Raw genomic sequence first — 72,089 nt, 5'->3', positions numbered from 1 at the left:
ATTTTCATAAATCTCAATATCAATCTTTAGCTTTCTCTAGAATAATCTTCAACTCGACCCTGTTTCTAGCGCCATTATGTAGTTGCAGGAAATCCTACACTACACCCCTCATATGATTTCATTGTTGATCAACTCATTTTTAGGTTTACACTCTTAATTTTATTGATTAATTTTTGAATGTTCTTACAAGAAAGATAAAGAAGTCAAAAACGATCTATACTCTGAACTTTCTCTCTCCTATTTACTTGTTTCTTACTCAAAAAGATCTCTCTCTCCTTTACAACTCGAATGACTATTTATAAGGAAATACATAGTTGATGACAGCTAATCTGTCCTTTATTTTCGGATATGGTTTGCGACATTCTCACAACCTTACAAATGTTAACTTCGCAAGCTCTATAATTTTCGCAAGACTATCACATCTTTCTCATGATCCTTGCTGACGTTGTTTCTGAAATTGTGCTGCGACGCTATTGTGCAATACCATTGATAATTTCGCTGAGACATAATTGTTGCGAGATTCTGATCCTACAACACATGTGGATGGTTGAACAAAGTATTTCTTATTTACTAGGACCCTTTCTCCACGAGTGTCTCCACGACTTTCCTCTCTGGCAGGCCTCGTTCTCTCAAACAGGGTTGGAGCCGTAGTTGCCAACCGCTTAGCAGCTTCATGTAACTCAGAGAAGGTTTGGAATCGTAAATTTTCTAACAAGGCACGATAGACATGGATCATACCGTTGATACGGAGCTCCACTAATTATAGTTTAGTCACGTTTTGATCGTGGCAGTCGAGAGCTTGAGTCCCAAACCTTTTCAAAAAGTCGTTTGGGTGCTCGTTATTTATCTGGAACATTCTGCCCAAGTCTGAAAGTGCTCGTTACAAAATATATTAACCATCTGAACCAACTGGAATATTGTTGGGGGAGATATTGTTGTACCAGGTGTAAGATCTCCCAGTAAGATACTTGGAGAATTCTTTGAGTCGCAAGACCTGATTATATTTATGCTCTCCTAACGACTCTAGGAATCAGGAGACATGTTCTCTGGCGTTTTCAGTACCATCACATAATGAAAAGAGAGGATATGAATACCCTCTTGGCAGTGGGATCCTCTGGATCTCTATTGGGTAGGGAGGCTGGTGCTGATGGAATGAAGCATAATATTCATTTCCACGATTCTGTAGGAGCCTTTCGAGATCTTCTCGAGTGATGAAGTTTTGTTGTGGATGGCTCCTCTCTGTCATATGGTTGGTAAAAACACGTACCTCATCATCTTATTGAACGTTGACTCTAGAAGTACTGGTACGACCGACAGATGTGTTCCTAGCTTCCTACATTTGGCGATGACGTTGCTGGGGTGTTAACTTGTCCGTTAAAGTCTTCAGATATGTGAGAACTTCCTTCTGAGTGGTGGCCATGGCTACTTGAGCTTCATCCAAGCTCTCTATTATTTTCATCAAATCATCTATGGTTGGCGGTGCCTGCTCCTTGTTCCTGGTGTTTTCAGCGGTGCGGCTAAGCGTGTTGATGTTTCCAGTAGAGGCGTTCCGAGGAGTGATTTCTAGAGTTGCGCCACTAGTGTTGTTGGGATTAGGGGTGGTTGCTGAGCTTACATTGGTATTGGTTACTGATCCATATCTATGATCCACCATTTCACTTCTCTTTCAGGCGATTGAAGAATTAAATTTGTAGCTGGGAGATTGATCTCAGGCAGTGGTCGCCAATTGTTAATACCCAAAAATCGCTCTTAGGTAAAACAATATACTGTCGAAGTACTTTCTTTAGGTTCGAAAATCAAAATCGTATAAAATGAGCCTAAACCAAGAAGTTGACCGTTCACGTTTTATTTGGTTACAAAGAGAGAAGATGGGTTGATCTTAGGGGAGGGAAAGCAAATATAATTGAGGAAATCAATGGTGATTGAATTGTGTATGTGAGGTTATCGAATTATGAAAGATGAAGAGTTTGAGATATGTAAGATTGTTCTGTTCTTCTGAATAGGCAAAGGCGCATATTTATAGTCGTAGGGAACACTCACTATTTCCTCGTAAGTACTAGAGATTGTGGAGAGATGGAGATAGTGGGATAATGTCAAGGTTACGCCCATTATACTAGGGAAGTTTTTGGAAACCCGTAAAACATTATTCCATTACTTAGCCACTTCCTTTAACCGCTCTCAATTGTTACCACTACCTGTAACTTCCTTATCATGTGGTGTTGCCAGGCCGCATGTTGCTGTAAACCACCAGACCAATACCCATGAATAATTTCCCCATGTAACGTGTTTTGGTTTCTCGTAGGAATTAGTAAATTCATGGACTGTCTCTTGTCTTGTACAGGTTGTCACGATACACTTAACTGAATAATAGCTTAAGCTAGCCATACTTTGTCGAAGTGACATAGCTTGAAGAGACAACTCAGCTGTAAGGTTATGTGTGACTAATAAGAAGTTTTTCCGTAAGATGGCATTGTAAACATGCCCATAGCCACTTAATATGCTCATGGCGTATTAATCGCCTATTTATGGCATGTTAGTAGCATATGGGGTATTTTGTGGTATATAGCGTATTTGTGGCATATTTGATTATGCTAGCAATAATACGCAAAGATGTCGTAGCGCACCAAGTTAATATCTAGCTAAGTCGTGGCGCAGGACATGACCTAGTCGATAGCTAGCCGAGTCGGCATGGACATGGGTACGCTAAGCCGATAGACAAGGAGGTTGTGGCCAGCTTAGGATAATCCGGGACACAAGGAGGCCACGGCCATGGCTAGCCAGGACGGGAGACAAGGAGGTTGTGGCCATGATTAGCCATTACGGGAGATAAGGAGGTCGTGGCCATGGTTAGCCAGGCCGGGTGACAAGGAGGTTGTGGCCACAAACATAGCTAGGATATGAGGTATGTAGGTCGTGGCCACTATCATGGATAGTCCAAGAGAAAAGACGACCGTGGCTAGCTAGGATAAGCCGTAAGAAAATATGGTCGTGACCAACTAGGCTAGCCTTATAGAAAGGTAGTTGTGGCCAGTCAGGCTAGGCCAGGACGAGAGACGGGAAGGTCGTGGCCAAAGGCATGGCCAGGCCGAAATACAAGGAGGTTGTGGCCAAAGGCATGACCAGGATAAGAGACAAGGCGGTCGTGGCCTAGCTAGCTAGGAAGTTGGTGGTCGTGGCTTGGCTAGCTGGTTGGCTGGTGGTCGTGGCCTGGCTAGCTAGTTAGCTAGCTAGGATGTTGACAGTCGTGTACGGATTATGAAACACAACCATATTGACTTGGCTATTGAGCACGGCCAAGTTAGCATGGCTATGTAATGCGTCCATATTGGCGCTGGAAATTTGTTTTTAGCATACATAACATATTCAAGGAAATCAGTCGTGGAAGTTCTGCGACTCAAAGTAATATTCTAAATAGTATGCTTCTGGTAGTACTTTTATTCAAAAAATAGTGTAATAGCTTATTCTGAATATTTATATTTTGCACCGTCAGTGTAGACTGATTAATGCGTGACAACTAATATGGTCGTGCATAAAATAATGAGAGTTCAACCGAGTGAAGCTCTAAAATATTGCAGGCATTTTCAAGGACAATATAGCCATGGCCGGATATACATTCTCAATTATCTTGCGGAATGTAATGTAGAAGTACGAATCTATAATTTTGATGCTGGGTCAGGAATTTATATATATATTTATAAACATATACAGAATACCGAGAGTTCAGTTGGGTGAATCCCTGGTACATATATAATTATGGATATATCTCTGATATCGATTCAGAGACGCTTTTTACAAGTTTTTTCCCTTGTCAAAAAAACCCACCATCGACACCATGTTATTTCTAACACCTGATCCCTGTACTTTTATGAATAAAATCTGTTTTTGGGTTCCTCAACTCCTACAACCAAGATGTTGCAATTCACTTAGATTGGTTAGTGTCATCCTGAGTTGGCATAAATTTCTAGGTTCTGGAGTTTATTTTATATTTTTATATTTAAATTAAAAACCAATTTTTTTTCCATCACCCCCAAACTTAAATCTAACATTTTCCTCAATGTTTCAAATTAAAGTGCAACACCAAATTTATAAGTAACAAGAGAAAGCAGTAAAGAAAGAAGTCAGAAAGATAGTACCTGGATAAAGCATAGAAATCCTTCCATGGGGAACAAGAAAAAAAATAAAAACAAAACTCTACTAATGTACAACAAGAGTATGGGTTGCCTCCCATATAATGCTAAGTTTATTGTCTTCAGCCAGGCGTCGATACCTGTTATCGTTAATCCTGGTAGACAGGATCCTTCAGTTCTGATTCTTCTATTGCGTAATTGGGTAACTCCAAAAACGGTTTCAACCATTGACCATTAACCTTGAAAGTTTCTCCATTCTTCGGATTTCAACTTCAACTCTCCAATGAGGAAAAACAATGTTGACAAAGAATGGTCTAGACCATTGAGATCTTAATTTACCAGGGAAAAGATGTAGATGAGAATTGTAAAGGAAAACTTTTTGACCTGGTTCAAATGTCTTTCGAAGAATCGATTTATCATGAAATTTTTTAGTTTTCTCCTTGTAAATTTTCGCACTCTGGTAAGCATCATTACGAATTTCTTCTAACTCATCAAGTTGAGGTGTACGGTTATCACCAGCAGTAGATAGGTCAAAATTTAGTTGTTCACCAATAATCTCGGTGTTCTAATTCTACAGGAAAGTGATAGGCTTTACCGAAGACAAGTATATACATAGACATCCCCAAGTGGTATCTTAAAAGCGGTTTGGTAAGCCCACAACACTTCTACTAAGCGTGAAGACCAATTCTTTCGGGTAGGGTTTACAATATTTTCTAAAATCTGTTTGATTTTTCTATTAGACACTTCAACTTGGCCACAAGTTTGATGGTGGTAAAATGTAGAAACTGAAAAGATGAGGGCACCCAAATACACCACAATCCTTATATTTTAACCTATAAGTCTGATACCAAGTGTGATCATCTATGGACAAAGTCGAGACAATATGATAACTTGATATTCACTTGACAATAGTTACGGTATAAGACCGATTGATTATAGGATCAAAGTCAAGTGATTAATATTAATATACAAGTGTAGTTTACTTTATTATAATAAGACAATTATAATGCATAACTAAAGTGAATGACACAGCAAGATTTTGTTAACGAGGAAACCACAAATGCAGAAAAATCCTGGGACCTAGTCCAGTTTTGAATACTCTCATAATTAAGCCGCTATACAAATAACAAAAGCCAATTTCGTTTAGTTGAGACCAAGTAAACTACCCCTAGTTACTTAGTTCCTTCAGAATCCCTGCGTATTAGACCTTTTGGTCACGCACATGTATCTAAAGATAGAAATAACTATCTTGAGTTGCTTTACAAAGTAAAGTCTTATGTACTCAACTCCTTTTGATCGTATCCCATACAGTAAAGGAACAAATCTGTTTGGTAACCACTATATTCAATCTTTAAGAAAAGACATGTTGAGTTGTTGACAAAGGCTCTTATGTTTAATCTAATAAACTCCTTTGTCTTGTTAGATCAATCTGAATCTTAATTACCGAAATAATCAATTTTCGGATTTGCAATCAAACAATATAAATCTCAAAGAGAAACTATAAAGTGATGCCGATCTTATCAACTAGATAATTACAAGTCCATCAAAGATAAACAATATCTAATTGGATCCCAGTCGACCAAGATGTGTGCACAAATCACGAGATACGAAAACCAACAAGAAAAATCTTCTCATCTTCAAATCTTCAATTGCCTTCTTATATAACCTGCACAACACAAAGTTGAACCCTCTTGTGATCAAACACGCACATAACGGAGTCTGTCAACAATGGATCATCACAAGACGTCATTAGATCTAACAACGGTTCTAAAGATCCGTCGATACTTTGATCTAGTTTGAGTAACCCTTATGTTAGAAGAGAAGGCTCTTAAGAATAATCAAACTAGGTGCAACAAAGAATCAACAACCATTACTCAATCAAATTAATAATCGAAAACAAAAATAGCAATGCAATTATCTAGTTTCCCACCAACGGTACTCGTAGAGCTTCTTGATTCCACAGAAGTCTTTAAACGAGCGTTCGTAAGAGATGTCGCCTAATTAGGTTACTATCCTCTCCAGATAGATGGCTCCACCAGAAACAACACGAATGAAGTTTGCCTGGCTCTTAGGACAGTTTGCAAGAAATGCAAACTCAACTATTTATAGACCAATGTTGTTTGGACAACAAGGAAATTCCAAGGCCGAAAATATTCTCAAGATACGCAATAAAGTACCTAATTTCGGTTTTCCTATTTCTAATTAATGTCAAATAATATTTACGAAATCTCTCATAGAAAATCTCTATTATTAGTTTAGCACATTAGCTAATAATTCTTTTCTAGATTACATGCTTTAATTGCTGGTAATTAAAACATATAAATCGAAAGTTATAATTAAATGTTTTTCAATTATTTCAGTTTGGGATCACCTTGAGCACCAAGGAATATCTTTGAACAATTAATGATAAGAGTTATGCACATATATAATGTCGACTTCTATAAGTTGCATATCTTAGAAACCCTAATTCCTCACACACAACATAAAGAAATATGTGAATATTGGAAACTTGGTTTTGCTCTTGGGACCGGTTCTACCTTGACTCCCAAACTAAGTTAGGATCGGTTATACCATGACTCCCAATATAGGTTATGACCGGTTATAACTTGCTTCCCCATACTAGTTAGGATTGGTTAACCATGTCACTAAATATAGGTTATGATCGGTTCTACCTTGTTTCCCATTACTAGTTAGGATCGGTTATACCTTGTCACACAATATAGTCTATGACCAGTTCTACCTTGATTCTCAACACAAGTTAAGATTGGTTCTACCTTGTCATCTTGCATTAGTCATCCAAATAATCTTCAATGAAAAATCGGACCAACACATTTATTGATTTCCCTTTCGATTACGAAACAAGTTTGTACATCTACTTCCTTAAATCAATGTAATAATACATAGTTTCCTAGGATTAAGTCACACATATATACCCACATATAATCAAGTAACTACATACATAGACTATGTTGATGTCGTATTCACGAAGTTCAAAAGATAAGCATTATACTTCGTAATTCAACATAATTCCTTGATACTTTTGATTATAATTCTATTACCAAGTCTAATCACTAGTTTGTTATAAATATAGCTTCGTATGTTATGTTTTCAATATAAAGCGACTTGAAAGATACGTTAGGAATGGAAACAAGTCAAGTCAATATTACTAACCTCAAGTTGAAGGATGATGCCTTCGTTGTAGTCGTTAGTTCTTCACATTCTTCGGGTCTTCAGAGTAATACTTATAAGTCTAAACATTCCTAGAATTTATAGTCTAACCTAAACGAAGTTGACTCTAGTAATTAATCAAGCGACTCTAGATGAGTTTTGATACTAAAATATAACAACCAAACTTGACATACCAACGCTTGGTGGGTTCACCCGAGCAATGCTCTAACAGAAACCTTATGGGTAATGGAGTATTTCTTCATGAGAGTCTCGAAAGATCGGTTACAAAAATGGGAACCTCCATCACTAATGATTTCTCTAGGCATACCAAATTGAGAGAAAATATTGTCTCTTACAAACTTTATCACAATGTGGCGATTGTTTGTCTTGGTAGTTATTGCTTCTACCTACTTAGACACATATAGTCAATAGCTAATAAGATGTAAAAAGTTTCCAAAGGAATTGATAAAGGGATCCATAAAATTTATACCCCACACATCAAATATTTCTATTATTAGTATATGATTAAGTAGCATCGTATTTACGTCGGGTAACCCTCCCTAATTTCTGACATCTCTCACAACTTTGACAAGATAGGTGGGAGTCCGTAAACAATGTTGGACAATAAATACCAGATTGCAAAACCTTCGCAGCTATTTTCTTAGAACTAAAGTGACCCCTACAAGCTCCAAAATAACAAAAAGTCAAAACAGTAGAGATTTCGTTGTCAGGAATAAACGATGGATGATCTGATCAGGGCGGTATTTGAATAAGTAAGGATCATCCTAGAAAAAATACTTAACCTCAGACAAGAATTTAACGACCAATGGTCGAGCATTTGACCAGTTACCAAATAATTGACTATATCAGCAAACCAGGGTAACAAAGAGATGGAAAATAATTGTTCATCGAGAAATGTGCCAAGGATTGTTTTCTCGTCATCTCTAGTCTTATTATGGATACGGGATAAACGGTCAGCTGCTACATTTTAGACCCCTTCTTATCATGAATATCTATAGTAAATTCTTGGAACAACAATACTGATTTGATCAGCCGAGGTTTTGAGTCCTTCTTTGAAAGGAGATATTTGAGTGCGGCATGATCAAAATAGACTCTGACCTTAGACCCTAGGATATATCATCTAACTTTCTCCAAAGAAAAAACAATTGCTAACATTTCTTTCTCAGTGGTAGTTTAGCGTTTAGGGTCCTACTAGCATAATAAATCATACTAGGTGCTTTAATCATGTCGTTGGCCAAGGATAGCACCAACAGCATAATCGGACGCATCGCACATGAGTTCAAATGGAAGGTTCATATATGGTGGTTGGATGATAGGGGCTGAAGTCAATAATGATTTAAGCTTCTCAAAAGCTACAATACATGTTTCATTAAATACAAAGGCAATATCTTTAGCAAGTAGGTTTAACAGAGGTAGAGCAATCTTGCTAAATTATTTGATGAAACGATGATAAAATCCAGCATGGCCAAGGAAAGGTCTAACATCTGTTACATTCTTAGGTAATCTTAATTTTGAAATTAGTTCAACCTTGGGTTTATCAACTTCTATTCCCTTAGAGTACACCACATGTCCTAACATTATTTCAGATTTAACTATAAAATGACATTTTCCTCAATTAAGGACTAAGTTTTTTTCTTTACAACGTACTAGTGTAAGGTGGTGCAAGCATTCATCGAAAGAGGAACCAAAAACCAAAAATTCGTCCATAAATACCTTGAAAAATCGCTCAACCATGTCCGGAAAAATATTTAGCATGCAATGTTGGAATTTTTCAGGTGCATTACACAACCCAAAAGGCATACGCCTGTAAGCAAAAGTACCAAATGGACATGTGGAGGTTGTTTTTCTTGGTCTTCCGGGGGCTATAAAGATTTGGTTATAACCTGAATACTCGTGTATGAAATAATAATAGTTGTGGCCAGCTAATATTTCTAAAATCTGGTCGATGAATGGCAGAGGAAAGTGGTCTTTTCTAGAGGCTGAGTTCAGCTTACGGTAGTCTATACATACTCTCCATCCAATAGTAATACGGACATGGATCAATTCATTATTCTCATTCGTAACTACTATGATCCCAGGCTTTTTTGGGACAACCTGGACATGACTGACCCATTTACTATCAGAGATGAGGTAGATGATACCTGTATCTAATAACTTGAGCACCTCAGTTTGGAAATCTTCCTTCGTATTAGGATTCAAACGTCTATGCATTTATCTTGAAGTTTTGGTACCTTCTTCTAGGTAGATTCGGTGCATACTATCAGCAGGACTAATAACTTTCAAATATTTCATAGTCCAGCCAATTGCAGTCTTGTGCTCTCGGAGAACACTAACTAGTCTACTTTCCTGATCGGGCTCTAAGTTAGAGGCAATTATGGCAGGAAGAGTATTCTCAGTACCGAGAAATTCATATTTCAGTGTATCTAATAGCGACTTTCATTCAAGGGTGGGGGCCTTAACTGATGATGAGAGGGGTTTATTTATGGTCGGCGAAAGAGGTTCTGGTTTACGTTGCCATTTTTCATAATCATTACGCCGAATCTAACAACGCAATAACCTCTTCAAAATGTCTATCCTCATCATAGTAATCTCCAAAGTGGGCTAAGCACGCCTCTAAAGGATCGCTAACACTATTAGTGGTAAAGGTATTCTCAACTAGAGAATCAATCATGCATATAGACTCATAGTGTTCAGGGTCTGTTGGGGCTTAGAACGCTTTGAAAACGTTCACTGAGATTTTCTAATTCCCAAAAGAAAATTTTACTATGTCATTTTGACAATGTATGACTGCATTCGCAATATATAAAAGGGACGACCTAGAATGATTGAGATATTGATATCTTGATTAGAGATAGGTTGAGTGTTCAAAATCACAAAGTCAACTGGATAAATAAAATTTTCAACCTGAACCAAAATGTCTTCAACAATTCCACATGGGATTTTGACTGACCTATTGGCTAACTGTAGTGTTATCCTAGTCAGTTTCATATCACCTAGTCCAAGTTATTCATATATCGAGAACAGTAAAAGATTCACACTATCCCCAAGATCTAAAAGAGCATTCTCTATCTTTTTTTTACCTATGACACATGCGACAGTAGGATAACCAGGATCTTTAAATTTGACCGAGTACTTTTGTGAGATTATGGAACTAACTTGTTGGGTCAAAAATGCATTTTTATGGACACTTATGTCTCTTTTGACGGTGAACATCTCTTTTATGAACTTGGCCATAACTAGTACATGTTTAATTGAATCTAACAAGGGCAGGTTAATCTTAACTTGTTTAAAGATGTTTAAGATTTCATCATATGTAATAAACTTTTTCTTTGCGAGTCTCCGAGGAAATGGTGCAGGTGGTATGTACACTCTCTCAGGGATATTATCTTCACTTGGACTCTTAGCACTCCCAGGCCCATTAGGATCTTTAGACGAAGTTTGGTCAACTTCAATCTCTTTTTCAGCTGGACTACTATCTTTAGGTGGTTTCATCGAGTTTCCTAGAGTTTTACCACTCACAAGGGTGATAACTTCTTTGACCTGTTCATTGTGGTTAGAACTACATGACTCATTAACCTGGTTAACTCCTTTCGGATTTGGAGATGGTTGACTAGGAAATCTTCCATTCTCCCTATAATTTAAATTGTTCAACAATTGACTTATATGAGTCTCTAAGTTGCTAATAGCTCAGTCACTAGTTTGTTAGCTCACTAGTTTTCTAATAGACTCGTCAAGACAAAGTCATCGAACTTCTGACATAAAAGGTTGATATTTTGCATAGTCTGGACATTGTTTGAGGCACTACCTTCAATAAAGAGTTTTAGAGTTTCCTCTAGAGCTGACACATTTTTATCAACTAGGCCCGGTTCTTGGACTTGAGCTTGTTTCCTAAGAAAATCTGGTGGGTTTCTAGATGGGCCACCTTGATGGTTACCTCTAAACCACGAGAAATTCGGGATATATCTCCAACCAGGGTTATAGATATTAGATTATGGGTCAAACTTGGGTCAACCCTTATATTTAGAGTTCATACCGCCATGTAGGAGACTAACCTGGTCACATGTAGTTTCACTTGGGTAAAACAATGGGATTTAATGTCCAGTATGACACCTGGTCACCACAGATAGTACATGGGTATGTTTTAGGCTTATTATTACATCTCATAGCCTGGGTTGACCCTTGGTTCATCACTAAGGCCTCTAGAAGACTTAGGATATCTGAACCATTATCGACTCTATTAACCCTATGGATAGGGTTCCTAGTTATTTCAGGTTCTCTCATTGAAGCCTATTGTCTAGTTTTATCAGCTAAGTTGATAAACTCGTCAAAACATGCATCTGGGTCCTGATGAGTAAATTGTCCACCACTCAATGTTTCTACCTGCATTCGGGTGTCACAATCTAGGCCCTCGTATAATATTTGGGTCATGTGGGCTTTTTTAAATCCGTGATGTGGGCATCTGTATAAAAATTCGTTAAACCTTTCTACATAATCATGTATGTGTTCACCTAATGTTTTCTTAAAGTTTTGAATAGACTGCCGAAAAGAAGCAGTCTTATGGTGTGGGTAGAACTTTTTAACAAAAGCCTCTTCATTTTTTTTGCTAAGTCCAAAAGTTTATTAGAGCAAAAAAAAACGTAATTACAAGTAATTACAAAGAAGGGAGGCTCAAACCACCCCCCATCCCACCCCACCCATAAACCAAAGGGGTAGACAATAGAAAAAAACTAACCTCTAAAGGCTACTAACTTAACGAAAACAATAAGAAAAAAACAAATAAAAGCAGGGGCTTGTGCTACTTTGGACAAGGTAAAAAGCAGGTTTAAGCATCAAGTTGTTAACAAGTGTTGCCTGTGTAACAGCCAAGAGGAGTCGTTGGATCACATATTGTGGTCTTGTTCTTTTGCAGCAAAAGCTTGGGATTGGATCTCGGACGTGTTTGGAATTCTTCCGCGCCAGGTTTTTACAACCTCTTACAAGGCAGCAAAAGGTAAAAGTAGGATGGTCAAGGATTTATGGCTTCTTGCTATTTTAGTAATTCGTTCGGAGCTTTGGATGACTCGTAATAGGTTTGTCTACGGTAACCAACGAGTAAGTTGGTTATTTTTCCAAAAGAAGGTGTTTAATCAGATACAATAGTTTTTTTATACGGCTTAAGGGTTGTATGTTTAATTCTCAAGATGACTTCCGGATTCTATCTTTCTTTAGAGTTCGTCATAGGCAGGTTAAACATTTTGTTCCCATAAAATGCTTTTGGGAGCCTCCACAAGTTAATGAGCTGATGTTATGTTGTGACGGAGCGGCTCGGGGTAATCCTAGAAGGGAGGTGCTGGTGTGGTTTTTTGTGATGCCAATGCTAATGTGGTTGGAGCTATGAGTGTGGGATTTAGTGTGCAAAAAAATTATTTGGCTGAGTTATTCCGTGTTATTGTTGTACTGGGGTGGGAAACTAAGTTCGAAGTTGGCAATATTTGTATAAGAACAGACTCCATGAGTGTTGTCTTGGTTTTCTCAGGTGATGATACTGTTGTGCCTTGGTTTCTTAGACCAAGATGGGTGGATGTGAAGGCAAGATATAATTCCATTCGCTTTATTCATTCTTATAGAGAGGAAAACTTTGCGGCAGATTGTATGGCTAAAAGGGATTGTTTGTTAGAAGAATGTGAAGGTCTTAGTTATGATAATAGGCCTGATTTTATCTTGTCTATTGAATTACCAAATGTATTTTATTTTCGTTTCAAGTAAGTAGTAAGTTTTTGGGGTTTTCTGACCTCTTTTCTTGCTACTTATTTTGCTTTGTATTTCGCTATTCATTGATACATTTTGGACTTACCAAAAAAAATGGTAGAGATCTTATGGCCAAGACTGTTTTAGAGTCTATTCTGGTGTATAGTATGTATAACTTTGTCATTACCAAATAAATAACTAAGAGAGCTACTAGTCTAATTCAGCACTTTTGGTGGGGTAAAATACGGCAGTCTAAAGGGTTGTATACGTCCAAGTAGACTAGGTTGAATAAAACCAAAGAGCATGTAGGAAATGGTCTAAAAGACCTAATAAGACGAATCTCTCCCCCATTGCTAAAAATGGTTAGAGATCATTTCAACATCCAAATGCAATTTTTCAAAAACTATGAAGTGTAGATATTATCTCAATTATAATCCGTTCTATGCTACTTGTAACGAGGTCTCTTTTTGGGATTGGAAAAGTATCTATAAAGGTCTGACTGTGCTTAAGGAATATAGCATATGGGAAATAGGTAATGGTAAAAGTGTGAATATTATGACAGATAGTTGGATTCCAGATGAGGAAGGTCAACTAATTCACCTTGATGATGAAACAAATGTTCGTAGCAATATTCTTATTGAAGATTTACTTCTGGGTGACAATTGGAATGTCCAAATTATTTTTCAAATATTTTATTGGGAAATTGCTAAGAGAATTTTCAGCATTAAACCCACTAGATAAAAAGCCGATAGTCTAAGATGGTTAGACAATACCCAATGGATGTAATCTTGTAAATCTCTGTATGATTTGCTAGACAAAAATAAGAGTAAAAAAACCGATATTTTAGATGCGAAAATATGGAATACGAATGTCTTACCGGGAATTAAAACTTTTACCTAGAAAATGAAGAGCAATATCCTTCCTTTTAATGGAATTATTTTGGTCCTTGTTAACCATATTAACCATCTATGTGTTATGTGCAGGAATTGTATTAAAACAAGAGAGCATTCTTTAATGCACTGTGATTTTGCTAGGGATGTCTGGTCTATATGCTCTTTAAATTTGGATAATATAACTAAAAAATGTGACTCTCTTGCTTAGTAGTGCTGAAACTGGTCCAATACTTCCCAACAACCAACACAGTATGGAAACTTGGAGGATATACGTGCAACCATATGTTGGCACATATGGAAGGCAAGATGTGAAACTGTGTTCAAAAAATCTCACCCTATCCGAGAAGGAATAATACTTTGATACTAGAACACCTTAACAATATCAACAGAATCCAGACTAGATCAAGTCCTAGGAGAACTTTCTCTCATTCGGATGACTTTACCTCTCAGCCTCCTTTGAATATCTCATTTTCCTATATGAGTTTTTATAACAACACTACATGGATAACATGGGTGAGTTTTTCAATAACAGGTTCTATAGGAGAGAAATAATTGGAAGAATAAAAGGGGGTTCAGAACCAGTAGTGCATAAGAAGGAGAATGCATAGATGGAAAAGATGCTCTAGAGTAGACAAATCCAACTGAATTGTAAAATTTTCGATCTGCTTGGGACAAATCCAAACATAAGAAAAATCTTGCAAGGGAAAGAAGAAAAACCAGCTGGCAAACCAACTCAGGAATGGATTAGTTAAATAGTTGTCTTAGTTCTTTTGAAAAAGTTATATGTAAGGAAATTAAGTCCAACAAATATCCTGATCTCGTGAACTTGGCTAAAATGGGGGGAAAAACCGAAGTCCTCAAATGTGGAAGGCACATATTCTTACCGTTGACCGTCAGTAGTTTATTTTCTTATTTATTAAAGAAATTTGAGAAAAAGAGGAGAGATAAATAAAAAGAAAACCGTGTGAGTGTAAAATCTCTTTTGGCACTGGCAGAAGAAAAAAAAGAATTATACTAATTTTCGTCTATGGTACTGCCCTTCTTTTAGTTTTTTCTCTTCTCTTTTTACTAAAGCGGTACCAAAATGCATATCTATCTCTTCCAAATTCACATTACAAAACCACTTTATGAAAAACATTGTAGCTAATGACTTCAATAAGATTTCAATACAATAACAAACTGTAAGCATCTCTAAAAAAAAGTTTATTATTTCCGGTGCATAACACAGACACAAATCTAGTTAGGATAGTGTTAAAGGTTATTTTTTGTGTTTTTATTATAGATTAGGTTCCCTCATAAGAGCCCTCAAAACCAAATATTTCGAACCCCTATAATAAGATACTTGTTTTATGCAAAGTTATTAAAAAGAAAAGGTTTCACCTATTTGCCACCTACATTTTTCCTGTTTGCTACTCTCATTAATTCCCACCTCCACTTATCCTATTTACCACCCATATTATTTGTAATAAATTCTAATTACCACCTATTGACTTTTTGTTTACACCCAACAATAAAACAAACCGATCATTCAACTAAAACAAAAAGAATCCTAAGTTGCTAAAACAAAAAAAATTCCATCTCCACTGTCGACCAATTCTAATTACCACCTATTACCTTCAGCTCCATCATCGCCCTCCGTTCTCCTGTCTTTAATTTAATCTTTTTTGTTTTACCTTCCGATTTGATTTTGAATATGTCTTCAAAATGATCAAACCTTAAAATTGTTAAAGTGATCCCGCCTCTATGATCCACAACCAAAGAAAAATAATCCAGGAGTGGGAAGATCTAAACTAAAATTTGCAGTCCTCCATATCTGGACCACTATCAACGCTTGAGTGGTAGTACGAGCGATTAGGATTTTTCTCAACAGTCGCGTGCTAGACAACTACTCATAGGTAGCTACGACTATAGCCTCTTTCGGAATTTAGAGCTTTGTATGTAAACTGTTATCAATTAATTATATATGCTTTTGTAAGAGATTGACATTAATTCATTCATTAACAAACTAATAATTTTTCTTGAACACTTCCAATGGTTCTGATTAATTTAAAACGAAGAAGAAGAATCCTAAGTTTATACTTTTACCGATGAAAAAATAAATTAGGGTTTAAAGGCTTTTTAATGTTTTTCAAATGAAAAAAGAGATTAGGGAAGAAGAAGATAAAGAAAGGGTGATAATAGTTATGGTCAAATTTAATTTGACTTTTACATCTGGTAAATAGGAAAAAACAGAATTCAAAAGTAAAATTATTTTAGAAATTATGAATCGGTGGGTGGCAATTAGGAAAAGCGTGGGTGGCGAATAGGTAAAACCAAAGAAAATCAAATGAATTTATGAACTTTTTGGGGTTTTTGGGCTTTTTTTAATCTCTTTTGCAACCAAACCCGTATAGGGGAATGTGAACGAACTTGTCTATCACAATAAGATTTTTTTTAATCCGTATCACAGAAAGATTTCTTACAGCACCCCCCCCCCCCCCCCCCGAGGAATGAATTTTTCTGGCTACACCTTTCAACGGGGTTCACAAAATAAAGCAAACAATTGAATAAAAATAAAAGTTCCCATGTGGTCATATTTTTTTTTGAATTGAATGAGGAGCATGAAAGCCCCAAACTTCATCGATAATAAAATATAATTACATAATATTTAATTACATCCGTAAACCAAAATACATGATTATACAATAATTAATCTTGAACCGAAAATAATAGAAAATAAAATTATATACTAAATGTATGTAAACCGACAGGTGAATTGAAATCTTCTATTGGTTTATCACCATTTTGTTGGATACTCTCCGAGAAGATATGTGCTTCCATAAAAGAAGTAATATTAATATGCCCAAATTCTTCATCAAATTCTGTAATATCTGCATCACGTCCATACATGGTTGAATAAAAGATTGAACGAAATGGAAAGTCCTCCAGGAGGTATGAGAAACCGTAATGGCACAAGTTTGCCATACATTATCAGAAATAAAAACTATCTACAATATCAACTGATATAATGCAATTTATTTTATTTAGATATTGTTTGAATTTTTATTGAAAAATTATTATGTGAGTGAAAATTTGTTTTCAAATGTTAAAATCCAAGAGGTTTGTTTCTGGTCATGTCTTTTCACCTATAAGACACCTAGCCATGAATATGTGTTATGGAGAGTCACCATTAGCCACAGTGAGTCACCTATGGGCGAAGAGACACCTTATAGAGTCACTATTGACTTTATAAATACCCATCTCTTGAGATAACGAGCCTGTCTTGGATTTGCTTTACGAGAAGTACTGAGCACACGCCTTTCAACCTTAAGAGCTTGTTGTATTGCTTCAACCATAGTAAAAGCTGATTGTGTCATCCCCTGTTGAATTAAATTGTTCAAGCCATCTATAAAGCGTGCAACTAATTGTTCTTCAGTTTCCTTCAATTGGTTACGAGCAACTAAACCGTATAACTCAGCTACATATTCTTCAACCAATTTAGCTCCTTGTTGACAGTTTTGAAGCTTGATAAACAGTTGTTGCTTATAATCCTTTGGTAAAAACTTGGCTCGTAATAATTCTCTCATTCTTTTCCAAGTACGTATAGGTGGTTTGTCATATTTATCTCGATCTTCACATAGTGTTTCCCACCAAGATGCAGCTCCACCTTTCAGTTTATAAGTGACTAATTTAACCTTAGAAGAGTCAGGAACTTCCATGAATTTGAAAAAAGATTTGACTTCATAAAACCAGTCCAGTAATCCTTCAATCTGTAAACCACCATGAAAACTAGGTATATCAGCCTTTAATTTATATTCTGATAGATTTCTATAAGAATTCATAGGAGAGTTTAATCTTTTCTCATCCTTCCACTTTTGTACTTCTGTGTCTTCGAATTTGTCATCTTCATCAAGGTTGATAGACACATTAATTGGCTTTTTAGGAGTGTTAAGGAAACCCTTTATCTGTTCTTTGTGTTGAAGGATATGAGAAATAATTTCAGGAATAGAAGTATTCTGAGTAAAAGAATTCTGTTTAACTTTCTTTGTTTCATCATCTACTTTTTCTCCAGTTTTATTTTCTCCTTCGTTTTTATCATCCTCTGTTTCTCCAGTTTTCGTCTCTCCTTCTTCGCTATCATCGATTAACTTAGGCATCACCAAGTCACCGAAACCAGCATGTTTCCATAATTTGTCTAGACAATCTCCATGCATATCAAGTCTAGATTTCATAGAATTTGTAGCTGAATCAAGCTTGGTTTCTAAAGAACTAAAGGACGTTTCAAATTTGTTGCGGAGCTTGGTTTCAAGTGTTGTGCCAAGCTTGGTTTCAAGTGTTGTGACAATAACATCAATATCAGTTTGTGTTAACTTATCTCCCATTGAAAACGAAAGGTAGGGTTTTGAGGTTGCGGAAGCTGTGAAAGGATCTGTTTCTAGATAAATATCTAAAAACTCTGTATCTGATACCAACTAGTGTAGCACAGATAAGTGTAACAAGGATAAGTTTAAGTTTCGTCAGAAAATTAATAGAAAACTGATTCTAGGATCAAGATTCTAAGGTAAAGATTGTTAATCAATTTTGATAATAATAATAATAATGATAATAAGATGTGTTCTTGTAAACAAGAGACCTAGCCTTTATATAGGCTTACATGAGCTGATAAAAGGAAAGAGTTTAACGAAAACTAGAAAAGGAAATACTTGCAAAGCAAACAAATTTAAACTGACGTAAGGGATCAACTGTTATAGTTGTTCCATAAGCATGGGATCAACTGTTAAAGTTGATACGAAAGAAAAGGATCAACAACCATTGTTGATACATAGAAAGATGTACTACATCAAGTTTTCTATGGGTTTTTACAAGTTGAGAAGTTGAAAACATGTTTTGACGTCAAGAGTCAGAGTCATATTTCAGTAATTGTCAATATTCGTCGGCCGAGTAGTATTGTAGTGCTACTTACTGCGAGGTATGATCGTTGGATCTTTGTAGACGACATCCGTAGAACTGTGAGCACCGTATGCGGCGATGAATTGTCTTTAAGGAAAGAGAATAATCTCGCCTTGATCAACCCAATTCGATAAGTTTTCTAACTCTCTATTCATTTCTTTTACGTTTTTCACATTAATATGATATCCAAAAAACCGAAACCACATAGTGTTTCCAGCAAATATATATTACATAGATAAATCTACCCGGATTTTAAACTAAATTAAAATCCGGGTAGAAAATGAGAAGATGGTCACAAGAACTCAATGGAGAAGCTAAAAATAACTACTAATAGTTGAATATAACAACTCTCTCAACAAAATAACTGTTTATGTTAAAAGATAAAGTTACAGGGCAAAATGGAGGTAACTGATACCAGTGGATGTCATGGCTGGGATCACTTGGTTAATGTGTGCCGTAACCCGGGGCCAAACGATAAATAACACTATTTTTAGACATCTCTGCTTACTCTCTCTATAGAAGTCGTGCATTATAACGACCTTTGGCTCCTTTCCGGATCCCACTTGGTACTTCGGTAGATTCTGAAATTGATTGATACAAGTGAAGTTTGTAGACAGAATAAACAAGAGTTGAAACTTGATAGGGTTCCATGCTTAAACTTTACACGTGAAATTCTGGAGGTTTGAATCTTTGAGCACTGTTACCAGGAAACAGTTTTTTGGTTAAAAAGGCCTTGGATGTGAATTCTTGCGTGTACAAGACAAGCAAAATATAGCTATCTTTCAAATGACCAAAAGTTCAAAATATATGGTCTTATTATCTTTTTTGGTTATTTTTCCCAAATAAAATAATCTTATATATTATTAAGTTATCAAAATATCCTTGTACAAAAAAGATAAAGTCACATAATATTCACGTGAAACCTTTCATCTCTATCTTTCTTCTCCTTTATCCCAAATAAACACATAAAAGAAAAAAGCATTAACCAATCGATCAGAAAAATCCAATCAATCGGAAAATTTTCGAACAAAGAGGAGAGTTTATGTTTTCCTTGATTGGGCCGACCGACCGGACGGCCCGAAAAACCCGTAGCGAGGGAGATCTTTTTATGGCCACTTTTTTGTCAAATGAAACCTAACATAAAATTTCAATTTCAAAAAAAGATTTTGATTCCGTCCGGGTATTTTTCGTCACTTGACGAAAATAGCCCTCCTTCTTCATCTCTTTTGTTTCTCAGAGAAGACATCACCGAATCAAAATCTTGATTCGGCCACCATTTACCATCAGCGACACCGACACCACCACCACCGTCGCTACTGCTACCACCGTCGCTACTGCTACCACCGCCAGAAACTCCACAATCATTAACAGCTCACCCGCCACCTCTTGCCACAACAACTTCTCTATTCACCTACCACCACCTCTGCTGTCGCCACCACTACCATCACCACCCTAAATTTAAAGTACCCATTCTTTAATTCGCCACCACATCATCACCCACCAACTCTAGCGACAGAAGCTCATTTCTTCACCTACCACAACCATTACCGCCGTCACCACCACCACCAGAAACACCACTGTCATCTAGCACCTCCGTCACCAATTCATGCAGAAATTTAATTGAGCTCAAAACATTTCTTATTTTCAATTAAACCCCATTAGTACGAAGTTACAAAAACAACAACATAGAACCCCATTTACAACAGAAACACACCACTGTTATTCTTCCCATTTCTTCATCTTCTCTAAATGTAAAATTTCAATAGCCCATCAGTGCAGTTGCCATACTTGCTATGGTCAATACTTCTCAATGAACAATCAAATATATACACAAAATCTAATACAAACCCAGTAAAGATATAAACCGCAAAATCACAGAAACATACACTTTGTGATTAATATAATGAAAACCATGAAATCAATAGAATAAAAAAAACCAAATTAGAAAAATCAAAGGTTTCAATTTTGTAATTTTATAAGAACAAAATCAAAATTGGAGAAGAAAACGAACATAAAATGATACATGATATTGATTCATAATAAATTAGAGAACGAAATTTCTTCAATTTGAGCGAAATACTTCACATAATTTGTTGTTGAACTCATCAATCATGTTGATCCATAGGTGAATGTAAGAAGAAGAAGAAAGAGGAGAAGGTGGTGTGGTTGTTCTTTGTAAATCTAGCAAGATGAACGGCTGTAACCAGCAAATAGGTAACGGAGGCTGTGTTTCTGTGAGGGGGAGTAAAAAAGAGAATAGACGAGATCGTTACTGTTGAGGAGCTAGGTTTTCTTATGCATTAGGTAAGACATGGATGGTCACCATCTAGTAAGATGGACGGCTGTAAACTATGGGTTAAAACTGGTTTGACTGTTCGGTTTTGACAATACAACCGTTGACTGAGCTGACAATCCAACGGTTATGACGTAGCCGAGATCAACGGTTAGCCTCACATTAGTTCAAATTTAGCCGGTGGTACATCTTGGTTCTGTGCAGCCCTGAAAGATGCATTTATTTTTTGGTTTAGGTCCAATATCTTAAGAATCAAAAGTATTTACAAAGCTACCTACAAAGAAACGCAACCGTGGCAGCAGCTTATTTGCTTCCTATTTAGCCGTTTACTGTACGGGTGATCAAATTTGCTTGTATTTTCGTTTTTCACGGTCCCATTATAGCGGTGTTTTGTTTTTTTCGGTGTGTTTTGTTTTTCTTCGGTCGGCCCTCTCCACCGTGGCAGCGGTGTTCTAGTTAGTTGTTTGCTTACAATTGAGGTTATGATCTTTATTTTTTTCTTAATTGTTTGATTTACAGTGGTGGGTTTTGATTAATTAGGAGACTTTAGATATGAACTCATCATTTCTTGCTGTCGGACTTGGAATTGGTGTTTGTTTACAGGGATGATTCGAGTTCGAGAACATAAGGAAAGGATGGTTTAGCTTGAATTGGGGGAAGAAAAGGGATCTGAGTTGCTTCTGTGGAGAAATTGATAAAGAAAGTCATGGGTTTTGAATCTGGTAGCCGTTATAACAAGATAGATAAGAAGATGTTGATTTTCATGTGTTGCTACTGCTAAGTCTGTAATGAAGAAGGAGATAGGTTAGCTGAGAATTAGAAGACGGTTACTGCTGTTTCGATGGGTTTTAGGATTGATCTGCTGCTGCTGATTGTGGATTCAACTAAGTGGTTGTTGTGATGCTTTTTGGGAGATGTTTGTGATGAATCATTGGAATCTGAGTTCGATTTCAGGAAGAGAAAATTGGAGATGGATTTGTTGCCGTTTGAACTGATGGTTGTTGTCTGCCATTGAACTGGTGGTGATGGTTGTTGTGGTTATGGTGGTGGTTGTTTGGTTGATGTGTCATGAAGAAGTGTGTGATGGACATGCAAATATGGAGTAGAGCTTGATTTGAAATTAGAGAGGAAATGTTGGTAGTACTGAGATTTGTGGTTTGAGGCAGTGAGAATGGGTTTGTTGGAGTGATGCTGGTAAAGTTTCAATGAAGTTGCGGTGTATAGAATGGATGAAGTGGCAACAATGAATGTTGTTTGCTGTTAGAGTTGCAGTTTGCAAGGAAGCTACAGATGGTAGTGATGATTTCTGAGGTGTTGCAGCCAAGAGTAACCAAGAGGGAAGAAAAATGGGAAGTTAGTCACGGCTCGAGGCAGTGATTGAATGAAGGAGAGTATATGGTGCTCAGACTATGTTGGGTTGGTTGAGTTTCAGGATAAAGTAAGAAGTGATACTGGAAGCAGTAGATATTAGAATAATATTTTTTTTAAAATAATTTTCAAATAACTAACACTATAACCTAGATTGATCCACGAGATGCACCTGAGTGCATATTGTATATTTTAACAGAAAAATTATTTTAGCCATGTTGCACCCGAGTGCATAATGCATATTTTTTGATATTTTTTGTTAATCCCACTATTTTCTTCTTGAATGCTTGCTTTTGGTTGATGTGTTGAAGGTGAATGTAATGGTAATGGTGGCAGATTGATTGCTCGAGATCATGAACTAAACGAGTTTGGTTGTGTATATTATATTGCAGCTGATTAGTAGGATAAACCTAGATTTATCCCCTAATTACACAAGATGCACTCCGGTGCATGATGCATATCTTTATAGGAAATAGGTTTTGCCTAGGTGTACCCAAATACATAATGTATATTTTTCTGATTCATATGGGAAACATGTTTTGGCCAGATTGCACCTGGGTGCATAATGCAAATTCTTATAAAAAATAAATTTTGGTCAGGTTGCACCAGGGTGCATAACGCATATTCCTATAAAAGATGAATTTTGTCTAAGTTGTACTTGGGTGCATAATGCATATTTTTATAGGAAATAAATTTTGGCCAGTTGCACCTGGGTGGATCTTGTTTTGTAGAGATTTTCGAGCCCTTTCCAAAAATATAAATTTTATTAAAATCCGACTTATATTTGGGAAGTTAAGACCTTTTTCGCGATTAATTTTAAATTGGAATGAGAAATAAATAGGAGAGAAAAAAATATATGATAAAGAATAAAGTTTAAATTTAAGGGTATACATGACCAATTTTTCTTACATCTTTTTCACCCAGACCTATAATTTACAAGTCCATTGCTCCCACACTGTGTGGGTTGTGGTCATATGACCCATTTTCCGGAAACAAGAAATTGTGTACCAATGTTGCCATTTAGAGACGGAAGGTGCCTGAAAAATCTCCTTAGCTCAACCATAGTACAGAGCTGCATGGAATTTACCCGCCATGATCATCATATACCCGCTATCCGTTCGAGAAAACAAAATTGCATTACATCGGACGGGGTATTGTTGTGCTAACTAAATCTATCTTTCCCATTAGTGAAAAATATTATAACTCCCTTCTATGTGGGTTCAATATATAGAAGCCTCACTAAATGGATCATTCATTGTCAACTCCATACTTTAGGAAAATGATATTGCTGGGCCCAGAAAATCAATTTTTCTTCAGATCTGGCCCATAATTAATTATTATAAATTTTAATAATGACAACACTACCCTTTTGAATAGATACAAGAGGAAAAATCATAATAAGATTTTCATTTTCAGATTTTATTCTCTCTCTTCCAGACGAGATTCTCTTTCTGCAGAGATGGTTTCTCTTTAGATTTTTCATTTTCAGATCTCAAAATCAAATTCAAACATAACGACAGCGTTAATTATTCTTGTTCTTGAGGATTCAGTGCATATCGATGAAGAAACTGAATGAAAATCGTCAGCAACTACTAGAAATGAAAACTTAATTATCAAATCATGATGAGAAAGATAAGTTTAATGTATCTTCATCTTTTTATTCGATTTAAACTTATGATTTGTTGTTTTCCAAATCGATATCATAAAAAATATTTTCATTTTATTTTTGAAACCTAATCGATCTGATTTCATCTGGAATTCTTTGTTCAAAACATAATCAGAATGTATATCTATAACTATTACATGTTAATCTCTCTTTTGAGATTAAAATTTTCTAGGGTTTCAAACTGAAATTCGATCCAACTTTTAATCTAGTTTTCCGATCGAAATTCTAAGTTCGTTTATGAACACAGAGCTTACTAATCTTTATGACCCATTAATAGGATATGAGTTTATCATACATTCAAATTTTGAGCTAGATTAAACTCATAAATGTTCTTCATCTGTTTGAAGTATATGAATTTTATTATATGAGACATGAAACAAGTATTTAATTGGTTTTGACAAAAATTTTATCTACAGGACAACCACTATTGGTGATGAAATGATTGACCCATAACGGTTACAAAATGAATTTTCTAAGAGCAATACATGACATAACAGAAAATTGAGAAGTTAAGTATTCACTCTCTTCTTTAATTTGTGCAATTTTTTTTTAATCCGGAAAATATTTAATTTTTATGTTAAATATAATGTATATGCGTAATTTATTGAATTTAAGCTAATGTTTTTTAAAACATAAGCAGTTATTGAAGCATTACAATGTTTTGTATTTATAATATTTAACTGCTTTGAATCGGTAGATGCCACATGCTATTGCAATTGCTGATCTAACTTGTACAAAAAACTATTCATTTACTAAGTTGTACAAAAGGTTGCAGGACCATGTATAGATCTCTACGAAGTACTTGTAGATATAACTAGAAGCAACAAATTTACTCATGTAGGCTCGTGGAAGGGGAAAATTGAGAAAATAAACTAATAGTCATAATACTGAACATCTGTTTTCTTTTGTATTATATGTATTCACATGGTACAGATATAGTGTTCGCATTTTGACACCTGCCTTTTTATTTGCAGAAATGAATCCTCAATTATGGAGGTGGAGCCTTATATACCATTCAAAATTAATCCTACTGGAAGGCCACATGTTCTCATGATCACTTATTTAATGACATTTCCTAGCATAATCACTAGGTATGTTAATGAACTGTTAGTTGAGTAGGTGGTTTAAAATGCACTTTTAGGACAGAAAAGTGTCAATCATTGATCACCTTCTACAGATTCTTGTACTGCTTTTATCACAAAGTATTGTAATTTTGTCTTCATATTAATTATTTTTGTTTAATATAAATATGTATTGTTAGAAAGGTAAAACATACCGTATGTTGATTAAGAAACGAACTACGAAGACAATTTATTTTTTTACTGGCTTATGTTTTTCAAATATTGTAAAGGCTACTTGCATGTTTATGTCTATTTTAATAAATTGCAGTTATTTTTGTGTCTATTTAAGTAGCGGTTATTACATCCACTTACGTTTGTTGTTTATAATCATATTAGAAACACACGTTACAGGTGCAGTCTCTTAGTTATTGTAACCTAGCAACACACGTATTTTGTATGTGTAACAGTCGATCTCACACGCATTTATATCATTTGACTCGTATGCATGTGTAACTCCTAGTTACACATTTTATATGCATGTGTAACTCTAAATTACACTAGCAAGATGCATGTGTAACTCCTAGTTACACATGCTAAAATGATCAAATTTAGTTGGTTGGGAAGATGACGTGACTGAGAAAATTTAGTTGTGATGGTGTGACTGAACAATGGCTCGTTGTTAGATTGTAACGCGTCAGTAGAGACTATCAGCTTTTATGGTGCTTACTTTTATACATATTTAATCTATGAAACGTCTCATTCTAAATTGTTTTGCTTTATCTTCTACAATAATTACTGATTATTGATTTGTACTGAACCACTTTGAATCAACAGTTTCTTTAAGATGATAGAATGTGATTTCGTGTAGGTGCATGGTCTAGATGTTAGTCGATCGAGATGTTTGAGATTATCATATGAAAGCACCTCTGAATCTCATGATGTACAAATATTGCTTGGACATTGCTTACCCCTGGATTGAGCACAAGCTAGATCAAAATGGTACTGCAATTTAATGTGCCTTTTCTCATTCAAAAATTGGTTGTGTTTGTTTGGTTTGAAACTTGAATAATATATGATGAGTTTTTTCATTACAATTTACTTAGATTATCCTCCTATTGAAGTATAATCGGTTTGATGTTATTATCTACTGATTTTTTAGTTACAGATACATTATGATGTGTAATTTCTGGTTACACTTGCATTTTGGATGTGTAATTGTTGATTACACATGCATTTAAGTATGTGTATCTTCTGATTACACTTCCTTAAAATAATTCTGCTCTGGTCGCCGATAATTGTTGATTACACATGCATTTAAGTATGTGTATCTGTTGATTACATTCCTCCATAATGTAACTTCCGGAGTCCACATTATAGTCGACCTTTACATGAATAAAAGGATGTTTAGAGTTGCATCTCCGAGCGGAACTTCTTCTAGAATGTAGGTTTAAGCAATGTTCCCTGTAATAAAAAAGTATATTTGTTTTTAGATCTTTGTGAAAATTCTTATCTGCATATGTTGATCTCAGGTATGAGGCTCGTGAGTTACGTGATGGTGACAATGGAAAATATCTCGGAAAAGGTGTTAGTAGAGCTGTTAAAAATATCAACGAGAAGGTGTATGAAGCTCTAGTTGGAATGGATCCAACACTGCAGTTCAAATTGACCAGGCTATGATAGACTTGGACAAGACTGAAAATAAGGTATGAGAGCTTACTTTGTACTTGGGTATCTTTTACATCAAAAGATTTTGATATTTAAGTAGTGGGCTACTATACTTAACAAGATATATAGTGGTGGGAACTATCGACACTAGCTTCTTGCATACACATAGCAAGTTTAGGGTAAGGATGATATTTCTCAATGAAATGGTATTCCGGGTATAACGAGAAATATAACAAACAAGACTTTAGTTTTTCATTTTCTAAGTTACCATAGCTAAAAATTCAGAATAGCCAACATTCCATCAGATAAGCATATGCATGTGTAACTTTCAGTTACACCAAGTCAGATGCATGGGTATCTCCTAGTTACACATGCTACATGCATGTGTAACTCTCAGTTACACAAGTCGCTGGTGTACAAAGTTTCTGTATGAATCTGATTTTCAGTGTTTGTAGAGTTCAACGAAAAATTTATTTCACTTTGATTGTTCTTGTAATATTATTGATTGATTCTTTTTAATAAATTTTTTCTTTGATCTGATTCTTTAAATGGTTTTGTAAATGAAAACCATGAGAAAGGATTCTTGGGTTATATGTATTTCCTTAGCCTTCTACAACTGAAGTATCTAGTATTCATGTCTCCGAGGTGATTTTCATATGAGCATGTGTAACTTTTAGTTACATTAGGAAAATGCATGTGTAACTCTTAGTTACACTAGGAAAATGCACGTGTAACTACCAGTTACACTAGGAAGATGCTGAGATTTTGATAGATTTAGTGTGAAATCATACATGAAGTATTGCAAGTGAGCTTTTTTTTTCCTCAAACTTCAGGTTTAGGTTTGATATGTGTAACTTTTAGTTGTTAAGTTATAGGGTTAAGTTCTTATACTTCAACTAAGTCTTTTTTGTTGTTTAATTTTGCTTTTCAGGTAACTTTTCGTACTAAAATTGGTAATGCAAGGTGTTAGGTTCAAGATACTGCAGCACAACTCTGGGAGGTAAAAACTGAACTCCTAGAATTTGATTCTCTTCTCAATTCTTAACATTCTATGAACATTTGTAACTCTTAATTACATGAGGAAAATGCATGCGAACTCTTAATTACACTAGGAAAATGCATGTGTATTACCAATTACACTAGGAAGATGTTTATTTTTCTAGATTCGGTTGTGAAATCTAATGTGATTGTGGTTAGAAAGGAAGAAGAAGTAGAACCAGAACCAGAAGTAGTGGTTGTTTCTGGTGCTGAATTCCAATATGAATGTGTAACTCCTAGTTACACATTAGTCAGTTGCATGTGTAACGGCTAGCTACATTAGTCAGGTTCATGTGAAACTATACATTGTTGTATGTACTGTTTATTTAATCTTATAAAAATTAATTGTTTGTTGTTATATTTCTGGTTTCCGATAAATTCATAAAAGCTAATTGCTTATTTGTGGTATTGGTCTCGCTGGAATTGAAGTTGACGCTGAATACACAAGTCATATACATGTTTAACTCTCAGTTACACTAGATAGATGCATATGTAACTCTCAACATGCTGTGTTACACACGCTAAAAAATTATTATAAATGAACATTAAAGTAACACATGTATTTTTTGTATGCGTTCTTTTTAATTTCTATTTTTTGATGTGGAACTTTGATTTACACATGTCATAAGGATGTGTAACTTCTGGATACACATGCCATATGCATGTGTAACTTCTGTTTACACATTCACACTATACTTTAATAATTTTGGGCCTAGATTTAATAATTTTGGGCTTAAATTTAAATTTTATTTAATTTGGGGCTTGACAATATATAAAAGGACATGGATGTCTTTTAATAACTCGGGGCCTAGATTTAAACTTCTTTTAATTAAGGGCCTCATATTATGGGTTATCCATGGGTTTGGCCTCAGCCTAATTTTCCCTTTTCATTTTCAGATTTTATTCTCTCACTTCCAGACGAGATTCTCTTTCTGCAGAGATGGTTTCTCTTTAGATTTTTCACTTTTAGATCTCAAACGAGATTTTTCACTCAAAATCAAATTCAAACATAACGACAGCGTCAATTATTCTTGTTCTTGAGGATTCAATGCATATCGATGAAGAAATTAAATGAAAATCGTCAGCAACTACTAGAAATGAAAACTTAATCATCAAATCATGATGAGAAAGATAAGTTTAATGTATCTTCATCTTTTCATTCGATTTAAACTTCTGATTTGTTGATTTCCAAATCGATATCATAAAAAAATATTTTCGTTTTATTTTTGAAACCTAATCGATCTGATTTCATCTAGAAATCTTTGTTCAAAACATAATCAGAATATAGATCTATAACTATTACATGTTAATCTCTCTTTTGAGATTAAAATTTTCAAAATAATTTGTCAAAAAAATTTATAGGGTTTCAAACTGAAATTCGATCCAACTTTTAATATGTTTTTCCGATCGAAAATCTAAGTTCGTTTATGAACACAGAGCTTACTAATCTCTATGACCCATTAATAGGATCTGAGTTTATTATACATTCAAATTTCGAGCTAGATCAAACTCATAAATGTTCTTCATCTGTTTGAAGTATATGAATTTTATTATATGAGATATGAAACAAGTATTTTAATTGGTTTTGACAAAAAATTTATCTACAGGACAACCACTATTGGTGATGGAATGGTTGACCCACGACGATTACAAAATGAATTTTCTAAGAGCAACATATCACATAACAGAATATTGAGAAGTTAAGTATTCACTCTCTTCTTTAATTTGTGCATTTTTTTTAATCCGGAAAATGTTTAATTATTATGTTAAATTTAATGTATATGCGTAATTTATTGAATTTAAGCTAATGTTTCTTAAAACATAAGCAGTTATTGAAGCATTATAAGGTTTTGTATTTATACATCTATTGCAATTGTTGATCTAATTTGCATGACAGGAAATGTTGTGTAGCTTAAAAAAGCTATTCATTTACTAAGTTGTACAAAAGGTTGCAGGACCTTGTATAGACCTCTACGAAGTACTTGTAGATATAACTAAAAGCAACAAATTTTACTCAAGTAGGCTCGTGGAAGGGGAAAATTGAGAAAATAAACTAATAGTCATAATACATGAACATCTGTTTTCTTTTTGTATTATATGTATTCACATGGTATAGATATAGTGTTCGCATTTTGACACCTGCCTTTTTATTTGCAGAAATGAATCCTCAATTATGGAGGTGGAGCCTTATATACCATTCAAAATTAATCCTACTGGAAGGCCACATGTTCTCATGATCACTTATTTAATGACATTTCCTAGCATAATCACTAGGTATGTTAATGAACTGTTAGTTGAGTAGGTGGTTTAAAATGCACTTTTAGGACAGAAAAGTGTCAATCATTGATCACCTTCTACAGATTTTTGTACTGCTTTTATCACAAAGTATTATAATTTTGTCTTCATATTAATTATTTTTGTTTAATATAAATATGTATTGTCAGAAAGGTAAAACATACCGTATGTTGATTAAGAAACGAACTACGAAGACAATTTATTTTTTTACTGGCTTATGTTTTTCAAATATTGTAAAGGCTACTTGCATGTTTATGTTTATTTTAATAAATTGCAGTTGTTTTTGTGTCTATTTAAGTAGCGGTTATTACATCCACTTACGTTTGTTGTTTATAATCATATTAGAAACACACGTTACGGGTGCAGTCTCTTAGTTATTGTAACCTAGCAACACACGTATTTTGTATGTGTAACAGTCGATCTCACACGCATTTATATCATTTGACTCGTATGCATGTGTAACTCCTAGTTACACTAGCAAGATGCATGTGTAAATCCTAGTTACACATGCTAAAATGATCAAATTTAGTTGGTTGGGAAGATCACGTGACTGAGAAAATTTAGTTGTGATGGTGTGACTGAACAATGGCTCGTTATTAGATTGTAACGCGTCAGTAGAGACTATCAGCTTTTATGGTGCTTACTTTTATACATATTTAATCTATGAAACGTCTCATTCTAAATTGTTTTGCTTTATCTTCTACAATAATTTCTGATTATTGATTTGTACTGAACCACTTTGAATCAACAGTTTCTTTGAGATGATAGAATGTGATTTCGTGTAGGTGCATGGTCTAGATGTTAGTCGATCGAGATGTTTGAGATTATCAGATGAAAGCACCTCTGAATCTCATGATGTACAAATATTGCTTGGACACTGCTTACCCCTGGATTGAGCACAAGCTAGATCAAAATGGTACTGCAATTTAATGTGCCTTTTCTCATTCAAAAATTGGTTGTGTTTGTTTGGTTTGAAACTTGAATAATATATGATGAGTTTTTTCATTACAATTTACTTAGATTATCCTCCTATTGAAGTATAATCGGTTTGATGTTATTATCTACTGATTTTTTAGTTACAGATGCATTATGATGTGTAATTTCTGGTTACACTTGCATTTTGGATGTGTAATTGCTGATTACACATGCATTTAAGTATGTGTATCTTCTGATTACACTTCCTTAAAATAATTCTGCTCTGATCGCCGATAATTGTTGATTACACATGCATTTAAGTATGTGTATCTGCTGATTACATTCCTCCATAATGTAACTTCAAGAGTCCACATTATAGTCGACCTTTACACGAATAAAGGGATGCTTAGAGCTTCAGCTCCGAGCGGAACTTCTTTTAGAATGTAGGTTTTAGCAATGTTTCCTGTAATAAAAAAGTATATTTGTTTTTAGATCTTTGTGAAAATTCTTATCTGCATATGTTGATCTCAGGTATGAGGCTCGTGAGTTACGTGATGGTGACAATGGAAAATATCTTGGAAAAGGTGTTAGCAGAGCTGTTAAAAATATCAACGAGAAGGTGTCTGAAGCTCTAGTTGGAATGGATCCAACACTGCAGTCCCAAATTGACCAGGCTATGATAGACTTGGACAAGACTGAAAATAAGGTATGAGAGTTTACTTTGTACTTTGGTATCTTTTACATCAAAATATTTTGATATTTAAATAGTGGGCTACTATACTTAACAAGATATATAGTGGTGGGGACTATCGACACTAGCTTCTTGCATACACTTAGCAACTTTAGGGTAAGGATGATATTTATCAATAGAATGGTATTCCGGGTATAACGAGCAATATAAGAAACAAGACTTTAATTTTTCATTTTCTAAGTTACCATAGCTAAAAATTCAGAATAGCCAACATTCCATCAGCTAGTCATATGCATGTGAAACTTTCAGTTACACCAAGTCAGATGCATGGGTATCTCCTAGTTACACATGCTACATGCATGTGTAACTCTCAGTTACACAAGTCGCTGGTGTACTAAGTTTCTATATGAATCTCATTTTCAGTGTTTGTAGAGTTCAACGAAAAATTTATTTCACTTTGATTGTTCTTGTAATATTATTGATTGCTTCTTTTTAATAAATTTGTTCTTTGTCCAATTCTTTAAAAGGTTTTGTAAATGAAAACCATGTGAAAGGATTCTTGGGTTATATCTGTGTAGGTATTTCCTTAGCCTTCTACAACTGAAGTATCTAGTATTCATGACTTTTAGTTACATTAGGAAAATGCATGTGTAACTCTTAGTTACACTAGGAAAATGCACATGTAACTACCAGTTACACTAGGAAGATGCTGAGATTTTGATAGATTTAGTGTGAAATCATACATGAAGTATTGCAGGTGAGCTTTTTTTTTCCTCATACTTCAGGTTTAGGTTTGATATGTGTATCTTTTAGTTGTTAAGTTATGGGGTTAAGTTCTTATACTTCAGCTAAGCCTTTTTTGTTGTTTAATTTTGCTTTTCAAGTAACTTTTCGTGGTAAAATTGGTAATGCAAGGTGTTAGGTTCAAGATACTGCAGCACAACTCTGGGAGGTAAAAACTGAACTCCAAGAAATTTGATTCTCTTCTCAATTATTAACATTCTATGAACATCTGTAACTCTTAGTTACATAAGGAAAATGCATGTGAACTCTTAATTACACTAGGAAAATGCATGTGTATTACCAATTACACTCGGAAGATGTTGATTTTGCTAGATTCAGTTGTGAAATCTGATTGTGGTTAGAAAGGAAGAAGAAGTAGAACCAGAACCAGAAGTAGTGGTTGTTTCTGGTGCTGAATTCCAATATGAATGTGTAACTCCTAGTTACACATTAGTCAGGTTCATGTGAAACTATACATTGTTGTATGTACTGTTCATTTAATCTTATAAAAACTAATTGTTTGTTGTTATATTTCAGGTTTCCGTTAAATTCATAAAAGCTAATTGCTTATTTGTGGTATTGGTCTCGCTGGAATTGAAGTTGTCGCTGAATACACAAGTCAGATACATGTGTAATTCTCAGTTACACTAGATATATGCATATGTAACTCTGAACATGCGTGTGTTACACACGCTAAAAAATTATTATAAATGAATATTAATGTAACACATGTATTTTTTGTATGCGTTCGTTTTAATGTCTATTTTTTTGATGTGGAACTTTTCATTACACATGTCATAAGGATGTGTAACTTCTGGATACACATGCCATATGCATGTGTAATTTCTGTTTACACATTCACACTATACTTTAATAATTTTGGGGCTAGATTTAATAATTTTGGGCTTAAATTAGGCTGAGGCCCAACCCATGGATATCCCATAATATGAGGCCCTTAATTAAAAGAAGTTTAAATCTAGGCCCCGAGTTATTAAAAGACATCCATGTCCTTATATATGTTGTCATGCCCCAAATTAAATAAAATTTAAATTTAAGCCCAAAATTATTAAATCTAGGCCCAAAATTATTAAAGTATAGTGTAAATGTGTAAACAGAAGTTACAAATGCATATGGCATGTGTATCTAGAAGTTACACATCCTTATGACATGTGTAATGCAAAGCTCCACATCAAAAAAAATAGACATTAAAAAGAACGCATACAAAAAATACATGTGTTACTTTAATGTTCATTTATAATAATTTTTTAGCCTGTGTAACACACGCATGTTGAGAGTTACATATGCATTTATCTAGTGTAACTGAGAGTTACACATGTATCTGACTTGTGTATTCAGCGTCAACTTCAATTCCAACGAGACCAATACCACAAATAAGCAATTAGCTTTTATGAATTTATCGGAAACCTAAAATATAACAACAAACAATTAGTTTTAATAAAATTAAATGAACAGTACATACAACAATGTATAGTTTCACATGAACCTGACTAATGTAGCTAGAAGTTACACATGCAACTGACTAATGTGTAACTAGGAGCTACACATTCATATTGGAATTCAGCACCAGAAACAACCACTACTTCTGGTTCTGGTTCTACTTCTTCTTCCTTTCTAACCACAATCACATTAGATTTCACAACTGAATCTAGCAAAATCAACATCTTCCCAGTATAATTGGTAATATACATGCATTTTCCTAGTGTAATTAAGAGTTCACATGCATTTTCCTCATGTAACTAAGAGTTACAGATGTTCATAGAATGTTAAGAATTGAGAAGAGAATCAAATTTCTTGGAGTTTATTTTTTACCTCCCAGAGTTGTGTTGCAGTATCTTGAACCTAACACCTTGCATTACCAATTTTAGCACGAAAAGTTACCTGAAAAGCAAAATTAAACAACAAAAAAGGCTTAGCTGAAGTATAAGAACTTAACCCTATAACTTAACAACTAAAAGTTACACATATCAAACCTAAACCTGAAGTATGAGGAAATAAAAAAGCTCACCTGCAATACTTCATGTATGATTTCACACTAAATCTATCAAAATTTCAGCATCTTCCTAGTGTAACTGGTAGTTACACGTGTATTTTCCTAGTGTAACTAAGAGTTACACATGCATTTTCCAAATGTAACTAAAAGTTACACATGCTCATATGCAAATCACCTCGGAGACATGAATACTAGATAATTCAGTTGTAAAAGGCTAAGGAAATACATATAACCTTCTCATGGTTTTCATTTACAAAACCATTTAAAGAATCGTATCAAAAAACAAATTTATTAAAAAGAATCAATCAATAATATTACAAGAACAATCAAAGTGAAATAAAATTTTCATTGAACTCTACAAACACTGAAAATCAGATTCATACAGAAACTTAGTACACCAGCGACTTGTATAACTGAGAGTTACACATGCATGTAGCATGTGTAACTAGGAGATACCCATGCATCTGACTTGGTGTAACTGAAAGTTATACATGCATATGACTAACTGATGGAATGTTGGCTATTCTGAATTTTAGCTATGATAACTTAGAAAATGAAAAATTAAAGTCTTGCTTCTTATATTGCTCGTCCCGGAATACCATTTCATTGAGAAATATCATCCTTACCCTAAAGCTGCTAAGTGTATGCAAGAAGATAGTGTCGATAGTCCCCACCACTATATATCTTGTTAAATATAGTAGCCCACTACTTAAATATCAAAATCTTTTGATGTAAAAGATACCCAAGTACAAAGTAAACTCTCGTACCTTATTTTCAGTCTAGCCCAAGTCTATCATAGCCTGGTCAATTTAGGACTGCAGTGTTGGATCCATTCCAACTAGAGCTTCAGACACCTTCTCGTTGATATTTTTAACAGCTCTGCTAACACCTTTTCCAAGATATTTTCCATTGTCACCATCACGTAACCCACGAGCCTCATACCTGAGATCAACATATGCAGATAAGAATTTTCACAAAGATCTAAAAACAAATATACTTTTTCATTACAGGGAACATTGCTAAACCTACATTCTAGAAGAAGTTTCGCTCGGAGCTGCAGCTCTAAACATCCCTTTATTCGTGTAAAGGTCGACTATAATGTGGACTCCGGAAGTTACATTATGGAGGAATGTAATCAGCAGATACACATACTTAAATGCATGTGTAATCAACAATTATCGGTGACCAGAGCAGAATCATTTAAGGAAGTGTAATCAGAAGATACACATACTTAAATGCATGTGTAATCAGCAATTACACATCCAAAATGCAAGTGTAACCAGAAATTACACATCATAATGCATCTGTAACTAAAAACTCAGTAGATAATAACATCAAGCCGATTATACTTCAATAGGAGGATAATCTAAGTAAATTTTAATGAACAAAACTCATCATACATTATTCAAGTTTCAAACCAAACAAACACAACAAATTTTTGAATGAGAAAAGACACATTAAATTGCAATACCATTTTGATCTAGCTTGTGCTCCATCCAGGGGTAAGCGGTGTCCAAGCAATCTTTGTACATCATGAGATTCAGAGGTGCTTTCATCTGATAATCTCAAACATCTCGATCTACTAACAGCTAGACCATGCACCTACACGAAATCACATTCTATCATCTTAAAGAAACTGTTGTTTCAAAGTGGTTCAGTACAGATCAATAATCAGAAAATATTGTAGAAGATAAAGCAAAACAATTTAGAATGAGACATTTCATAGATTAAATATGTATAAAAGTAAGCACCATAAAAGATAATAGTCTCTACCGACGCGTTACAATCTAACAACGATCTATTGTTCAGTCACATCATCACAACTAAATTTCTTCAATCACTTCATCTTCCCAACTAACTAAATTTCATTTTAGCATGTGTAACTAGGAGTTACACATGCATCTTGCTAGTGTAATTAAGAGTTACACATGCATATAAAATGTGTAACTAGGAGCTACACATGCATACGAGTCAAATGATATAAATGCGTGTGAGATCGACTGTTACACATACAAAATACGTGTGTTGCTAGGTTACAATAACTAAGAGACTGCAGCCGTAATATGTGTTTCTAATATGATTATAGACAACAAATGTAAGTGGATGTAATAACTGAAAAAGCGGGGGTCTAACAACACCACCCAATATTTCGCTTAGCAATCTGTATGGACTAACTCCGAAATACTTTGCTAGAGAGTCAACTAGACAACCAGACTCAATCTAGATAAACGTATCTCGAGGAGTTATTATCTCTCTCTTGATTTGATTTTTACTCAAGCTAAAAACAATAGAGAGTCTTTATCAAATACAAGGAATAACTTGGACGGTACCAAAGACCAATGTCCAAGTGTTAATCAATGAAATTAACAACCACAAGGTCGGATCTCTAATCGATTAAACTTTAATGCACAACTTGTATTATTTTAATTATAAAGATAAACAATATAATGCGGAAAATGAAATAACACAGACACCAGAAATTTTGTTAACGAGGAAACCGCAAATGCAGAAAAACCCCGGGACCTGGTCCAGATTGAATACACACTGTATTAAGCCGCTACAGACACTAGCCTACTCCAAGCTAACTTCGGACTGGACTATAGTTGAACCCCAATCAGTCTCCCACCGATCTAAGGTATAGTTGTACTCCTACGCCTCTGATCCCAGCAGGATACTGCGCACTTTATTCCCTTAGCTGATCTCACCCACAACCAAGAGTTGCTGCAACCCAAAATCGCAGAATTGATAATAAACAAATCTGTCTCACACAGAAAAGTCTATGAAAGGATAAATGTGTCTCCCACAGAAGAACCCTAGGTTTTTGTTCCGTCTTAAGATATGAAAATCAAGGTGAACAGGAACCAATTGATAATCCGGTCTTATATTCCCGAAGAACAACCTAGATTAATCAATCACCTCTCAACAATCTTTCTTGACTACACAAGAGGATGTCGAGGAATCACAAACAGTGAGACGAAGATGTTTGTGACTTCTTTATCTTGACTATCGTAGAACTCTCATGATCTCAAGCCAATCAATAGATTGTACTTTTACGATAGAAGCTGCAAGATCAGATCACACAACTACGATAAAAGTAGTATCGGTCTGGCTTCACAATGCCAATGAAGTCTTTAAGTCGTTAACCTGGTTTTAGAGAAAAAAATCAAAGGTTAGAGGAGAATCGACACTAGCGAGCGCACTAGTATCACACAGACGTGTGGGGATTAGTTTTGCCCAATGCTATATGTCTCCAATATATAGTCTTCAAATCAGGGTTTTGCCTTAGTTACAAAGCAATCAATATTCACCGTTAGATGAAAACCTGATTTAGATTCAAGCTAATATTTCTCAACCGTTAGATCGAAAACTTAGCTTGTCACACACACTTTAGATATACGTCTACTGGGTTTGTGAAAACCGTGCCCAAACGTGTACGTGTATGTTGGTTCAACATAGTAACCCAAAAGGTTAACCATATGAGCATTTCATATTAACTTTGTTCTTCTTCACCATAACTAGTTCAGTTGACTCAAATGAACTAGTTAGAGAGTTGTTCAATTGTTATGAGATCTTATGTAACTACACAAGACACAATTGAAACAAAGATGATTCGATTCGATTTGAATCGACTCATGAACTTTATAACCACGGTTTGCATACTGCATTCCTTAGTAATTTAAGTTTCATGTTCAGAGCACATCTTTAGATCATAACCAACTCAAGTACGCAAACAAGTTCGCGGACTTAAGGCAAACCGGCAGAGTTTTCCAAACTCAACAAAAAATCTTGGCAAGGATCGCGGACTAAACACGCAAACGAGTTTTTGGAAATCCCAAAAGAAATTGTCGGCAAGAGATCCGTATTGATTTGAAGTGAATATATTTAGCAGCTACGAATTCAATTTTAATCATCAATTACTCTACCGATTTGATTCAAACAATCGAATTCGAATCCAGGTTTCATTTGTTCACATCTACTTCAGGTAAGGTTTTTGATTTGATACAATAGGTTTTTGTCATTCTTTGTTCTCCATTCTTAGTTTGATTAGGTTTTGATTTTTTGTTTTTGATTGTATCTATTCAGAACTAGTGAGAAGAACACGAGATTTTTCTTGAATTAGTCGATTCTAATATTTTGAATCTATGTACGTTTTGATTATGTTGTTCTAGTTTTTCGATCTGTTTGATTTTTTATTTCGATTTTGATTTTCTAGGGTTAATTTTTGATAATTCAGTATTGTTTTTCTTCATTGATCTCTTTTTATTTTTCATTTCAGTTTTTGTGCATTTGGTTAGGTTATTTTGATTTGATTGATGAAGATTCTCGAATTAGGTTTGATTCAAGTAGTGGTAGTATATGCATATTACTATGAATGTGTGTTTCCTTGGTTAGCAATTTTGCTTGACCATTTCCGCATCTCCTTATATCATTGTTTACTTGGATACATATTCCAGTAAGCTATTTTGTTCAAAGAAGATTTTCACAGTACAGTTCTATTTGGTTTTCATACATACCTATGGATTCAGAGTTTAGATTAGCCAAACCTATTGGTGTTTGTTGGTAACTGGCCTTGCATATGAAACTGACTTGTGTGCGGATTTGACTTACATTTTATCAGACTGTGTAGGCCATTTTGTTTCCGGTTTATCATATTTTTTATGAGGTTAGTTAAATCTGAAAGAAAATTTGAATTGTGGGTCGGATTTCTTGTAATCATCTTTCAATGCCGTTAAAATTTGGTTTTCCACCATATCATCGCATCTTATTATATGTCTCATACTTGACGTGGCTTCAGGGACGAGCTGTTGGAGGTGTTCCTTTGGGACAACATTCCATACAAATAAATGTCTCCATAGGAACATCACACACAATATATTATGCAACGTACAAAACCATATTTTAGTAACCCAAAGATGACAAGAACAATCTAGAAACCAATCGGGTAAGGATAAAAATTCTTTACCTTTGGGTTCATCATTGGTTTGATTAACCAATGATGGTGTGGTTATTACTGCTTCATGATGAGTAGGAAGAGATGGTGATAAACGACGACTTGCTGCTTCAGTCTCCTTCATCCAGTATGAACTGGTAATCACCTGCACAAAAAGAAAGAAGATAATTCTTGTGCCAAGATGGTGCTCCAGTAAACCAAATTTTTATTAGGGTGATGAAAAATGCAAAATTAGAGACTTATTGAATTGGTGCTTTTTTCTTACTGTTACCAGTATATATTGTGCATATAAGTGGTTGTGGTACCTCATTCAAATGGAGTAATTTGTAATGCTTTGTTGATGCATGTTATCCACCAGTAACGTGTTCACTGAATTCTTATTCAATATTTTCTATTTGTACCTTTGGTCTTGTTTTACTAATTTACACTATATGGTACTTGTAGACTGAACAGAGACTCATCAGGCATTCATTTATACTTTTCTAGTTGGCAGGTGACAAGTGAGCTTTGTTGCCTTCCACACCAATTTTTTTTTATCGATTCAGAGTTTAGATTAGCCAAACCTATTGGTGTTTGTTGGTCGCTGACCCTACATATGAAACTGTTTTGTGTGAGGATTTGACTTACATTTGTCAGACTGTGCAGGCCATTTTTTCGGTCCATCAGATTTTTAATGAGGTTAGTTAAATCTGAAAGAAAAATTGAATTGTGGGTCGGATTTCTTGTAGTCATCTTTTAATGCCGTTAAAATTTGGTTTTCCACCATATTAGCCATGTTTTTTATTGGAGACGGGTCATATGAACAGGTTCTCTATGAAATGTTACTTACTGTCAGCTGTCGCAGTAAAAAAACTAGTCGGTACATCACAAGAACCAGTTTCTGATTTTGCATCTCAGGTAACTTAATAGGCTTTCATAAGCAATACATTTTTTGAATTATTATGTTTAGTAGTGGTTAATTGGAAATATGTGTTGCTGCAGCTATCATCAGTTTCTAGACTAAAAAATCATCACTTTATTAAGTTGTTGGAATACTGTTTGGATGCCTATAACTATATCCTTGCTTATCAGTTTGCAGCCTTGTGTAATCTACATGAAAATTTGCACGTTTAACTAACATTGGTAGACTATGGATGTGTAACTTCTAGTTACACATGCTAATTAGATGCGTAACTCCAAGTTACACAAGCTAAATACATGTGTAGCTACTAGTTACACATGCTAACTATATGTGTAACTTATAAATACACATGTTAATTGGATAGGATAAAAAGTCTACTTTTTTTTGTGCAAGCTCATATGAAATTGGGATATCATGCAGATTCGATGACACTGTAGATTGTACAATAAGATGCATAGTCTAATAAGATTATTTTACTTGTATATATATTTTCAATGAGTTTTCATTAAACTGCTGGGTACACATGTCATATATTGTTGAAAAGCGATTGAAATCTCAGCGCACTGCATCTGTAAGCTTGTTTAAAGCCAATTGTGTATCTTATGCTCCATTTTCACTTGGTTACACTCTATATCGATGTATCATATCCAAATGTTAGATTACTCAATAGGATGGGTTTATTTTAATATCATCCATGAAAAGAAGTTTATAACTTGTAGTCATTGAATGCTTTAAATATGGACTAGGACACTACAGCGAACAATTCTGACTTAATAGTAGGTAACAATGTTAGCATCTTTGATATGTTTTACTAGTGTATGATGTTAGTGGCATTATGCTATTGTAACTTTTAAATCCACTGCAGATATAATGGCTCTCGCTTGATGAGATTAACGCTGGAGTTTATAATGGACGTGTGTCGTGATTCTAACTTGGCAAGCTATTGATTTGTATTTTACATATTAACTGCTGAGGGTGTTAGCTTGGAAAGCTAAAGGTACGTCTATCTTCTAGTTACACATGCTAATTAGATGTGTAACTTTTAGGTACACCAGCTAAATGGATGTGTAGCTACTAGTTACACATGCTAATTAGATGTGTAACTTATAGATACACATACTAACTGATAGACATTAAGAATTGCTTCAAGATGTAAGAATTTATACCTGCAATAGATTGACGATGCATACCAAAAAGGTAAAACTCACTTTTTGATTTTGAATTTGAAGTTCTTGAGAATGTCATGGTTTCGTCAAAATTTTAATTGATTTTCTCTTCTTTTGTGTAGAGTTTAACTGGGATTTAAAGGATTTTAAAAGCCAAAGTCGATAAAATCTGTGAAGCAGACGAGAAAATAGTTGTAAGTATTTAAATCATCTTCCTAAACTAATATGGGTTTTGTATTTGTTGATTGTGTGATTATCCTTTCATTTTTACCTGTTTACGAACGTTTGCCTCAGTTTATGTGGTATTTGACTATATTTTTTTCCTGGAATATGCAGATTTGCTTGTTGTTGTATTTCAGGTTTCAGATAACTTCATAAACGCTAATTGCTTAAATGTGGTAATGGTCTCGCTGGAATTGGAGTTGACGCTGAATACACAAATCAGATGCATGTGTAACTCTCAATTACACTAGATAGATGCATATGTAACTCTTAATTACACTAGACAGAAGTGTATGTAACTTCTAGTTACACATGCTAAGAAATTATTGTAAATGAATATTAAAGTAATACATGTATTTTTTGTATGCGTTCTTTTTTATGTCTATTTTTTTTATGTGTAACTTTGCATTACACATGTCATAAGGATGTGTAACTTCTAGATACATATGCCATATGCATGTGTAACTTTTATTTACACATTCACACTATATTTTAATAATTTTGGGCTTAGATTTAATAATTTTGGACTTAAATTTAAATTTTATTTAATTTGGGGCTTGGCAATATATAAAAGGGCATGAATGTCTTTTAATAACTCGGGGCCTAGATTTAAATTTCTTTTTACTAAGGGCCTCATATTGTGGGTTACCCATGAGTCGGGCCTTAACCTAATTTCCCCCTTCCCATTATCTATAGTGAAAACTACAGTCACACCCATTTTTTAGATTTTCTCCACTGTCAAACCCACCGTCCCAAAAGTTCACGGGGACATCCATATCTTCGTAAAAAATTATTAGCAAACCCATTTTAAAAAAAATTGTGTTTTCTTCGTAAAAAATTATTCTTCTTTCTTCTTCTCTTTCCATGTTCTTTATCTGCTGAATCTGATGATGATTTGTGAGATGAGTTTAAGAATTGGGTAAATAGATTAGAGAGAAGCGGTTGATATTCTTTGCAATTGAGATTCTCTATAGATCGAATTTCTGTCTCTAGGTTTAGTTCGATTTTAATTTTTCTTTTTAGGTTTTAGATCTTTGTTTCTGTTGTTTGGTCGAAACTGTAAGGAATTTGGTTTCTTAGATTTAAATTCGAGAAAAGTGAAGCCAGAAGATGGTGCTGCCATCGATTCAGAGGAACGAGTGGAAGATTAGGGCAGAGCTTCACAACAAGAAAATGAAATAGAGATTGAGGAGATGTTTACAAGGGGTTTCCAATGAATATGGTGGTGGGGTTGAGGTCGAATTCAGAGACAGAAAAGGTCATGACTGAGACAGACGTCGTGTAGCCATGGTTGCCGGTGAGATTCTAGTTGAGAAGGGTACGACAAGGCTCTGGTAGTAACTGGTTAAGACGATTTAGCAGAGGCAAGAAGAAATGGGCTTTGATGATGTCAAATATTTGCAGTGGACGATTCACCCAGTTGAGATGGATCTCAAACGCAGCACAGGAAGTGGTTAAATTGTTCTTGTTTTATTTTAACTTCTGTCTCAGAAATGCGTGTTAATGTATGAATGTTGTCTCACAAATCGTTTACTGAAAACTCTTGGGTGTCTCTTTAGTCTTTACTAAGCTAGAAAGTACGGAAAGTTACTGTGTGTATCTGCGAGGATTAGTTGGTTTCCTTAATTTGTCTCAAAATTCTGATGGCTGGAGGGAAAGGCCAAAAATCGATTTGCCTGAGTGTTGTGTTTAAAACGTACATGAATGTTTTTTGATTTAGCGCAATCAATTGTTTACCATGTAAGTATGAATTGTAGATGAAAGTTTAAATTTCAGAATATTAAGCTCAAGGTGTTTTATGAATTCCGAAGTTCAACTGAATCCATTCATATAGGAATGCAAGCCAATAGCTCCTCGCTTCTTTATCCTGGCTTGGAAGAATTTTCTGATTTCATGTATATTGAGGAGATGTTTTTATGATATCGAGGAGATGTTTACAAGGGGTTGCCAATGAATCGATGGTTTTAATATGTCACCAGAGCTATGATCAAAAGAAGAAGGAGAAGAAATTGTACCTTCCGATTGCGCCTGGTCAAAATCAATGGCAAAACGGACTAAATCAATCAGTGAATCGAGAACATAGGGAAAAATTGATCAAGATTGAGTGTGGTTCTTTCAATTGATTCCCAAATTGAAGCTTATAGTGGCGTTTTTTGAGCTAGGTTTTGGTTTAACTGATCTCCTTTGAAATTGAAATTATCAGCGAGTTTTCTTTCGAACATGTGTTCTTGTAAAGGCACCCACCTAGTATTGATGGTTTTGGTTTCGGAGTATCGACCATGGACCATCAGTAGACTCTCGAAATGGATGCTTGTGTGTTATGGCTTGGATATGGATGCATGTGACGTGCATTTAAAAGAAAATGAAGGTGTGAATACTGATGCATAACAGGTTATGCATCCACAAAACTTGTTGCATAACTTGTTATGCATTCTCGAAATTGGTTGCATAACACGTTCTGCAACTTTTGTTTTTTGCATAACTTGTTGTGCAGTCCAGAAATCGGTTGCATAACACGTTATGTCGCTACTTTTTTCTTAGTACAGTAAAACCTCTGTTTCAGAATATTATTGGGACCATATAAAATTATTCTTATATGGAGTTTATTCTTATATAGAGGTAAATTTTACAAAGATTAAGCCTAATTGGGACCAGAATTTTTTATTCATATATGGAGTTTATTCCGTTATAGAGTATTCTTTTATAGAGGTTTTACTGTATTGAAACCAACAAAAAATAAGGCTGCATAACTTGGCATGCACCTATAATAATATCTACATAACATGTTATGCAGTCGTGAAAATGGATGCATAACCTGTTATGCATCCGAAAATATGATTGCATAATGCATTATGCATCGAGAAAATTGTTGCACAATCTTTTATGCATCGAGAAAATAGATGCATAACATGATATGCATCCGTAAATATGGATGCATACTGCATTATGCATCAATTGTTTTATGTACGCACTAAAATCAACCAAAACAATGGTTACATAACTTGTTATAGATGCATAACTTTGTTATCCAAATGCATAATTTGTTATGCAGTGGAGAAAATGGTTGCATAATTCGTTATGCGTCTGCAGAATGTGTTATGCATCTTTTTTGGTGGATGCATAATGGTTATGTATCAAATTTTTGAAAATTTTGCCTAAAATGATGATCACCTCCAACTTTTTCGTGAAAAACAAAAATTTGATATTCTTATTTATACTCGTTGCATAGCTCTCTTAAAAAGATTTCCAACGATATAAAATTTGTAAAATTCCAGGCGCAGATTTTTAGATATGTTATATCCAAGTTGCGTTGCCAATTATACCCCTGATGCATAACCCGTCATGCGGATGCATAATCCGTCATGCAGACATTTTTAATAATTCCATATTATTATGGGTGTCACAGAAATAATTATGGGTGTCACTGTACCTAAAATTAATTTTGGACTTGACAATGAAAATATTATTTTTTTGGGGTCTGCGTCTAATTTTCCCTTTATCTATACACAAAACTTGTATAAGCGTGGTAAGGCTCGTACAACCAACGCCCCGCCCGCCCCTAATAGGCTTAGCTAGTACGTACTACTACTTGAGGGTAACTTCTTACCAAAACCTATGTTCACCTCATCAAATTGATAAGTACCTGCCGTCTAGATGTCGTGTGTACTTGGTACTTAGGTTGAAAATAATAGACAACAACCAAACGTGTATATATATACACAACAACCAAACCTCAACCACTCATTTATTCAGCTACCATTCAAGCCTAATGGTAGTTTTGTATTATTGTTGACAAGAGATTCCCTGTCACGACTCACAATGGAGCCAAGGACGGTCGTTCGTTGTGTATAGGGAGTGGCAGTCACAGAGGTCAAGGACTATTATTGTAGTACGTGTAAGGTAATCACGTGGATGGTCATCGACTTGGAAGATGCATTATATCTACCTTTCTCTCTCATTTTGTCTCTACTCTTCATTTAACTTTGCATATCTAAATGCATTCTGAGCTAGTTTGAGGGTTAGATGTCAAAAATCATGCACGTTCTAGCTACCAATATCATTATCAGAGTTAGCTAGACTGTGTATATATAAACACACATTAGACACATGATGAGACATAATCATTTCCATCTCGATTTCTTTGGCTTGTTGTTCTATCAAAACTTGATTGAGAAAGAAACAAAAGGGAGTACGAAGAAATGGGTTCTATTGGCATTATTGATGAAGATCAAATGAAGATGAACGGTCCTGTCGTGGTAACTGGTGCCGCCGGGTATGTGGGTTCCTGGCTCGTGATGAGACTGCTTCAACTAGGCTACACCGTTCGTGCAACAGTACGCGACCCCAGTTCAGGACTTCTCCTCCTCCTATACACATTTTTAGTATTTACAACCACTGTATCTCAATTTCTCAAAATAACATCATCCATCATTTTCTTTTGGAAAATAATACACTATGTATCACTGTTCATGTTTATGTTCTAAAACATGATGGAAATGATTTTCTATGCGACTTATTGTTTTCTAATTAGTCGTATCTAACTGCGATTGTGCAGCTAATATCGAAAAAACAAAGCACTTATTGGCTATACCCGAAGCAAAAGAACGATTAACTCTATGGAAAGCAGACCTAGACGATGAAGGGAGCTTCGATGGAGTGACTAGTGGATCTATTGGCGTTTTTCATTTAGCCACTCCAATGGACTTTGAATCAACAGATCCCGAGGTTCGGTCATTCAAATGAGAATTGCTTCTTCCTTAATTAGGGACAGTTTTGAAGTAATTATTAGTCTATTTTGTTAATACAGAATGAAATCCTCAAGCCCACACTTCGTGGGGTTTTAAATGTGATGAAGTCTTGTAAGAAAGCCGAGACGGTAAAGCGTGTTATATTCACGACTTCTGCTGGAACTGTAAACGTTGAAGAGCACCAAAAGCCGGTTTATGATGAATCCTCATGGAGTGATCTTGACTTCATCAGGAAGACCAAGATGACTGGTTGGGTACGTATTGCTGCAAAATAATTTACAACATAATTTGAAGATTGAAATGGATAACTATATTGCTTAGGCAAACCCAAGCTTGAAATGGCACCAAATTATGCGAAAAAAGCAACCTGGTAACTTTCAAATCCAAATTAAAGCCATCATTTTAAAGGGATCCCACAGTGAGAAAATTCCCGACGGATTCATACAACATTTTAAACTTTTTCTCTATGATGAAGCACACAACCAGTTTAACAACAACGGTGTAAAGCTTGTGTAATATTCTCACACAAAGTCGTGAATGGGTTACTTTCAGACAGTTAGAGAAAATAGTACTGTCGATTCCCAACTTTATTGAGCAAGAGTCTCTTGAAATGATAATTTTGATGATTAAGTGGCTTCGTTTGGCTAAATCAGATGTATTTTGTATCAAAAACACTGGCTGAGAAAGCTGCGCAGGAATTCGCAGAGGAAAATGACATACATTTCATCAGTGTCATACCAACATTAGTCGTGGGTCCTTTCCTTATGAATAGCATGCCGCCTAGCATGCTCACGGCCTTGGCTCTAATCACAGGTATGCTTAGTAGTAAAACTTAAAAATTTTGTGCAACACAGATTTGTGACTAACAAATTTTGGAACAGGAAACGAAGCGCATTATTCAATTTTGAAGCAAATTCAACTGGTTCACTTAAATGATTTGTGTAATGCCCATATTTTCCTTTGGGAAAATCCTAAAGCTGAGGGAAGATATATTTGTTCTTCTGAAGACACCACAATTTATCAGCTAGCTAACATGCTTCGAAACAGATACCCTGAATACTGCATCCCTACAAAGTATTGTTGCTCTCTCTCTCTCTCTCTCTCTCTCTCTCTCTCTCTCTCTCTAGCTCTACACATAGTTTATCTCTTGATCATCTTCTTAATGTCGATTTGTAAAATATGTAGGTTCGACGGAATTGATGAGTCAATTGAACCAGTTCGTTTCTCTTCTAAGAAACTAACAGACTTGGGATTTCAGTATAAGTACACTTGGGAAGATATGTTTGATGGAGCAATTCAATCATGCAAGGAGAAGAATTTATTACCAACACTTGATGGCATGTCCCCTGAACTGGTGAATAAGAAGATGAAGTTGCCAACTTCTCTTGCACCGCCACCACCACCACCACGGCAATTAACGCCTGCCGTTTTGGAATAAGATACCTCCTTTTATCATTGGCATTTCCCCTTTTGGGCGGCAGATTCTTACGTGTGTTTCTTTTGTAAGGGCTTTAGCACTTAGCAGTGCATATATTATGAATCGGAAAGAAATAAATACCTCATTGTGTTAAACAAGGCCATCAAGGGCTTTTACATTTTTCCCAGTTGCATACTCCAAGTAATTTCAAATTAGTAATTATATTCATTACTAACATCATCTTTCACCTTTTATTTATGCTAAAAAAAATTCTCATCTTTTACACCGGGGCCTTTGAATTATGAGAATATTTACCACAATTTTTACAAGATTTATTTTATTGTGGAAATTGAATAAATATCCTCCTTCGGTCATAAATATCCCTGCCAACAATAATTATATCTCTGTATTCTGAAAAGGAAACTCATTTTTATCTTTAATACCAAGTACCCTCCCACTTTTATTAGATCTGAAAGTTTTAACTGCTAAACAAAAATTCGAGACCGAGGAAAAAGATCAAAGAAACGGATCTTTTTGATACTAAATTTACTCTCTCTTTTCTCTTCTCCTCTTTCACCCATCGCCGCTGCACCATCACCACCACCGTCTCTCCACTATTTCTTTTCTTGTTATAATCTGAAAATTAGAGAGTCAAAAAGATATCTTCGTTGAAGAACCAGTCGATAGCAGCAAACATTAAATTTTTCATCTCGTTTTATCACTATATCTTTAAATATCAGATCCAGATTCAGAGAGTGATAGATTCGATTTAGGTTTGCCTAGCTCTTAGGATAGTTTGCATTTATAGACCAAGGATACTTGGACACCAAGGAATTTCCAAAACCGAAAATATTCTTAATATATGCAATGAATGCCCAAATTCGGTTTTCCTAATTCCAATAAATGTTGGTCCAATATTCCCGAAATCTCTCATAGAAAATTTCTAATTAGTAAATGCACATTACTAATTTTTATTCTCTTGAGATATGCATTAATTGCTGGTAATAAAAGCATATAAAACCAAAAACCTTAATTAAAAGATTCTTAATTTATTTCGGCACAAGATCACCTTGAGTACCAAGGAATATCTTTGAACAATAAATGGTAAGAGTTAATGCTCGTGTTCAAAGTATATTGACATCTTTACACTGCAAATCCTTATTCCAAATTTATATGGATTTGCATCTTGGAATCGGTTCTACCACACTTCCAAACAAGTTTAGAATTGGTTCTACCAGAATTCCAAGACTAATATGTGATCGGTCATACCAAGTCACAATAGTTAGTTGTGATCGGTCCTACCAAGTCACATACATTGGTTTGGATCGGTTATACGTTAAATGCATATTTTGCGTATATTTAGTGTCGAATCCATGCTAGCACTTGCTTATATTATAGTGAATTATTGCATATTACGTTTGTTTTGTTTTATTTATATTTCCTAGGCGAATCCTCCAAAAGAAGTGAATTGGCACATATTTGTGCAATAAAAGAAGTTAGCTAAAAGCAGAGAAGGGCCAAAGACCAAGTGGAACTCGTGCAATTCTAGGAGTTCTTGATATCATCTCGAATATGACGAAAAGACGAAGCCAACGGCGAAAGAATCGAGTCAATCTGACATTGTACGAAGAATCTAGAAGCATTTGAAGCAAGCCAAAATTGTCGAAACGTAGAGAACCTACAAGACTGAACTGTCAGTCCTGCAAAACTGACAGTTGAAAGGAGATTTCTAAAGGCACCCAGTATTATTGCTCAGGGCGCCACCATCTTCTTCATGTATTATCGCAATTCAGGGAAGTCAAGTGATCTCCGGTGATGATGGTGATTGAAAGAGTGAATTCGAGAGGCAAAAGGGAATATGAGAAGTCAGTGAAGGAAAGTAATAATTAGTGCATGGTCTCTGCTGCCATTATCGGCAATTGAAAATTGGGGTTGCTGATTGTTGAGATTATTAGTCCCACATTGTTGGGCAATCTAAGATCCTACGGTTTATAATCCCTTAGGGCCTCTCCACTCATCTCCAATTGGTTGTGAGTTGGATGCCCGTATTCTAATATGTTATCACAGCCAAGCCATGTATGATACGTGAGACCCAGTAAGACCCAAGAAGGTGGGGCAACCATACAGCGGTCCGTATAAGGTGTGGAGCTACTCCACTTATTGCCAATTGGTTTTGAGTTGGATGCCCGTATTCTAACATGGTATCAGAGCAGGCTATTTGCGACGAGTCATTGACCGCCCCTTTACTCCGCGTCACCCGATTTATTGTCCACGTGTTAGACCCAACGAGGATACACGTGAGGGGACGTGTTGAGATTATTAGTCCCACATTGTTGGACAATCTAATATCCTGCGGTTTATAATCCCTTAGGGCCTCTCCACTCATCGCCAATTGGTTGTGAGTTGGATCCCCGTATTTTAATATGTTATCACATCCAAGCCATGTATGAGAGGTGAGACCCAGTAAGACCCAAGAAGGTAGGGCAACCATACCGCGGTCTGTATAAGGTGTGGAGCTACTCCACTTATTGCCAATTGGTTTTGAGTTGGATGCCCGTATTCTAACACTGATTGATGGACGTGGTTTAAATATGAACAACTCGAGTTTGAATGGGGTTTGTCTATAGCTCAGCAGATCATGGCAGCGTTGAAGCTTGGTGTTTGTGACTGGATTTTGCTAGTTTACTACTATTGATGATTGGCAGAGAATGACGATGGACTGTACAAGATACGAACTGATGTTGGCTGACGATGGTGGTTCATGGAAGTGGTGTTGTTGTGAAGCAATGGAGGAGTTGGCTCGTTCATGGAGTTAGAGCTCGAATGGTAGTGATGGAAATCTCGAGCTTTGGCAGCTGGCAGCAGTGACGACGAGAGTTAACTGAGTGTCGTTGTTATTGGAGATAGAGAAAAAGGTCAGAAGCTAGGTGCTGGGAGCTGTGGGCTGTTCACGGAGATGTTGTTCATAAAGACAGATATGGATGGAGAAGAAGAGGGAAGAGTTTTATTGATGTTGTTGGTAACAAAAAGACTTGGCTCGTGCATGCAATGAAGGTGATGGCAGTGAGAACGAGTTAGATGATGATGGAGCTGGTTAGCAATATGCTTGGGATTGAGATGCTGCTATTATTGGCAGTGGTTATGAAGATTGCCAGTGAGCATTGATGCAGTTTTTAAGATCGAGTAAGAGCATTGGCAGGTGATGGAGCTATGAAGAGAGGTTACTGCCATTGTTGATCACAACAACGTGATGATGATTAGTTGAGTACGAGGAATAACAAGATATGGAGATGGATAGTTCGTGCTTGGTTGTTGAGATTGAGCTCGAGTCTGTAATGGTTGGTGAACTGATGATGCTTATGCTCATCGGTAATGAAGAATGATGGAGTTGAAACTCGATCTTTGTTGTTGGAGATGAAGTTGGCTGTAAAGAAGAAGAAAACTCAGAAGAAAATCTTTTCCGTGGAGAGCCTGGTATATGCGGAAGTTATTTGTAGGAGCTGAGAATCCAGGGAGTTTGAAAATTCACTGATAGATAAGTGTCTGTGGGAGTTTGGTAGAGAAACTAAAAATCCCGTAACTTTTAAAACTCATGGTGTCTGTGAGTATCTGTGATTCTGACGGAGAAAATAAAAATCCAGGGAAATTATTTCTCACGGTGAGATGACTGTCTGTGGATGGAGATAAGCCATGGATATTAAGGATTGGGCCTTTTCAAAATGCGGGGGTCTAACAACCACACCCAACAATTCGTTTGGCAATCTGAGAGGACTTACTCCAATATACTTTCTAGAGAATCAACTAGACGGTCAGACTCAATCTAGAATAAAGTATATTAAAGAGTTTCAATATCTCTAACTCTTAATTCAATCCACAATTAGCAAATAGAAATCTGCGAGCCCGATTGAATAAGAGGAGTAACTTGAACGGTACCAAAGACCAATGTTCAAGTGTCAATCAATGTAAATCAACAACCTTAGGTTGGATATTCTAATTGATTGATCTTAACGCACAACCTGTGATATTTCAATTATATAATAAAATATAATGCGGAAAAGAAATAACGCAGACGCCAGAATTTTGTTTACGAGGAAACCACAAATGCAGAAAACCCCTGGGACCTAGTCCATATTGAACACCCTGTATTAAGCCACTACAGACACTAGCCTACTACCAATTAACTTCGGACTGGACTGTAGTTGAACCCTAATCAATCTCACACTGATTCAAGATACAGTTGCCCTCCTTACGTCTCTGATCCCAGCACGATACTACGCACTTGATTCCCTTAGTTGATCTCACGCACAACCAAGAGTTGCTACGACCCAAAGTTGAAGACTTGATAGACAAATATGTCTCACACAGAAAAGTCTATAGGATGAATAAATATGTCTCCCACATAAATACCCAAGAGTTTTTGTTCCACCTTTTGATAAATCAAGGTGAAAAGGAACCAATTGATAACCCGTACTTCTATTCCCGAAGAACAGCCTAGAATTATCAATCACCTCACAACAAACTTAATCGACTAGCGAAACAAGTTATTGTGGAATCACAAACGATGAGACGAAGTGTTTGTGATTACTTTTCTATCTTGCCTATCGGAGATATAAAATCTCGAGCCAATTATTTCAATTGTACTCAACATGATAGAAACATCGAGATCAGATCACGCAACTACAAAGAGAATAGTTGGGTATGGCTTCACAATCCCAATGAAGTCTTCAAGTCGTTAACCTAGAGGGTCTCGAAAAGAAACCTAAGGTTAAAGGAGAATTGACTCTAGTTATGCAACTAATAACACACAGGCGGTGTTGGGATTAGGTTTCCCAGTTGCTAGATTTCTCCTTTATATAGTTTTCAAATCATGGTTTGCAATCCAAGTTACCTTGGTAACAAAGCATTCAATATTCACCGTTAAATGAAAAACCTGATTAAATCAAGCTAATATCTTTCAACCGTTAGATCGAACTTAGCTTGTTGCACACAAATGAAATGTACCCTCATTTAGGTTTATGTAGCCGTACCTAAACGTGTACACCACAAATAGTTAACCGAGGTTAGCCATATGATTACTCTCATATCAACCTTATTCATCTCAACCATAACTAGTTCAAATGACTCAAATGAAACTAGTTAAAGAGTTGTTCAATTGCAATAGAAAACACAATTGAAACCAAATCGTTTTGATTCACTTGAATCAATCATGAACATTATAGCCACGGTTTGCAAAGATTGCATTCCTTATGATTTAAATGTTTATGTCCATGAACTGACCGATTTTACAAAGTAACCAGCTTAAGTATGCGTACGGGTATGCGTACTTAAGCAACCGGATTTGAGTTTGTTTAGTTTCCAAACTCAGCAAAAAATTTCGGTTCAAAAACTTCCGCCAGCATGCGTACCTGTACGCATACTTAAGGTGACTAGTTAAGAGTCTGTCAAAACCAAACTCAGCAGAAATTTTCGGTTCAAAAACTTCCACTAGTATGCGTACAAGTACGCATACTTAACCTGTTTCCTTCACCAATTTCGTATACACACATATGCATAAACTTGGCTCCCAGTTAATGGAATTATACATTAATGTGCGAACACACTATATGCTTATATCCAAACACGGTTACATTCTCAACTCTTTATTTCAATCATTGAAACATTCTTCTATAATGACAATAGCCGTTTTCACACACTGTTAGCATCAAAGCAATTTTAAAGATATTGAAATAATCATTATCGAAACATTCCAAGCCTACATCAAATGATTGTATCACACAAACCATGTAGGATGTTACTCAACAATTTTCTCATGATATAAGATGAAATAGTAAGCGAGATATACTCAGCTCGAAATCTCAAATGTGTATAGAAAACTATATCTTAACACGACTTATGTCTCAATATAGGAGATAGTAGAAATAGACTTTCCAAGTGATAGATGAGTTCAAGTCTCCACATACCTTTTGTCGAAGAAGTTCCATAAGCTCCCCTTAGTAGTTTTTCGTCTTCAAATGATGAACTCTGTGAAATCTAAGCTCAACTATACTATCTATGTCCTAGTCCGAGACATCTATAAATAGGCTAGAAATCACTTATAGTTTTGATCACTAACATTGACATACATGCTTGAGATAGCAACGCATGCGAGTTCGACCGAGCAGTGCTCTAACAATCTCCCCCTTTGTCAATTTTAGTGACAAAACTATCAATATATGGATTACAAAATAGATAGAAATTGTAGCTTCTCATCCAAATGCTTGATCTCCTTGGCATCTTCAACACAACTCGAAATCTTCGTCACTTACAAGTACTCCATGATCCTAAAGGTTGTAAGTCCAGCATCACAGTTGTTGAAGATCCGTAGCGATAACAATGAGAAAACAAAAATGCTCTCAATCATTGTTATACGGTGTCATATATTATCACACAACATCAAAGTTCAATTGTATCACAACTTTGACAACAATACTATGGTTATATGTATCACTCCCCCTTAGTTAATACTTCATCTCAACATGAAAACCACTCCACCTTACATAATGATCGTCAACCATATGTATTTGTAGTATCACACTACACATTAATTCTCCCCTTTTTTGCCAATATATTGGCAAAGGTACGAAAACTAGTGGGATCCTCATGAAATTTTCACAGAGATACTTCATGACCAAAAGAGAATACCATATCAACTTATTTAGATGTCATCATAAAGCCAAGCTAAATGCATTTATCAAGGAGTTTATAAAGATACAAGATAACCCCTAATATTCCACAACCGCACTCCCCACAAAGATTTGGTAATTAAGCACAAGTTTAAAAGGAACCCTCCCCGAAACAACAAAGGACCTTACTTTCACAAGAAAAGAAGGATTTCTTTTGGGTAACTCAAATCACATGAAAACATGAATTTGCATCCAAAATAATCAATTGAATTAACCACAAGAGAACCCGTGATTAATGCGATCGAAAATAGAACCAAATTAATCATAAGAAAACCCAGATTAATTTAATTGGAATACACAACCAAATTAACTACACACGCGATCAATTCAATTGGTCATGCTCGACATAAGAGAACTTACGGAGCAACAACTAAAATAACCGAAAGAGAATGATCAATTTAGTTGGTCATGCTCAAACATAAGGAACCTTACGGAGCAACACAGTATATGCACAAAGATGTGGATCGGATCGACCAATACTGCGGAATAAACAAGGATTCACTATTTTCCATCACTATTTGCACAATGACATATAATAGACTTAATCCTGTAAAAAAAGTTTTATCCTTTCTTCCAAAAACAATGACATAAAAGGCTTTAACTTTTGTAATGTCAAAAGTTCATTCTATCTTCTATCAATACATTCATACCGACATAATGAGATAACTTTTGAACAAGTATGGGACAGTCACAGGTTCACGGATGTAAACAACATATCCCATAACAGTTTGCAATATATAAAATCATAAAGATTAAAATTGCAAAAATCATCTTCCAAAAACTTAGAATTTAAATAAATAAATCTAAAAACATTGAAGATGAAAATCGTTGGACATAGCTATGTGTACTCACAATAATGGCTATTCCAAACCCTAGTTATTCTTCAAAAAACATAAAAAAAGATTTACTAGACAAATAAACTCAGACGAGATTAGCAACCATGGAACGGACAAGGGCAAGTTCATCAGTTGCTTTCTTTAGCTCCTCCTTCAAAAACACTAGATTCTTTGATGCAATCTTTAGATGTTCACGCACGACCTCAAAATCTTGAAGAAGATTTCCAACCAATTGACAACATCTGGATTGGAAGATCTTTTTCATGATCAATTATTTATAGAAAATAACGGGAATGATCATCATCAAGTTCAAAGGTTACTTCATCAAAGTTGTCTTCCTTTTTGCTTCCTTCCATCGCACTGGCTCAATCAATCCCAGAAAGCTCTTGGCGTTACCGAACTAGATATGTATATCAAGGACTTGATACATATTTAAAGGAAAAATCCCACAAGAGAACCAGGGTTTCTTGTAAACGTTTGGTAACGGGCCAGTGTGCACAGATACAAGATTAAGACCCAATCCAGGTCTATTAACGGATGGAGCAAATAGGTTGAGAAGATGCAGGTCATTGATACAAGGTGACTCGACTGTCATTCTAGGAAGATAAACTAGTGTATCTTAAGAAGGTAAAAGGTAAACAATTTTAAAATCAAACTGTTTAGCAAACTACAGAAGAGAGAACATTGTCATCACAATACAACACATACCATTTGTCAAGAAGAAGATCTTCGTCGAGGGTTATGGTATGTTCTCATTGGTCCATAGAGAGGATACACATAAAAGAATAGTCAAGTTGTATATTGATGAACATGAAGTTCATCAGTGGTGTTGACACACTCCTTTTTACTCTCTCCCCTATACTAGAATTATTAGGATAATGACAAGGGTTACCTGGATCAGCTGCTTTCCTTGCCTTCTTGATCTTGCGTTTGAGGCCGTTGATACTGGTCTGAGTTCGAGACACGATTATTGATGTGAATGTAACAAGGAATATCAGCAAGATCATTATTGAGGGAAAGAGAGAAGTTTGAAGAATTTTCTTTCTTCGACGCCTTTTTCTCTTACAGGTCTTTCAGAATTATCAGTCATCCACACAACATTTTCCTTTTACAGTTGTAAGTAGAAGAAATTTGTGGTCATAATCAGAAAAAGCTTCTATGCAGCCTTTTTTATGATTGTGGAATGAGTTTTTAACTGGACACTGAGGAACAGGTTTAACAACTCTTTGACATCCAAATAAGAATGTTGTGAAGTTTTTCATTCCGTATACGAAGCTGACATCTTCTTTCAACATGACCTTTCTTTCCGCAATAATAGCATTGACAGGAGAGTTTTTATTTGTCCTCAACTGAGTCATTCTTGTAGGCTCTCGAACTTTACTATCAGATACATCTACGGTAGCAGAAGGATTTTTTCCTTAACAAAACTCATCTTACCTGTACTTGGAGCTTCTATACCTTTATAGCCCAGACCACGTGTATCACGATGTTCTTTGCAAGCTCCAAGCATAGAAGATAGTTTTGTAGAGCTAGAATTGAACTTTTTCAAATTCTCTTCTAATGCCTTTATCCTTTTAAGAGCGTACTGATCAGTCTCCAATTGTTTTTCCCGTGTGAGAAAGCCTTTTCTCTGACGTTGAAACATTCTTGTTGAGAGACATACTTTGCATCGGTTTCTGCAAGTCTTTCTTTCAAACAAGGATTCTGACGAAGATCATCACATTCAGACATTTTTGAACATATATCTTCGTTGATCTTTAAGAGTAGCTTGTAATAGGCCATCATAACCCTTAAAGAGTTTTCTCAATTTTCTGTTTTCAACAGCAAGAGTTAGAAATTCAGCCAAGCAGGATGTTGACTTCTTTTTCTTTAGAAGATCAAAGAGGAGGATGTACTGACACTTCTTCTTCAACATCTTGTCCCTTCTAAATCGCTCCCATCAGAGAGATCATCTAATTGTTTGTCAAGACGAGCTTCCCAGTTAAGAGTGGGTTTATACGATGAAGAAGATGTGACCAATTTCTCAGGTGTATCAGGTATTTTAGCCAAGCTTTCCTGAACTGGTGATGCGTGTTTAGAGATACCACCTCTGTCCATATCATATCGCTACAAACACATACTTGTAAGATTTTTAATGTGTTTGTCTGCTATGATACCAATTGAAAATGCAGGGGTCTAACAACCACACCCAACAATTCGTTTGGAAATCTGAGAGGATTTACTCCAATACACTTTCTAGAGAATCAACTAGCCAGTCAGACTCAATCTAGAATAAAGTATATTAAAGAGTTTTAATATCTCTAACTCTTAATTCAATCCGCAATCAGCAAATAGAAATCTGCGAGCCCGATTGAATAAGAGGAGTAACTTGAACGGTACCAAAGACCAATGTTCAAGTGTCAATCAATGTAAATCAACAACCTTAGGTTGGATATTCTAATTGATTGATCTTAACGCACAACCTGTGATATTTCAATTATATAATAAAATATAATGCGGAAAAGAAATAACGCAGACGCCAGAATTTTGTTTACGAGGAAACCACAAATGCAGAAAACCCCTGGGACCTAGTCCATATTGAACACCCTGTATTAAGCCACTACAGACACTAGCCTACTACCAATTAACTTCAGACTAGACTGTAGTTGAACCCTAATCAATCTCACACTGATTCAAGATACAGTTGCCCTCCTTACGTCTCTGATCCCAGCACGATACTACGCACTTGATTCCCTTAGTTGATCTCACGCACAACCAAGAGTTGCTACGACCCAAAGTTGAAGACTTGATAGACAAATATGTCTCACACAGAAAAGTCTATAGGATGAATAAATATGTCTCCCACATAAATACCCAAGAGTTTTTGTTCCACCTTTTGATAAATCAAGGTGAAAAGGAACCAATTGATAACCCGTACTTCTATTCCCGAAGAACAGCCTAGAATTATCAATCACCTCACAACAAACTTAATCGACTAGCGAAACAAGTTATTGTGGAATCACAAACGATGAGACGAAGTGTTTGTGATTACTTTTCTATCTTGCCTATCGGAGATATAAAATCTCGAGCCAATTATTTCAATTGTACTCAACATGATAGAAACATCGAGATCAGATCACGCAACTACAAAGAGAATAGTTGGGTATGGCTTCACAATCCCAATGAAGTCTTCAAGTCGTTAACCTAGAGGGTCTCGAAAAGAAACCTAAGGTTAAAGGAGAATTGACTCTAGTTATGCAACTAATAACACACAGGCGGTGTTGGGATTAGGTTTCCCAGTTGCTAGATTTCTCCTTTATATAGTTTTCAAATCATGGTTTGCAATCCAAGTTACCTTGGTAACAAAGCATTCAATATTCACCGTTAAATGAAAAACCTGATTAAATCAAGCTAATATCTTTCAACCGTTAGATCGAACTTAGCTTGTTGCACACAAATGAAATGTACCCTCATTTAGGTTTATGTAGCCGTACCTAAACGTGTACACCACAAATAGTTAACCGAGGTTAGCCATATGATTACTCTCATATCAACCTTATTCATCTCAACCATAACTAGTTCAAATGACTCAAATGAAACTAGTTAAAGAGTTGTTCAATTGCAATAGAAAACACAATTGAAACCAAATCGTTTTGATTCACTTGAATCAATCATGAACATTATAGCCACGGTTTGCAAAGATTGCATTCCTTATGATTTAAATGTTTATGTCCATGAACTGACCGATTTTACAAAGTAACCAGCTTAAGTATGCGTACGGGTATGCGTACTTAAGCAACCGGATTTGAGTTTGTTTAGTTTCCAAACTCAGCAAAAAATTTCGGTTCAAAAACTTCCGCCAGCATGCGTACCTGTACGCATACTTAAGGTGACTAGTTAAGAGTCTGTCAAAACCAAACTCAGCAGAAATTTTCGGTTCAAAAACTTCCACTAGTATGCGTACAAGTACGCATACTTAACCTGTTTCCTTCACCAATTTCGTATACACACATATGCATAAACTTGGCTCCCAGTTAATGGAATTATACATTAATGTGCGAACACACTATATATGCTTATATCCAAACACGGTTACATTCTCAACTCTTTATTTCAATCATTGAAACATTCTTCTATAATGACAATAGCCGTTTTCACACACTGTTAGCATCAAAGCAATTTTAAAGATATTGAAATAATCATTATCGAAACATTCCAAGCCTACATCAAATGATTGTATCACACAAACCATGTAGGATGTTACTCAACAATTTTCTCATGATATAAGATGAAATATGTAAGCGAGATATACTCAGCTCGAAATCTCAAATGTGTATATAGAAAACTATATCTTAACACGACTTATGTCTCAATATAGGAGATAGTAGAAATAGACTTTCCAAGTGATAGATGAGTTCAAGTCTCCACATACCTTTTGTCGAAGAAGTTCCATAAGCTCCCCTTAGTAGTTTTTCGTCTTCAAATGATGAACTCTGTGAAATCTAAGCTCAACTATACTATCTATGTCCTAGTCCGAGACATCTATAAATAGGCTAGAAATCAAGACTTATAGTTTTGATCACTAACATTGACATACATGCTTGAGATAGCAACGCATGCGAGTTCGACCGAGCAGTGCTCTAACAATCTCCCCCTTTGTCAATTTTAGTGACAAAACTATCAATATATGGATTACAAAATAGATAGAAATTGTAGCTTCTCATCCAAATGCTTGATCTCCTTGGCATCTTCAACACAACTCGAAATCTTCGTCACTTACAAGTACTCCGTGATCCTAAAGGTTGTAAGTCCAGCATCACAGTTGTTGAAGATCCGTAGCGATAACAATGAGAAAACAAAAATGCTCTCAATCATTGTTATACGGTGTCATAATATTATCACACAACATCAAAGTTCAATTGTATCACAACTTTGACAACAATACTATGGTTATATGTATCACTCCCCCTTAGTTAATACTTCATCTCAACATGAAAACCACTCCACCTTACATAATGATACGTCAACCATATGTATTTGTAGTATCACACTACACATTAATTCTCCCCTTTTTTGCCAATATATATTGGCAAAGGTACGAAAACTAGTGGGATCCTCATGAAATTTTCACAGAGATACTTCATGACCAAAAGAGAATACCATATCAACTTATTTAGATGTCATCATAAAGCCAAAGCTAAATGCATTTATCAAGGAGTTTATAAAGATACAAGATAACCCCTAATATTCCACAACCGCACTCCCCACAAAGATTTGGTAATTAAGCACAAGTTTAAAAGGAACCCTCCCCGAAACAACAAAGGAGACCTTACTTTCACAAGAAAAGAAGGATTTCTTTTGGGTAACTCAAATCACATGAAAACATGAATTTGCATCCAAAATAATCAATTGAATTAACCACAAGAGAACCCGTGATTAATGCGATCGAAGAAATAGAACCAAATTAATCATAAGAAAACCCAGGATTAATTTAATTGGAATACACAACCAAATTAACTACAACGCGATCAATTCAATTGGTCATGCTCGACATAAGAGAACTTACGGAGCAACAACTAAAATAACCGAAAGAGAATGATCAATTTAGTTGGTCATGCTCAAACATAAGGAACCTTACGGAGCAACACAGTATATGCACAAAGATGTGGATCGGATATCGACCAATACTGCGGAATAAACAAGGATTCACTCTATTTTCCATCACTATTTGCACAATGACATATAATAGACTTAATCCCTGTAAAAAAAAGTTTTATCCTTTCTTCCAAAAAAACAATGACATAAAAGGCTTTAACTTTTGTAATGTCAAAAGTTCATTCTATCTTCTATCAATGCATTCATACCGACATAATTGAGATAACTTTTGAACAAGTATGGGACAGTCACAGGTTCACGGATGTAAACAACATATCCCATAACAGTTTGCAATATATAAAATCATAAAGATTAAAATTGCAAAAATCATCTTCCAAAAAACTTAGAATTTAAATAAATAAATATAAAAACATTGAAGATGAAAATCGTTGGACATAGCTATGTGTACTCACAATAATGGCTATTCCAAACCCTAGTTATTCTTCAAAAAACATAAAAAGAAGATTTACTAGACAAATAAACTCAGACGAGATTAGCAACCATGGAACGGACAAGGGCAAGTTCATCAGTTGCTTTCTTTAGCTCCTCCTTCAAAAACACTAGATTCTTTGATGCAATCTTTAGATGTTCACGCACGACCTCAAAATCTTGAAGAAGATTTCCAACCAATTGACCAAACATCTGGATTGGAAGATCTTTTTCATGATCAATTATTTTATAGAAAATAACGGGAATGAGATCATCATCAAGTTCAAAGGTTACTTTATCAAAGTTGTCTTCCTTTTTGCTTCCTTCCATCATGCACTGGCTCAATCAATCCCAGAACAGCTCTTGGAGTTACCGAACTAGAATATGTATATCAAGGACTTGATAATATTTAAAGGAAAAATCCCACAAGAGAAACCAGGGTTTCTTGTAAACGTTTGGTAACGGGCCAGTGTGCACAGATACAAGATTAAGACCCAATCCAAGGTCTATTAACGGATGGAGCAAATAGGTTGAGAAGATGTCAGGAGTCATTGATACAAGGTGACTCGACTGTCATTCTAGGAAGATAAACTAGTGTATCTTAAGAAGGGAAAAGGTAAACAATTTTAAAATCAAACTGTTTAGAGCAAACTACATGAAGAGAGAACATTGTCATCACAATACAACACATACCATTTGTCAAGAAGAAGATCTTCGTCGAGGGTTATGCGTATGTTCTCATTGGTCCATAGAGAGGATACACATAAAAGAATAGTCAAATTGTATATTGATGAACATGAAGTTCATCAGTGGTGTTGACACACTCCTTTTTACTTTACTCCCCTATACTAGAATTATTAGGATAATGACAAGGGTTACCTGGACCAGCTGCTTTCCTTGCCTTCTTGATCTTGCGTTTGAGGCCGTTGATACTGGTCATGAGTTTCGAGACACGATTATTGATGTGAATGTAACAAGGAATATCAGCAAGATCATTATTGAGGGAAAGAGAGAAGTTTGAAGAAATTTTCTTTCTTCGACGCCTTTTTCTCTTTACAGGTCTTTCAGAATTATCAGTCATCCACACAACATTTTTCCTTTTACAGTTGTAAGTAGAAGAAATTTTGTGGTCATAATCAGAAAAAGCTTCTATGCAGCCTTTTTTATGATTGTGGAATGAGTTTTTAACTGGACACTGAGGAACAGGTTTAACAACCTCTTTTGACATCCAAATAAGAATGTTGTGAAGTTTTTCATTCAGTATACGAAGCTGACATCTTCTTTCAACATGACCTTTCTTTCTGCAATAATAGTATTTGACAGGAGAGTTTTTATTTGTCCTCAACTGAGTCATTCTTGTAGGCTCTCGAACTTTACTATCAGATACATCTACGGTAGCAGAAGGATTTTTTTCCTTAACAAAACTCATCTTACCTATACTTGGAGCTTCTATACCTTTATAGCCCAGACCACGTGTATCACGATGTTCTTTGCAAGCTCCAAGCATAGAAGATAGTTTTGTAGAGCTAGAATTGAACTTTTTCAAATTCTATTCTAATGCCTTTATCCTTTTAAGAGCCGTACTGAGATCAGTCTCCAATTGTTTTTCCCGTGTGAGTAAAGCCTTTTCTCTGACGTTGAAACATTCTTGTTGAGAGACATACTTTGCATCGGTTTATGCAAGTCTTTCTTTCAAAACAAGGATATTCTGACGCAGATCATCACATTCAGACATTTTTGAACATATATCTTCGTTATGATCTTTAAGAGTATCTTGTAATAGGCCATCATAACCCTTAAAGAGTTTTCTCAATTTTCTGTTTTCAACGCAAAGAAGAGTTAGAAATTCATCCAAGCAGGATGTTGACTTCTTTTTCTTTAGAATATGATCAAAGAGGAGGATGTACTATGACACTTCTTCTTCAACATCTTGTCTCTCTTCTAAATCGCTCTCATCAGAGAGATCATCTAATTGTTTGTCAAGACGAGCTTCCCAGTTAAGAGTGGGTTTATACGATGAAGAAGATGTGACCAATTTCTCAGGTGTATCAGGTATTTTAGCCAAGCTTTCCTGAACTGGTGATGCGTGTTTAGAGATACCACCTCTGTCCATATCATATCGCTACAAACACATACTTGTAAGATTTTTAATGTGTTTGTCTGCTATGATACCAATTGAAAATGCAGGGGTCTAACAACCACACCCAACAATTCGTTTGGAAATCTGAGAGGATTTACTCCAATACACTTTCTAGAGAATCAACTAGCCAGTCAGACTCAATCTAGAATAAAGTATATTAAAGAGTTTTAATATCTCTAACTCTTAATTCAATCCGCAATCAGCAAATAGAAATCTGCGAGCCCGATTGAATAAGAGGAGTAACTTGAACGGTACCAAAGACCAATGTTCAAGTTTCAATCAATGTGAATCAACAACCCAAGGTTGGATATTCTAATTGATTGATCTTAACGCATAACCTGTGATATTTTAATTATATAACAAACTATAATGCGGAAAAGAAATAACACAAACACCAGAATTTTGTTAACAAGGAAACGACAAATGCAGAAAAATCCCTGGACCTAGTCCAGATTGAACACCACACAGTATTATGCCACTACAGACACTAGCATACTACCAGTTAACTTCGGACTGGACTGAGTTGAACCCTAATCAATCTCACACTGATTCAAGGTACAATTGCGCTCCTTACATCTCTGATCCCAGCAGGATACTACGCACTTGATTCCCTTCGTTGATCTCACCCACAACCAAGAGTTGCTACGACCCAAAGTCGAAGACTTGATAACACATCTGTCTCACACAGAAAAATCTATAGGATTGAATAAATCTGTCTCCCACAGAAATACTCAAGAGTTCTTGTTCCGTCTTTTGATAAATCAAGGTGAACATAAACCAATTGATAACCCGGATTTATATTCCCGAAGAACAGCCTAAAATTATCAATCACCTCACAATAAACTTAATCGACTAGCGAAACAAGTTATTGTGGAATCACAAACGATGAGATGAAGTATTTGTGATTACTTTTCTATCTTGCCTATCAGAGATATAAAATCTCGAGCCAATTATTTCAATTGTACTCAACACAATAGAATCAACAAGATCAGATCATGCAACTACAAAGAGAATAGTTGGGTCTGGCTTCACAATCCCAATGAAGTCTTCAAGTCGTTAACCTACAGGGTCTCAAGAAGAAACCTAAGGTTAAAGGAGAATCGACTCTAGTTATGCAACTAGTAACACACATGAGGTGTGGGGATTAGGTTTTCCAGATGCTAGAGTTTTCATTTATATAGTTTTCAAATCAGGGTTTGCAATCCAAGTTACCTTGGTAACTAAGCATTCAATATTCACCGTTAGATGAAAAACCTGATTCAACCAAGCTAACATCTTTAAACCGTTAGATCAAACTTAGCTTGTTACACACAAATGAGATGTACCCTCATTTCGGTTTATGTAACCGTACCTAAACGTGTACACCATGTTGGTTCACAAATAGTTAACCGAGGTTAGCCATATGATTACTCTCATATCAACCTTATTCATCTCAACCATAACTAGTTCAAATGACTCAAATGAAACTAGTTAAAGAGTTGTCAATTGCAATAGAAAACACAATTGAAACCAAATCGGTTTGATTCACTTGAATCAATCATGAACATTATAGCCACGGTTTGCAAAGATTGCATTCCTTATGATTTAAATGTTTAAGTCCATCAACTGGCCGATTTGACAAAGTAACCAGCTTAAGTATGCGTATGGGTATGCGTACTTAAGCAACCAGATTTGATTTTGTTTAATTTCCAAACTTACCAGAAATTTTCGGTTCAAAAACTTCCGCCAGTATGCGTACGAGTACGCATACTTAACCTGTCTCCTTCACCAATTTCGTATACACACATATGCACACACTTGGCTCCCGGTTTATGGATTTATACACTAATGTGCGAACACCCTATATATGATTATATCCAAACATGGTTTCATTCTCAACTCTTTATTTCAATCGTTGAAACATTCTTCTATAATGACAATATCCGTTTTCACACACTATTAGCATCAAAGCAATTCTTAAGATATTGAAATAATCATTATCGAAACATTCCAAGCCTATACTAAATGATTGTATCACACAAACCATGTAAGATGTTACTCGTCAATTTTCTCATGATATAAGATGAACTTGGCCGGAGCGAAAGCTTACCAACACATATTTCGAGAAATATGTAAGCGAGATATACTCAACCCGAAATCTCCAATGTGTATAGAGAAAAATATATCTTAACACGACTTATGTCTCAATATAGGAGTGTTGATGGTGGATTTTAATTCAGGGCTAAAATTGTAAAACCAGTATTTTTATGCGTTGTCACCCTGCAAAGGGAAAAGCCGTTTAAGAAGTGATGAGTGCAGAAAACCTCTTCACTTTTATTTATTCGAAGCAATTCAATAAAATGCACAAAATTCACCCAGAATGGTGCGTGCAACAACAATCCCAAATATTCTGTGAATTTTATTAGCATTAATAATTAATGCATGATTTGCCTAGTATTTTCCGTGCTAAGCCGAACTCTCATTATTTGCATGACATGATGACTGAGTGTTCACTCTCAGCAGAGTAACATGAATCTCTGTGCCAATATTGAGACATGCACGAAGTACCCACACATGCTACACCACTCTCTGACAGAGAGAGTCTCGCATCGACGCGCTTTGGTTAGCCCGATCGAGCATGCTTAATTTCCTTAAGAGAAATCTAGACTGTCCATATTAGTCTCAGGAACGATCGCGGCCACACAATTCGTCCGTGCAATTTAACGAGCCTAGCCAAACCTTGTCAAGAATAGTCAATTGTCATGATGACCACCGGAGGGCCCACTCATGCCCTAGTCGGTCGGACATCACACGAACATCTCCTAGCAACGTCAAACGCCAACTCTAAGTAGGGTGGTCGTGCTTCTTTCTAAAGATTCAATCGAATATAGACTATTCAGGGAAGTCTTAAAACGATCACGACCGTCCAACTTAGCCAACCTATTTGGACGGATTAGATCATCCCATGAATGATCATAGAAGCGCTAACACACACGTTGGCGGGCCTACTTCTCCTTCACCTGATCGGTTTGCTCACGGCATGGTCATGGAGCAATGGACGTTTTCTCAAAACATGGAGGGCGTGATGCTTTCAAGGATCGCGGAAGTCCGCTAGCGTCTTAAATCGATCACGACCATCCAACTTAGCAAGCCTATTTGGATGACTTAGATCGCATTTGGGACCATCAGGAAGGAACACATGTGTTCACCACCGTTCCAACGTTGTCCCCACATGATCGATCTCCCCAAAGGAGGCCCACAGTGTGACAAACCGTTTGGCCGAAGTCGTGAGGGCGTGACTGATTCAAAACCCTAATTAGGGTTTGCGGCAATGCACATCTGTCGTAGTTCGATCGTAACCATCCATCTTCGCCAGCATAAACGGAGGGTGTAGATATATACTCAAGAGGTCCCAAGGATGTCAACATATTCACCGTGGGCCCACCTTTGAGTATGACCGGCCGACCTATGCGAACTAGGGCCTGGCGCCTCGAAACGCGCTCCTAAAGGTGGCATGCTACACGACCTTCAAACCTCTTTGCGACAACATGTTTCTGTCGCAAATCGATCACGACCACTCATCTTTACCGGTCAAACTGAGTGGCCAAGATCGAATCTTTGTGGGACCAATAGGGGAAAGCATGCACGTCAGTGAGCCGTCCTCACGCACGCCCAATCGGCTCACTCAAAATTAACGCCCATGTATGAATTCGATCAAGTCAAAGGGGGATGCTTGCGCATCTCTAAAAACCATAAAATTCCATCAACCGCAGCAAATATGTGTCGTAAATCATCTGGTCCGTCCAACTTTTCCAGCTTGGTCGGACGGTTTGGATTAACTCCTTAAGTAACTTAGTTATTGAACCTAATAGCACCGTATGTTATTTCCTGCGGCGGGTCCCACGACTCGACCCACTTATTCGAGACATCAAACATGTCACAAACTGGGGGATACTTACTGGGGTATTGGTCTGGCAGTTTACAGCGTGCGGTGTGCAACGCGCCCATTACGAGAACGTTTCACGAGGCATGGACGATTAACAATGATGAGGGAAGTGGGCAAAGGCGTGTTCGTGTGACAATCACCCACACACGACCCCATTACTCCATCACTTCACTTCTTCCACTTCTTATGAGATGAGGGTTGCGCTCAATGACTTGTATAAATAGGTTCTTTCGACCTATCTTCAAACAACACAGAGAAACCAAGTATTTTCACAGTATCCAGAAAACACCCAAAACTGATAGCTTACATTGTGCAAGCCAGTTCAACATTCTGATACAAGTCATAAACAACCAACACCTTCACAATCTCAACACCTTCTTCGATTCCCTCCCTAAGATCAACCCCGTGTCCTTCACTTTGTGACCGAAGGAAGTCTGGAACGACCATTTCTTGGTTTAGGCCAGAATTGTATTGATTGATCTCTCGAACCAAAACACTCCCGTGATGTGCATTTGTTTAGGGTTTAGATTCGTTTTTCATCCACACACACCCAAATTTACCAAAACCCGTAGAAACAGTTTTCACCCATAAACAATTGGCGACCACAGTGAGAGATTAATCTCTCGGTTGTGAAGTCAATTTCTTCAATATCCAGTTCAATTTTACTGATTTCAAAATGGTGGATCTTAGGTCCGGATCAGAAACCAATCCCGACGGAACTAACGCTGACAACGCTCTCGGCGTCGATATCCCGGTCAGTGGTGTTACCGTACAACCCGTCAATACGATCAATGCATCTCGTGGAATTACGTCCTCTACCACCAACACCAGCGGAGAAGGAGATATTCCATTGGGCGTGACACCTCCTATCACCAGAGCCAGAGCAGCTGCAAACCCCGGCATTTCTTCAAGTGTAACGCCTCCAGTCGTCACCAGAGCAACTGCCACTCCTCCGTCAGGACGAGGGTCTGGGGGAGCCAGAGGAGGACAACCCCCTATTACAATGGTGGATTTGATGGAAAGAAAAGAAGTTCTTGCTAGAGCCCAAACAGACATGGCTACGACTCAGAAAGAGGTACTCACTTTTCTCAAGACATTAACCGAGTGATTGCCACGAGAGTCACGACAACCCCTGGAGCCAACAAGGAGCGCAGTCAATACACCCGGAGCAGACACTTCAACGGCGCGGGCCTACATGAATGAAGAAGCTCGTGTTGATCCTGAACGTCCAAGGGAAAGGGACCAACCATCCGAATTCATTACGCGTGAGGACCTGGAACGACTCCTCCAAAACCGGGGCAAAGGAAATCCAATGGACATGCACCAGCATCAACCTTCATACCCTCAGGATGTGCAACGGATTTCCCTTCCAAGAGGATACACCTCTCCTCAGTTCTCCCTTTATGATGGTACTGGTAACGCTCGTGAACATATCTCTCGATTTTTGGAATCTTTAGGGGAATACGAATATAATCATGTTCTCCGCTTGAAAGAGTTCTCAAAGTCACTTACTGGAAGAGCGTACACCTGGTACAACAACATCGCACCTAACAATATATCCAATTGGAGTGAGATGGTCAGTGCCTTCTATAGGAAGTGTTTCTTCGTGTCTGAGAACAACACCTTTTCAGACTTGGGGAGAATTTTCAACGAAACAACGAGCATCCAAACGACTTCGTTAAGAGATTCAGGATTCAAACATTGGATTGTCATGATCCGAATGTCACCGAACGCCAGTTAGTAGAGTCATGCATTAACGAAATAATGCCCATATACCGTGCTTTGTTAGAGAATCTGGGTTTTCAAACATTTTCTGAGCTCCATGAAGCCGTTAAGCGTTCAGCCACAACGGCCCCAGCATTGTTGGAAAGAACCAGAATGGTTCGAAACGAAGATGCACGTGAGAGTCGAGGAAGCATGCGTCTCATTAACAAGCAATATAACACCGGTACTTTTGTGGGTGTGGTGGGTGAAGGAGGAAAAAGGAAAGCTCCGGCAGCATAACAACAACCCAAGTGTGCAGCACCAGCGCAGACAACCCCGTCCGGAAAGAGTGCAGACAAAACTCCTATGCAAGAAGCTGGAGACACGGTCCTAGACTTCCCCTTTCCCATGAATGAAGTCATAGAGATCTTGGAAGCATGGATTCAAGACGACGCGATCAAGCTACCTCCTCTCGAACGTCTGCCGACTGAGGAAGAAATGTCAAATCCCAGGTACTTCCATTATCATAGGTTCGTCCATAACCCAACCAGTGATTGCAACAAATAGAAGCGCATTTTCAGAGAAAAGGTAGAAGCAGGAGAACTCCAATTAGGAAACGAAGGTGTTTATAGAGATCCTCTTCCTATTAGGAGCTGCATGATTTCCAAGGATTCTGTTCGCAAGACTGTACAATCTATGATGGAGCATTTATGTGAAATCTTGTATTTCTCCAAGGTACAATATCAAGATATATTTGCAGCCCCCAATCGCATTGTGTTAGGCAGGCGTTTGTATCCAGACAAGGAAACGGTTTCGGAACCTCAATCTTTCCTGGAAGATGCAACCAGCAAGGGGAACTGGGGACTCTTGACCGTCACTCATTTGAAGGATGTCGAGTTCGACAATAAATTGATTGATGCAGCCTCCGAATTCAACATCATCACTGTCATGACTCTGAGAGCCGCAAAGATTTCAAAACAGGAAGTTGTTCACATCCCAACCATAATCAAGAATTCAGAAGGAGAAGCCCGAGATGCTTACGGATACATCAATCTTGAGGTTAAGGTAGGAGATGTTCTAACACACGCTAAATTTCACATAGTTAAAGAATATCCGATCTATGATTTGGTCCTAGGGGAGCTCATGGATACACGACAATAAGGCAAAACTAGGAGTATGTCCTTTACCGATGTTTGTACCTGAGAGGATCATCAATAAGCCTTCCGATCCTGAGGACTACTTGCTGCCATATCAACCACCCATGAATATGACGCGGCTTCCAGGAGAGAGCTTATCATCATATCTCCGAAGATTCCAAGCCCAAGTAAGTCTTATTCAACAACCCTTTTTGAAATCAATCACTCCTCCTTCCGCTAAGGCTCGGGGACTCGCTTCGATCAACAACCCTGTCACCGCTAGGAGATGTGAGTGGGAGACTGGTCCTTTCAAATGCTTTATCAAAAATTTAGAAGCTACCTCGGTCAAAGACAACTGTTCTCAGAATCAAGTAGTTGTGCAACGCCCGAACCCATTTCAAATTGGAGATTTGGTAGTGAAGACGACCACGTTTCGAGTTGGAGACATGACAATGAAGATGACCGTTCAGACTGACTTGCCTACAGAAAAGGAAGACGAGCCATACCTGGTGGCAGATTTTATCTTGGGCTGTTACTGCAAGCTCATCAACGCCGACAAGCTTCAGGGCGTGACGATTCACTCACGATGGCTCTATCCCTACAATACCTAAAAGCGCTTTACTACCCTTTTCCTCCAGTGTTCTCGGTAGTAGTTCCTCCAAAAATTTCCCTTTAATGCAATGTTTGTAATTCCTCCAAAAATGAATCCACTATTTGCATTCCTAATTATTAGGATTTCAATTTTCAATTAATCAAAGCATTATTTCCTTTTAGGAATTTCTTTACCCCTTAAACATGACACAAAATTCTGAGTCAGCCTAAATCATCATTATCCACCAGATTAAACCAGAAAGAAAACCCTAAAAGAAACATTTCGTATCCTTTGGAAAACGTTGGAGGAATAGAATATGTGCAGGGGGAAATAGGGAAAGCGCTTTGAACAGTCTACTCCAACAGAATCAGGCGGACCTCATGTCAGGAGCACAGACAGGTTCGTGATGTTTCATTATGGCATTACTTTTTCTTCACAAGAATAACGTGCGATCACATGAAGGCGCATCACTGCCTGAAAAGATTCTGATATAGACATATTGGAAGATTTATTTCAAAAAACAATGTGAAACCCTTGTTCAAACAAGCAAGCAAAAATAGGAAGACCTTAAACTCAGCCGCCACTGAGTACAAAGAGGAAGTGTTCACAAATTACGAAAAAATACTCGTCCCAAAAAAAAAAAATAAGAAGAAGAAGAAGAAGAAAAGGAAACAGGGAGATCTAGTCATCAAGGAGACCAATCGTGCCTTCACCACCGCCATAGCCTACTCCAGCATCGTCGTGATAGGCTAATACAACTTCCTCGTTTAGGTCCGCTTCAACTTCTATCTCGGATATTTCCGCATCAACGACGTTCTCCGCTTCAACATCGTCAGTAGGAACGACGTCCACATCCTCCTCAAGGGCCAGTGCAACATTGGAGATTGTGCTGACAACCTTCGGATGTTCGGGTTC

The 72,089-nt window shown here is 36.3% G+C and overlaps 1 protein-coding gene and 2 long non-coding RNA genes across 3 annotated transcripts; 1 reads left to right on the top strand and 2 right to left on the bottom strand.

Annotated features, from left to right (window-relative positions):
- Positions 1-33,904: 33,904 nt before the first annotated feature.
- On the bottom strand, positions 33,905-35,535 carry LOC113345762. Its single transcript, XR_003358286.1, has 3 exons — positions 35,419-35,535; positions 34,471-34,539; positions 33,905-34,065 (listed from the first exon to the last, which is right to left on the bottom strand). It is a non-coding gene; the product is annotated as an uncharacterized LOC113345762 (long non-coding RNA).
- A 481-nt stretch (positions 35,536-36,016) lies between these two features.
- LOC113345761 lies at positions 36,017-44,462 on the bottom strand. The gene is made up of 3 exons (XR_003358285.1): positions 43,907-44,462; positions 39,615-39,747; positions 36,017-36,253 (listed from the first exon to the last, which is right to left on the bottom strand). It is a non-coding gene; the product is annotated as an uncharacterized LOC113345761 (long non-coding RNA).
- A 1,411-nt stretch (positions 44,463-45,873) lies between these two features.
- LOC113345760 (dihydroflavonol 4-reductase-like) lies at positions 45,874-48,291 on the top strand. The gene is made up of 6 exons (XM_026589441.1): positions 45,874-46,238; positions 46,447-46,616; positions 46,699-46,893; positions 47,293-47,452; positions 47,521-47,713; positions 47,825-48,291. The coding sequence occupies exons 1-6, from the start codon at positions 46,091-46,093 to the stop codon at positions 48,075-48,077; spliced, it is 1,119 nt and encodes a 372-aa protein (XP_026445226.1). The 5' UTR covers positions 45,874-46,090; the 3' UTR covers positions 48,078-48,291.
- Positions 48,292-72,089: the final 23,798 nt, after the last annotated feature.

The sequence above is a fragment of the Papaver somniferum genome, unplaced genomic scaffold (assembly GCF_003573695.1).
Source record: "Papaver somniferum cultivar HN1 unplaced genomic scaffold, ASM357369v1 unplaced-scaffold_83, whole genome shotgun sequence".
Lineage (NCBI taxonomy): Eukaryota > Viridiplantae > Streptophyta > Magnoliopsida > Ranunculales > Papaveraceae > Papaver > Papaver somniferum.
The sequence above is the reverse complement of the archived record's forward strand: the minus strand, read 5'-3'. Positions and strand labels throughout refer to the sequence as shown.

What these genes read in the sequence shown, in the direction of transcription:
- LOC113345760 (XM_026589441.1), top strand. Translation starts at nt 46,091, where the DNA reads ATGGGTTCTATTGGCATTATTGATGAAGATCAAATGAAGATGAACGGT. An exon ending in TTGAATCAACAGATCCCGAG is followed by an intron (nt 46,617 to 46,698) that starts GTTCGGTCATTC and finishes TTGTTAATACAG; the next exon opens with AATGAAATCCTCAAGCCCAC. An exon ending in GGCCTTGGCTCTAATCACAG is followed by an intron (nt 47,453 to 47,520) that starts GTATGCTTAGTA and finishes ATTTTGGAACAG; the next exon opens with GAAACGAAGCGCATTATTCA.